We start from the raw sequence: 72,089 nt of genomic DNA on the forward strand, positions 1-72,089 counted from the left end.
TGTTGTTTTGAAGCACTTGTTCCCTAAACTGCAGTTTGGAGCTGTCCCAGTTATTTAAAAGTGTTCTCCTTAAACTGAGACTAAATCCTACTCTTTTGGAAAAACGACCTTCACTTCAGAGATCGCCTTTTCTGCCCATTCCTTCCTTCCACTTCCCTCTTAAGAACCCCTGTGCTCAAAGAGCTTGGTGATTTATTTTCTGCTTGATGTCAAAAAGAAAGCTTCCTCATGCCCCGCAAAAAGCTTTCCTTGAACATAGGTGTTTCAAAACCATGACAGTGTTTTGCAGTTAGTATACACTGGGTAGACTGCCTAGCAATCCCTCCAAGAGCCAGAGGTGAGCGACACCTTTACTTATTTGATTGGATGCCCTTCAAGTTTAGGAAGGTCCCATTCTTATGCCCCAGCAGATAATACAGAGCCCTGGATGGCTGTGGCTGTGATTAGATAACTTCTGATGATTTTATTTCCCTTACTGAGCTGCTGCTTCTAGGTTAAATTCATTTTATTACCTGTCCTTTTTTTTGTTGCTGTTTGCAGTACACGGGCCTCTCACTGTTGTGGTCTCTCCCGTTGCGGAGCACAGACTCCGGACACGCAGGCTCAGCGGCCATGGCTCACGGGCCTAGCCACTCCATGGCATGTGGCATCATCCCAGACCGGGGCACGAACCCGTGGCCCCCGCATTGGCAGGCGGACTCTCAACCACTGCGCCACGAGGGAAGCCCTACCTGTCCATTTTTAAAGAAAGACTGACTAAGTCACTGTAATAGGTCAGGAGTCTGAGCTCAGGGTTGGTCAAAGGTACTCACAGGGAAGAAGGTGGATAAAAAGAGGTGGGTAAAATAGGAGGGTTGGCAAGTACAGCCAGGACAACCGTGTTCACCGTGCATATTAATAAAGGCCAGAATCTCCTCATTTATCTCTGGTCGGAAGTTCTGCTGGTTTCACAGGATCAAACTCAAATCATATTCAAACTAGGGGGCTTCCCTGGTGGTGCAGTGGTTGGGAATCCGCCTGCCGATGGAGGGGATGCGGGTTCATGCCCCGTTCCGGGAAGATCCCACGTGGCGCAGAGCGGCTGGGCCCGTGAGCCATGGCTGCTGAGCCTGCGCATCTGGAGCCTGTGCTCCGCAACGGGAGAGGCCACAACAGTGAGAGGCTCGCATACTGCAAAAAAAAAACCAAACAAACAAACAAAAAAACCCCACCAAACTAGGGGATTTCCCCTGAGCATAAAAGGAAGTATCCACCCCTTGCAGGAGTCGCTGGTGAGGAATAAAGAAGCAGATGTAGAGAACGGACTTGAGGACACAGAAAGGGGGAAGGGTAAGCTGGGATGAAGTGAGAGAGTGGCATAGACATGTATACACTACCAAAGGTGAAATAGATAGCTAGTGGGAAGCAGCTGCATATAGCACAGGGAGATCAGCTCAGTTCTTTGTGACCACCTAGAGGTGGGATAGGGAGGATGGGAGGGAGGCGCAAGAGGGCAGGGATATGGGGATGTATGTATACGAATAGCTGATTCACTTCGTTATACAGCAGAAGCTAACACAACATGGTAAAGCAATTATACTCCAATAAAGATGTTAACAACAACAAAAACCCCCAAAAAACTAAGTCAGTCAAGCCAACGGAGACATTGTATGTGTTTACAGTTAAAGAAATCCAGAAGAGAATTCTTTACTCTGTATGCAATGAATGGTCCATTTGAAAAGAAAAAAACTTTAAAATGTTGTTTTTCCATTTATTGTTCAGAACATCATTTTTATACCTCTGCATTTTTTACTATTCAAAGCCAAGTCACGTGAGTTACAGGGAAGCAGCTGATTGATTTAAAGTTGGGTCATGTGCTTTAAAAACCAGTGGCAGTTGATTGATTTAAATCCCGGTCACATGACATGAGGAGGGGGTGCTAAAAACTGCTTTTTCATCTCTGGCTCAGAATATCATATTTACCTTGGTTTTTCTTATGATTTAGAAAACTTGAGCTGTCTCTCCTTGGAATCATCAGGAGAAAAATACAGTATTTCAGGTTCATTTTTGAAACCAGCTTCTCACAGTTAAGGTGTATTGACTAAAAGATCTTCCTTCAAGAGATTCCAAACCTCTGTAGGACACTTCATTGTAATTGGAGAAAAAAGAAGAATGAAATCAGGCCAGCAAGCTGCAGAGGGCAAGGCAGCCCCCAGGACTAGGGAAGGAGGAGGAGGAAGGGCTGAGGGTTGCCATTAGAGCAGACAGCCTCCAGAGGGCGCTGAAGCACCGGCAGGGCCCACGTGCACTCCCACTTTGGCACTCCAGGATCACAGTTGGGTTTGGAGATGGGGTTGTTGTAACCCCAAGGAGGTGAGCAGAGAGGAGGAGTTGATTACCGGTCTCCGCTGACTCTCTGGGCCAAATGGCCTGGCTTCACAGGGGGGACAGAATTTTGCTTTCAGCAACTGATGGGGCACTTCCAGGCTGGTGGGGTTGCCCAGCGGCCCGACAGCCTAACAGGCTGTCTGCGGTGGGACCGCCCTTTGTTTCTCCAGAATCTGTACATCAGGAGGTGCATGGCTGCGGGAGCCCATTCACCGCCCTCCCCCCAAGGGGGATGGCACCTTCCCTGGCTGTACCCTATGATCACCAGGTACTTGAAATGAATGCAAGTTTTTTGACTTCAAGGAAGAGCTCACATAACCCCTTCTGCCTCATAATGTGTGGGATTTACTATAATGGAAGGACATTATAAAGAACAGGTAGAAAACTCACCTGTTGGTCTCCATGTAGGAGTTTATTTTGCATGAATCCCTCCTACATGAGTAGATAGCAGAGGTTTATTTTTGTTCCTGTGTGTGTAGTTGTGGCAGAGGATGTAGGTATGGTGATTTGAAGCCCTGAAAGAAATATTCTCAGAATTCTCAAACCTTCTCTTGATTGGAATCGAAAGAGACCTGGAAAAGGAGGAAAAGAAGAGGAGGGAGAACAAACGACTGTTTCTCAGTAAATTCACCTTCTTGGTTGATTGTTCTGTCTTCTTATTTCTTTTAACTTCTATGTATGTCTAATGGAATAATGTAGAAAGGCTGATTTTTATGCTTTAAAAGATTTTATATCACAAAGAAACTAGAAGTGGCTAACAGAACTTATTCAAATCAATGTTACATAGAGACTTTGATATTAAATTTGTATACTAAAATGGGTTAATCCAAATCTTCTCTTTCTTTTTGAGTGAATATTTGTAGCTAATAATTTATGCTAGATATACAAAATTGTGAGAATGGATACCATTTTTCATCACTTAAATGAATAGATCGTACACTTTAAATGCCAATGTTGTATCTTACATGTTTTTTAATTCCTTGATTTCCAAAACTTGTGTTTATTTAATTGATTTCTATCTAATAATCTCCTCTTTATTCTTTCTTACTTTATAGTTTATTGATCTATAGTTAATTTACATTATTATATTAGTTTCAGAGGTACAACATAGTGATTCATAAATGTTGAAGTTGTTCTCCATTTATACTTATTATTAATGAGTGGCTCTATTCCCCATGCTATACAGTACATCGCTGTAGATTATTGATTTTATACATAGTGGATTCTTCCTCAGAATTTCCTACCACTGTTTTGCTCCTCCACCCTGTCTCTCCCTGTTGGTAACCACTAGTCTGTTCTTTAATCTGTGAGTCTGTTTTGTTGTTGTTGTTGTTGTATTCAATTTTTTAGATGCCACGTGTGATAACCTACCAGGCTTGTTTTCTCTGCGGCTTATTTTACTAAGCATAATACCCTCCAAGTCCATCCATGTTCTTGGAAATGCAAAATTTCATTTTTTGCTGAAGTCATCATAGAAAATCCTTTTTATCCCGTAACTTATTGATGACCACTTAGTTTCATTCTATATCTTGGCTATGGCAAATAACAGTTATGAACATTGGTGTGCAGTTATTATTTTGAAATAGTGTTTTTGTTTTCTTCTGATATACCCGAGTGAAATTGCTGGATATTACGGTAGTTCTATTTTTAGTTTTTTGTGGAACCCCCATTCTGCTTTCCACAGTAGCTGCACTACTTCACATTCACATCAAGAGTGTACAAGAGTTTCCCTTTCTCCACATCCTCACTAACCTTTGTTATTTGTGACCTTTTTGATGACAGCCATTCTGACAAGACTGAGGTGATATATCTCATTGTTTTGATTTGCATTTTATTGCCGATTAGCTATGTTTAGCATCTTTGTGAGTTCTGGCTGTATGTTTTCCTTGGAAAAATGTCTATTTAGGTCTTCTCATTTTTTTAAAAAAAGATTTTGGGTGTTGTTCTGATATTGAGTTGTATGTGTTTCTGTAGTTTAGATATGAACCCTTGCTTGGTCATCTTTTTGGTGTTAACCTCTTATCATGTGCAAATATTGTCTCTCCTTCAGCAGGTTGTCTTTTCATTTTGTCTTTGGTTTCCTTTGCTGTGCAAAATCTTTTAAGTGTAATGAAGTCCCATTTGTTTATTTTTGCTTTTGTTTCATTTGCCTTAGTAGACTGAACCCAAAACTGTTGCTATCATTTATGTTGAAGAATGTTCTGTATTTTCCTTTAGGGGTTTTATGGTTTTACATTTAGGTCTTTATTCAGTTTTGCGTTTATTTTATATATGGTGTGCTAAAATACTCTGATTTTATTCTTTTCCATGTAGCTGACCAGTTTTCCCAGTACCACTTATTGAAGAGACAGTTTTCCCTCCATATTGCCTGCTTTGTCATAAATCAATTAAATATAAGTGTGTGGGCTTCTTTCTGGGATCTCTATTCTATTCCAGTGATCTTTGTGTCTGCTTTTGCTCCTGTCCGATTCTCTTTGATTACTGTCGCTTTGCAGTATAATCTGAAGTCAAGGTGCGTGATGCCTCCAGCTGTTTTCTTTCTCAAGATTGTTTGGCTATTTGGGGTCTTTGTGTTTCTATGCAAATTTTAAAATTACTTTTTTAAGTTCTGTGAAAATGCTTTGGTATTCTGATAGGGATTGCATTAAATCTGTAGATTGTCTTTGGTAGTATGGTTACTTTAACAGTATTAATTCTTCCAGTCCATGAACCTGCTATATTTTCCCATCTTTTTCTGTTGCCTTCAACATCTTTCACCAATGGCTGATAGATTTCTGAGTACATGTATTTTACCTGCTTAGGTGTGTTTGTTCCTAAGTATCTTATTCTTTTTGGTGTGATTGCATATGGTATTGTTTTCTTAATTTTTTTCTTTCTGACAGCTTTGAGTTTTGTTTTTTCTTCTTTTTCTAATTCCTTCAGGTGTAATGTTAGGTTGTTTATTTGATATTTTTCTTGTTTCCTAAGAATAAGCTTGTATCACTATAACTTCCCCCTGTGAACTGTGTTGGCTGTGTCCCATGGATTTTGGATCATTGTGTGTTCATTTTCATTTGTCCTGGGTATTTTTAGAATCCCTCTTTAATTTCTTCAGTGTTCCTTTCTTCCCCTTTTATTCCCTTCATCTGTGATGTGAGGACTATCTTTAATAATACGTTTGGATTTCTTTCAGTTTTGTGTGTGTGTGTGTGTGTGTGTGTGTGTGTGTGTGTGATTATTTAAGTTGCTGAGCTCTTAATTTCACATGGACACTAACAACCCTGCACTGTTACTCTGCTCCCCCACAGTTACTGAATTTGACCTTATATTTTACATCTACTTGTTTTGTGTGTCCCTTAACTTCTTATTGTGAATATAGATGATTTTATTAATGTTTTCTTTCATCGTTCCTACTAGCTGTGTACATGGTTGATTTATTGCCTTTGTTGAATATTTGCCTTATCCAATGAGGTTTTTTCCTTTAGTAAGTTTCCTTTCCTAATTTTTATGTTTCAGTCGTGGCCTTTTTCACTGAGAAAAGCCCCTTTAAGATTTCCCATAAAGCTGGTTTGGCGTTGCTGAGCTTTTTTAGTTTTGCTTCTCTGTAAAACTTTAGATCTCACCATCAAATCTGAAGGAGAGCCTTTCTGGGTAGAGTATTTTGGGTTATAGACTTTTCCCTTTCATGACTTTAAATATACCATGCCACTCCCTTCTGGCATGCAGAGGTATCCTGAGAAGTCAGCTGATAACTTTATACAAGTTCCCATGTTTGTAACTTGTTGCTTTTCCTTTGCTCCTTTTAATATTGTCTTTTTATCTTTATTTTTTTGCCATTTTAATTACAGTGAGTCTTGGTGTGGTCCTCTTTGGGTTGATCCTGTTTTGGCCTTACTGTGTTTACTGCACATGGATGTCTGTTTTCTTTCCCAGGTTATGGAAGTTTTCAGCTCTTATGTCTTCAGGTATGTTCTACGCTGCTTTCTCTTTCCCTTTTTGCTTCTGGGACCAGTATAAGGCAAATATTAGTACACTTGATGTTGTTTCACAAGTCTATTCAACTTTCCTCATTTCATTTTAATCTATTGTTTTACCGTTCATCTTCAGTGATTGCCAGTACTCTGTCCTTCAGTTTTCTGATTCATTCCTCTGTATCATTTAGTCTACAGTTTCCTTTTAGTGTAATTTCCATTTCATTTATTGTATTCCTCATCTCTGTTTTGTTTTTCTTTAATGGTCTAACTCTTTTTTAAAAAATTCTAACTTCTTGCTCTGGTCGTCCATTCTTCTCCTGAGTTCTTTGATCATCTTTATAGTTATTACCTTGAATTCTTTGTTGAGGAGATTGGCTATCTCCACTTCACTTAGATCTTCTTCTGAGTTCTTATCTTGTTCCTTCATTTGGATCGTGTTTCTGTGTCACCTCATTTTTCTTAACTTGCTGTTTTTATTGCTATGTATGTAGTAGGTTCGTTACATTTCCTGACCTTGGAGAAGTGGCCTTTTGTAGGAGAGGTCCTATGTGTCCCAGCAGCCCACAGTCCCCTGGTCACTAGAACTATATGTTCTAGGTGTACCCCCTATGTGGGCTGCTTGGGCTCTTCTGTTGTGGTGGGCTGACTACTGGGGGTGGTCTGGTAGGCTTGGCTGCCCCCAGAGTGCTTGTTTGCCAGGCTCTGCCTTGTATGGAGGCTGTCTGTGCTGCTTGGTGAGGCTAAATCTTAAGGCAGCTGGCTGCACAACTCTGGGGGACACCAAATCTAGTGCTGGTTCATTTATGGGTAGAGTTGCAGTCCAGGTGATATCAGGGCTAGTGCCCAGTCACTGGTCCTGGGGCTATGCTGGCTACTGGGAGGAAGACACAGGTCCTGAGCTCTGGCTGCAGGGCCCAGGAGCTGCAGAGTTGGTGTTGGATCACTGTTCCTGGCACAGCTGTCTGCAGGGTCTGGGGTATCCCTAATCTTGTATTGGCATTCTGATGGGCAGGGTCAGGACCCAGCTGAGTCCATGGCTGCTTCTGGCCTGCAAGTGAGTGTTCTGGTCACACACCCTGCTGGACGGTGGTATTCCTGGAGCTGGTGTGTGCCTGTTGGTGTATGAGGCTGATCCCACTGATAGAGCAGGTTTGCTGTTGGGTAGGTCCAAGCTCCATCCGTCCCTGTGCAGTAATCACCTGCTGACGGTGAGGCTGATTCCAAGGACAGAGCAGTTAATCTGGTGATCCCATGGAGCATGTTTTAGAAAGGGTGAGGGTAGAGATGGAAACACCAGTCAGAAGACAGTTATACCCATCCAGGTGAACTGAGAGTAAGCTGGAATCAATGGAAATAAGATAGCTATCGTCAAGAGTAGGTATTTTCGAATAAAAGTCAATATGATAGAAAGTGTAATCCTGAATTAACATTACATATTAAGGATAGGAGTAACTTCCTTTCAAGTTGTGTGAAAGGGTATCTTTTATTTCTTCTGGTAATGAATTGGCCTAGAAAAACAGAACTATACTGGGAAGTGTGTAAATATAAGAGTATTCCTTCTAATATTAGAAATTATAATGATATATAGAGATAAAAACTTCGAGCGCATAATCTAGAATTTGATAAGACCACAAAGGTTGGAATCTAATCAATGCCTCTGCTCTCAGGAAAGGTTACCTCCAAAATCTATAAAGATCTATAGTTGTATATTTAATTTATGAAGATCCTGAAGGTGAGACTCTTAAGAGAGGTGAAGGCAGGGTTAGGGGCTCTGGAAGGTTCAAATAGTAATTCCTAAAGTTTGGAGTTTAGACCAAAGCTTCTTATTTATTATTATCATTCTAACTTCTATTAGTTATTCCTACTAATTAGATATCTAATAGCTAATAGAGGCAATATTTTCCTTTTACCTCTCCTAGAGATTTATCCTGCAATAAAATACCGTCTATCGAAAGGCGTACATGTGAACCACTACCTTTTTTGCAGTTTATGTAAGTTACAAATATAACTTCATTATATTTGGAATTTTTATAAAGCTTAATTTTTTATAAAATTAATTTGTTACTCATTTTGAAATATGATTAAAATTACTACTAAAATTATGTAGCAAATCCTTTTTGTCTCTAGCAAAGATTAGTGTGAGAATTATTACACAGATCAGAGGAATCTTTATGGAGCAGTGGTTCTCACCCAGGGTGATTTTTGCACGCAGGTGACATTTGGTAGTGTCTGGAGATATTTTTGCTTGTCAGAACTGTATATGCTACTGGCATCTAGTGGACAGAGGCCAGAGATGCTACTAAACATCCAACAGTGTTCAGGAGAGCCTCCCACAGCAAAGAATTATCCAGCCAAAAATGCCAAGAGTGCTGCCTTTCTAGAGAAATAAAGATCACTTAACACAAGTATTTAATGAACATTTACTGTTTTCTGTCTAATGCACCACATATATAATCATGAAAGTATAAATCATAATATCTTCCACAGTGAGATTTCTTTAGTGTATGGAGGGGGTAGTGATGTTATATTTCATCATATATAAATTAGAATTATTGCCAAAGGATAAATGTTCTGAAAGAATATATATTTTTCTTCTGCTTTTGCTTGTGTCTGTTTTTGTAGAAATCTTGGTTGCAATTTACTCACAGAACTGAGCTTTGGAACATCCAGGCCCGGCATGGAATGCAGTTTTTCCACAAGTAGTAAGTGAAATAGAAGATGAATACATGTAAAAACTGTGTGTAAAAGCATCATGCAGTTATTGGTTAGCTGGGTGTAAGACCAGTATGAATTTGGAAAACATGTCTTGAGAGACATTTATTTTATTTTTTCAAACAGGGAAACTAAGGAACAAAGAGGCCAAGAGACTTGTGTAACTCATATATATGAAACGCTCTGCTTTCCATAGTACTTACCTTTGGCACAGGCAATAAAAGGCACCAAGCAAAAACACTCAAATTAGCATTGTAATGGAATCCCACTGATGCCTCTCCAATATGCGAATGGTCCATGAAGTTCCACTTTTGAATTTTACTTTGATTCCTGCTCATGTGCAAAGTTCCTAACTGCTTAAAATGTATGCAACACAGAGCTGCAAAGAACTAAGTTTAGCACCGAATTCTTCAGGGAGAAAAAGCTGTGGGAGCTTCCCCAACCATTATTAGCTCTTTTAAATGGTAAAGCAGAAAGAATTCCTGAACACCCACCACAGGGCTTGCCCAGCCAACCAGAACATTATTTTTCAAAAAGCATATATCTCTGAAGATATGACAGATATGTGGTCAATAGAAACCTTTGAGGTATGGAGAAAGACGTTGTTTGTGTTCAGCTGTAGTGTGAAAAATATATAGAAAATACATTGCTGTAGCCTAATTCAATATACTTTCTTTGCTGACTACTCTTCAATAAGAAGTGTGGGTTGTACACCCCTTCAGCTCAAAAATTCTGTGACTTCTCATGACACAAGGAAATGATAGATGGTACGTTCAATGGCCCGAAGGTGATTTCAGACTCAAGGTTAAAATGAGCTCTTCTACACCTGGCTTTGGAAAAGACTCTCTTCCCTGTCTTGTGGTTCAGAAATCCAGTTTCACACAGTTCACACATTTTGGGTTAATGAAGGTGTTGAGGCTGTGTCTGGAGCTGGATTAGCAATTCCTGCAGATGCCTATCTTTAGCGGCCTCCTTCCTTTCCCTTGTTAGTTTGCTGATGCCTACCTTTGGTAGAGAGCACCAAGGGTCAGTTGTTCTTTTGCCAGCACACCGGAGAGCAGGCTGATGAGATCCCTTCACCAGGAGGTTTTAGTAGCATCAATACAACATCTTAAACTCACCACCTTTCCTAAACATCCTATAACAGCAAGAGTTCCTTATAAGAATCAGAGTTTCACTATAGTTATGTAGGCAACACGGGAAAATACATTGTGGTAATAAATAAATCACAGTTTAAAAATTAATGAATTCATTCAAAAACATTCACTGAGTGCCATGCCCACTGTGTGTCAGCACTGTACTAAGTGCTGGGGTTACAAAGACCCATAGGGCAAGGACTTTGTCCCCAAGAAACTTTCATACTGGAAGGAGAAAGTTGGATGTTGATGGGAAAACATATATGAGAGCTATTCGAGCATCTATGCAGCAGGGTAACAAGGTGAGGGACGGGGGTGATGAAGTAGAAAATGAGTGGTAGGTTAGAAAAGATTTGTAATGGAAGAGGCACCAACTTGTTCCTTTTGAATTTGTGTTCCTCTTAAGTGACAGAAAAAGGTAGTGAAAGAATCAGAACTATCTGCTGTTGTAAATAAATTAGTACTGCTAAAACTTGTTCACAGTTACTTTCAAAAGATTGTCACAGGGCTTCCCTAGTGACGCAGTGGTTGGGAGTCCGCCTGCCGACGCAGGGGACACGGGTTCGTGCCCCTTTCTGGGAAGATCCCACATGCCCCTGAGCGGCTAGGCCCGTGAGCCGTGGCTGCTGAGCCTGTACGTCCGGAGCCTGTGCTCCGCAATGGTAGAGGCCTCAACAGTGAGAGGCCCACGTACAGAAAAAGAAAAAGAAAAAAAAAAAAGATTGTCACAGTATAGTAAGTCTTTGTTTTGGGCTAAGTCTTTCTAATAGACACAGCTAATTTGCTTCAGGAAACATTTGCCATGGTGAGATATAACCTTTATTGCATCTCTTTCCAAAGGCTCGCCACCAAGGGAACATGCCACCCTCGAGTTAAGTCATTTTATTACCTATAATGACATATTACTGGGGTGTTTATAAGTTTCCTGCATTAAGTAAGTTTGGAAAAGGGCCCCAGCTTAGGTGGATTTATCATGAATTCAATGCAGCTTAGGCTTCAGGGGTCCTCACTTGCAGAGGTCCCTTCCAAGGTCTTGAGAGGGGTCCTAGCGATTTTTGTATTCATAATTTTGCATGTTTTTATTACATAGGATTTTCCAAAGTAGATGAGCTTCAGGCCTCACAATACCTTGATTCATCACTGGGTGGCAGCTAATTATAAGTCAGTAGGTTTCTTGAATGAAGCCTCTATGTTATTGACAAACATCAGGTGAAGTAGTTAGCAGTGTGGTAGTCTATTTTATATCGGAAATCAACCTCAAAAATGAGCTAAGAGCTTATTAATAAAGTACCACTTTTTGAATGTTCGTAGTAATCATATCTCTTTCACATAAAATCAGGAATGAAATATATTATGGAAAACCAGCAGTGGTTGATAATCCTAAATGTTAAGTATACTTTTTTTCTGACTTTAAAGTGTTTGTCCTTCATTCACCTATGCAGGTCCAGACTGATGGCTTATTTTTAAAAATTGTTTTAGTCATTTCATTGATTCTAACAATACAAGCTCCATGATTTTAGAAACTGAAGGACTCCACAATGTAGAAAGGCTATATAACTTAACCAGACAGAGCACATTCACATGCTTCCTTCTCTGTGGTACATTAATATGGTATGAAGGGCTTCCCTGGTGGTGCAGTGGTTGAGAGTCCGCCTGCCGATGCGGGGGACGCAGGTTCGTGCCCCGGTCCGGAAGGATCCCTCATGCCGCGGAGAGGCCGATCCCGTGGGCCATGGCCACTGGGCCTGCGCGTCCGGAGCCTGTGCTCTGCAGCGGGAGAGGCCACAACAGTGAGAGGACCGCGTACCGCAAAAAAAAAAAAAAAAAAAAAAGTAAAAATAGTATGGTACCAAGAACATAAGCACTAAGAGAGAATAAGGGGCAAATCAAAGCCTTATCCCTATTGAATTATTTACCTCATTGTTGAGAATATCAGTAAGGGAGGTGTGGCCACACTATGAAGGCAAATTGAGCTGCGGTCACAGAGTTGCCCTAATGCTCCCCCAGTCAGCTAGCGTTGGTTTCCTTTTGATAGCTATGTACACACAAAAGTTTACACACTTCAGTGTGCTGTCATCACTTTTTGCTATGTACTAGAATCCTGGCAGCTTCTCAGATTTAGAAAAGCATTAATGCTAAAAAGAAAAATAACTTGGGTCTGCCCTTTGGGGTGATTCAGGGTGGCTGTTTTATTTGTAATAGTTCAAAATTTTGAGATTGTCACACCTAGCAACTACTATGCTTTTCTTCTCCCAACTGCCTCTTATTCTTCTCAACTGTAGCATTTTCTCCCATTCTGTATGTTTTTTCAGTTGCTTGATAGTGTACTTTGAAGGCCAAACTTTTTAATTTTTATAAAATCCAACTCATCTATTTTTCCTTTGGTTGTTTGTACTTCTGGAATCATATCTAAGAAATTATTGTCTAATGCAAGGTCATAAAGATTTACTCCTGTGTTTTCTTCTAAGAGTTTTATAGCCTTAGCTCTTACATTTGGATATTTGATCCATTGGGAGTTCATTTTCATATATGGTGTGAAGTGTAGGAGTCCAGCTTCATTATTTTGTGTGTGGATGTACAGTTGTTCCCGTATCGTTTGGAAAGACTGTTCTTTCCACATTGAATTGTTTTGGCACGCTTGTTGAAAATCAATAGACCATAAATATGAGGGTTCATTTCCATACTGTCAGTTCTGTTCCATTGATATACATGTCTGTTCTTGATATACATGTCTGTTCTGTTCCATTGATATACATGTCTGTTCTTCCATTGATATACATGTCTGTTCCAGTACCACACTGTGATTGCAGTAGCTTTGAACTGAGTATTGAAACCAGGATGTGTGAGTCCCCCACTTTGTTCTTTACCAACATTGTTTTGGTTATTCTGTTTCCTTGAATTGCCATATGAATTTTAGAATTAGCTTGGCAATTTCTGGAAAGAGGTCAGCTGTGATTTTGATAGGAATTGCAATGGAACCATAAGTCGATTTGGGAAGTAGTGACATTTTAATAAGATTATCTTCCAGTCCATGAATCCAGCATGTCTTTATATTTATTTAGATCTTCTTCAATTTCTTTCAACAGTTTTGTACTTTTCAGTGTGAATCTTGCGCTTACTTGGTTAAATTTTTCCCTAAGTATTTTATTTCTTTTGATGCTGTTACACATGGAATTGTTTTCTTATTTTCATTTTTGGATTACTCATTGCTGGTGTGTAGAAATAATATTGATCTTATATCCTACAACCTTGATGAATTCTTTTATTAATGCTAACAGTTATTTTCCTAGATTCCCAGGAATATGTCTTGTGGTCTTCCAGTTTCCCAGGAATACATTGGCACATTTCAAAGTCTCTGTGGACATCTCATTCCTCAGCTTTTCTTTTTAAACTTTTCGATTGGGCTGTTTATTGCCCCAAACTGTTATCCATTGCCTATGCAACCGCCATGTTAAAATATTTGCTTGAAAATGTTTTCCAGAAATGCAACCTGAGGAATGGCTTTTCTCACTAGACAGCTCTCAGTCAGGTCAAAGGGCAAGCCTTTCAAGTGATGTCTTCCAGGGGACCACCAGACATGTAAAACAATGACAGTTCTTTGGGAATGAGGCTTTGAAGGCCCTCCCAGTCCATGCTGCTCCTTCTGGTACCAGGGATGTGTGCTGTTTTTCAAGGCTACCACTGGCATGGAGAGCAAAGGTCAAGGACAAGTTCAAGCAACACAGATCTCATTGTTCTTACAGAAATTAATTTGTTTTCCTTGAATAAATTGCTCCCCAATGTGCAGTAATCCTGTTGGTTAAATCTCCCGAGTTCAGAAGAAGTTGATTCTGGCCATTTTTGCCAGTTTTGTTGTTGTTGTTACTGGTATTGTTGCTTCTATGGAGGGATGCATTTTCAGATGTCCTTCTTCCATCATTTTTACTGATTTTCCTGCAATGTTTTTTTTAAAATCTCTAATGTCTCAATGACCATAGGCTAATTAAATATTTGTCATGGGAGATGATTAAGAAAAAAATAAATAAAAAGATAAATACTAAATAAAAAGAGAAATTATAATTCTCATAGAGTCTTTCCCAGATGGGTAGATGAAGATTGAAAAGGTATTTCTATATTTAGTGCTCTGAAAATTAAGGTTAGATTAACAGATGTTTAACACACCCCCACTTTTTTTTTCATTCAGGTTAAACACAGGCTTTACTGTCAGAACTGAGTTCAAATTCCAGCTCTGCTTCTTACTAGCTTGATGACTTAGGACAAGTTATGTAACTTCTCTGTGCCTCAGTTTCCTCATTTGTACAATGGGGTAATATATCTATCACATAAGGTTACCGTGAGGATTGACTGTTAAATGCTGATCACAGATGGCTGGCAACCCAAAAGATATTAGTTTTGATAATTATCTTTATAATATTCTTCAAAAATACGCTAATAATTCTTGAGTAGAGTTAACCTAAAGTTAGATATTCTTTTCTTTCTTCCTGTTTCTTTTGGTCTTTTTTCCCCTATTTGTTTTAAAGAACTAAGAAAAAAAAAAAGAAGGAAAGAAATAAGAAGAAAATCTATTCCAGCATTTTGGAATAAAATTTTGTTCCCCAAAATTTATTTGTTTATTTTATTGATATATAAACAAAATGTTATTTATTTATTCAGCAAATCTTTATTAAATACCTAGTAAATATTAGGCACTGTGTCAGGCACAGGAATAATAATGTGTGGTCCCTGCTCTCAAGCTGCTGACAATCTAGGGGACTGACAAGTAAACAGGTGATTACATACACAGTAACAAAGGCTATGATAGAAGAATACACATGGTACTATGTGATGGGAGTATGGCTTTCACCAGTTCCTCTTGGATTTATCTCTCCTTCTTTGGCTCCAGAACCAAGGAATTAGCCCTATTTTTGTCTTTGTGTAGTTTAAATCATGAAATTTTAAAAAATTTGTAGAGATGAAAGAAAAACACCTTGAATTATGGAGGACACTAGAAATTGTTTTACAGAGCAAGGGCTTCCTACCAGCATAGTCACTTCTTGGGTTTTTAACCTGAAAAGTTCTTTGGCATATTTTTTCTTTGCTAGCTACTATTTTTCTATTTTTTTGTCTGTTTTTCTTCTCCACTTTATCATTTAGAGACCTGGGTAGTTCCCAATGAAAGAGTGTTTTATAGATTCTTAGAGTGATTTATGGGTAAAGACAGAAAATGATTTTTTTTTTTTTTTTTTTTTTGCGGTATACGGGCCTCTCACTACTGTGGCCTCTCCCGTTGCGAAGCACAGGAGCCGGACACGCAGGCTCAGCGGCCATGGCTCACGGGCCCAGCTGCTCCGCGGCATGTGGGATCTTCCCGAACTGGGGCACAAACCTGCGTCTCCTGCATCGGCAGGCGGACTCTCAACTACTGCACCACCAGGGAAGCCCAATGATTTTGTTTTTAACCTTCAAGTTCCATACCAAAAAAAATGAATATAAGCTTTCATGGAAGTAATTGAAAATGCAGATCATTTTAATTCCATTCCATTTTTCAGAATTCTCAATCGTAATCCTTTGACAACAGTTAAAGATTCTTATCTTTTTAAATTGCCAGCATTAAAATATTTGTAAGTATTGCAACAGTTTCATGGCTCATGAGATAATTTCTCCTCTTTTTGCTTTCGTCAAAGATTGAGTACTTTGGCTGAAAAGTCATAATTTAGATTTTAACTGGGTTATTGAAAATGAGAGTTATTGGCAAACAAAGGGTTAAGAAAGAATATATATGGGTAAGACAGGCAGCAGAGAATGAGAACAGTGTTGAAGAACACATATAGTTATGAAGATGTAGATGCATGTAGGAATATTATTTATCCCAGAAAGCAAAAAGAAATAAGGGGTACATTATTTTTTAAAAAAGAGTGATCAAAGAGGTAGATGCAATTGAAAATGAAAAGTTAGGATAATAAAAAATGATTGTGCTGTTCAGCACCATGGTCATTAATTTGATGATGCAAATTTAAATTTCTTCAATAAGAGCTTTTTGGAATTATCATCTATGGCAAGTAAGAAGCCAGAATTGAAGTAATCATATGTTAAGTATCTTCTTAAGTTTAGAATTTTTGTCTTTGGGTTTTATATCATGCATATTTGGGCTTCTCCTTCAGAGAATGGGAGCAACACAAGTGTCACAACTATTGAAAGCCTCCTCATGATGACCCTTGAATTGGAAAAACTGTAAATTGATTTTTCTTACATTTATTTTCACTCAATTGTTTGTTTTTAGTTTTCTTTTATTATTTTCTTAAGTCAGGTTTATTTATGTATACTTTTCATTTCACAAGATTCACTATGTTTAAATATACGGTGTGATGTGTTTTGACAAATGTATAGTTCTGTAGCCACCACCACATTTGAGGTCAAGAAAACTTCTGCCCTCCCAAAAGACCCCTCATGTCCCTTTGTAGTCAATCCATCCTCCTCCCACTACCAGCCCCTGGCAACCACCGATCTGATTTTTGTCCGTATAATGTTGCCTTTTCCATAATGTCTGAAATCATGTGGTATGTAGCCTTTTGTTTTTGGCTTCTTTCACTTACCAGTCTCTTTGGAGCTTCATCTGTTTTGTTGCACCTGTCAGTAGTTCATTCTTCTTTATTGCTGAGTAGTATTCTAGTTGTGTGGATACACATTTTGTGTACACATTTGTCGTGTGATGAACATTTGAGTTTTTTCTAGTTCTTTGGCTATTATGAACAAAGCCTCTGAAAACACTCACATGTGTGTGTGAACATATATTTTATGTGAGCATATGTTTTCATTTCTTTGGGGTAAAATACCTAAGGGTGGGATTGCTTCATCATATGCTAAGTGCATATTTAACTTTTTTTTTTTTTTTTTTTTGGTGGGAGGTACGCGGGCCTCTCACCACTGTGGGCTCTCCCGTTGCGGAGCACAGACTCCAGATGCGCAGGTTCAGCGGCCATGGCTCACGGGCCCAGCCGCTCCGCGGCATGTGGGATCTTCCCGGACCAGGGCACGAACCCGTGGCCCCTGCATCAGCAGGCAGACTCTCAACCCCTGTGCCACCAGGGAAGCCCCCATATTTAACTTTTTAAGAAACTGCTAAACTGTTTTCTAAAGTGCCTGTGCCATTTTGGTTTCCCACTAGCAGTCTGTGAGAGTTGCAGTTTCTCCACATCATCATGTGATCATTATATTGGTTTTTTTAAAACAATTTAGCCTTTCTAGGAGGTGTGTAGTTCCATCTCGGGCTAGGCCCGTTAGCCATGGCCGTTGAGCCTGCGTGTCCGGAGCCTGTGCTCCGCAACGGGGACAGGCCACAACATTGAGAGGCCTGCGTACCGCAAAAAAAAAAAAGAATACAGCTACTAAAGAAATTGGATGTGCAGTGTAAAGCCTTCCAACAAAGAAAGCTTCAAGTCCAGGTGGCTTTACTGATAAACTCTACCGAACATTTAAGGAATGAAATAATGTCAATTCTACACAAACCCTACCAGAAAGTTGAAGAGAAGGGAATATTTCCCAACTTATTTATAAGGCCAACTTTCACCGTATCAAGATTAGACAATGACATTACAAGAAAACTATAGACCAATATCTCTCATGAACACAGAGGCAAAAATTCTTAACAAAATTTTAGCATATCAAATCCAGTATTATATAGAAAGATGATACATCATGACCAATTGGGTTTATCTCAAGAATGAAAGGTTGGTTTAATATTTGAAAATCAATTTACCCAACTTTGTCCACTAAAAAAGAAAAATCAGGACATCTCTGGTGGGTCAGTGGTTAAGAATCCACCTCCCACTGAGGGGACATGGGTTTCAGCCCTGGTCCGGGAAGATCCCACATGCCACGGAGCAACTAAGCCCGTGCACCACTACTAATGAACCTGCGCTCTAGAGCCTGTGAGCCACAACTACTGAGCCCATGTGCCACAACTAGTGAAGCCCATTCACCTGGAGTCCGTGCCCTGCAACAAGAGAAGCCACCGCAATGAGAAGCCTGCATACTGCAGTGAAGAGTAGTCCCTGCTCGACACAACTAGAGAAAGCCTGCGTGCAACAATGAAGACCCAAAGCAGCCAAAAATAAATAAACAAATTAAGAAAAGAAAAGAAGGGAAAAATCACATAATCATTGCAATAGATGCAGGAAGAGAATGAAAGAATCTAACATCCATTCCTGATTAAAGAAAAAAACAGTCCTCAGTAGATTAGGAATGGAAGGAGACTTCCTCAACTTGATAAATGACTTCTACAAAAAACCTAACATCATATTTAATGCTGAAGGACAAAGTACTTTCTCTCCAGGATCAGGACAAAAGCAAGGATGTCTGCTCTCATTACTTCTATTTGACATTGCAGTGAAGGTTCTAGCCAGTGCAATAGGGAAACAAAAAAAAAGATATTCAGAATGGAAAGGAAGAAGTAAAACTATCTTTGCATATAACATGATTATGTAGAAAACCTGATAGAATATACAAAATTGCTACTGGAACTAATAAATGAGTTTATCAAGTTTGCAGGGTACAAAATCAACATACAAAAAGATTAATGTATCTCAACAAACAATCAGAGACCAAACTTTTAAAATAATACTTATAATAGAATCAAACATATAAAATACTTAGAATAAATCTGATAAAATATGTAAAAGACTTGCACACTGAAAACTGAAAAATATTGCTGGGGGAGATTAAGGAAGACCTAAATAAATGGAGAGATATAATGTATTCATGGATCTGAAGATTCAATATTGATAAGATATCAATTCTCCCGAAATTGATTTATAGATCAAAATCCCAGTAGGCTTTTCTATAGAAATAGACAAGCTAATTCTAAATTTTATATGGAAATAAAATTTAGAATAACTAAAACAACGTTGAGAAAGAACAAAGTTGAAGAACTAATAGTAACTGATTTCAAGGCTTATGCAGCTACACTTTCAAGACATTGTGATAGTAGTGTAAAGATAGACAAAAAGATCAAAGGAACAATAGAAAGTTCAGAAGTACAGAGATGTGGACAACTGACTTTCAGGTTCAAAGGCATTTGAGAGGAGAAACGATAGTGTTTTCAACAAATGATGCTGGAAGAATTGAATATCCAGGTACAAAATAAAAAAAAAACTTCCATCCAAACCATATACAGAAATGAACTCAAATTGGTTCAAAGATCTAAATGTAAATCTTAAAACTATAAAACTTCTAGAGCAAAACAGGTGAAAAATTTTATGACCTTGAGTTAGGCAAGATTTCTTAGATACAACACCAAAAGCATAATCCATGAAAGAAGAAAATAGATAAATTAGCTACCATCAAAATTAAGAATTTCTGCCCTGCAAAAGACACTACTGAGAGAATGAAAAGATGAGTCCCAGAATGGGAGAAAATACTTAGCAACTTACATATTGGATAAAGGACTAATTTCAAGAATATATAAAGAACTCTCAAAACTCCAGAAAAATATAGATAAAAGATTCAAAGATATACATATGGAAAATAAGCATAGGAAAAGATGTTTGACAAGATTAATCATTAGGGATGCTAGAGCAAGAAAAAATTACACACGTATTAAACTATCTAAAATTAAAAATACTGAGCATAGCAAGTGTTGGCCGCAACGTGAAGAAGATGCAACTCTCATATACTGCTGGTAGAGATGTAAAATGATCAAACCACTATGGAAAATAGGTATTTTTTAAAAACTTAAACGTACACTTACCAATGATCCAGCCATTCTACTTGCAGATATTTACCCAAGAGAAATGGAAGTATACATCCATATAAAGACTTGTACACAAATATTCATAGCAACTTTATCTGTAATAGACAAAGACTGAAACACTCACATGTCCATCAATGGTGAATAGATAAATTGGGGTACATCCATATAATGGAATACTATTCAGCAATAAACAGAAATGAATTACTGATATATACAACAATATGGATGAAGATTAAAATAATCATGCTGAGCTTAGAAGCCAGTTAGAAAAAAGTATACACTGCATGATTCCATTTACATAAAATTCTAGAAAATGCAAACAAAGCAGATCAATGGTTGCATGGCGATTGGAAAGGGCAAGGAACGATCGGAAGCAATAATTACGAAGAAACATTAAGAAGCATTCTGAGGTGATGGACATTTTGATTTTGGTGATGTCTTCATGGTGTGTATGTATGTGTGTGTGTGCACACAGATTACTGTATGTCAATTATACCTCAAAAAGCTGTTAAAAGAAATGATATTATATGAGAGAGACAATTGGGGAAATTTGAATAGCAACTCTTTATTAGGTAATATTATTGTGCAGGAATTTAATTTCTTCAATACTGTGTGTTAACAGTATTGTAGTTACATAGGGAAATAATTTTTTTTTTTTTTTTTTTGCGGTATGTGGGCCTCACACTGTTGTGGCCTCTCCCGTTGCGGAGCACAGGCTCCAGACGCGCAGGCTCAAGGGCCATGGCTCATGGACCTAGCCACTCCGCAACACGTGGGATCTTCACAGACCGGGGCACGAACCTGTGTCCCCTGCATCGGCAGGCGGACTCTCAAACACTGCGCCACCAGGGAAGCCCTAATATCTATATTCTTGAAAAGCTTTAGTAGTGCTTGCATTTCAAGGAATTTGTCCATTTCATCTTGAATTTATTGGTGTATTCTATATATTCTCTTATTATGCTTTTAATATCTATAGTATTTTTTTGTTTTCCATTTTATTTATTTCTACTTTGATCTTTATTGTGTTCTTTCTTCTCTTACTCTGTGATTAATTTGCTCTCGTTTTCCCAGATTAAGGTGGAAGTTGAGGAAGCTGAGTACAGCGTTAGCAATATCCCACATGTTGACATGTTATGTTTTCACTTTCAGTGAATTCAAAATAGTTTCTGATTTCCCTTTTGATTTCTTCTTTGACCACAAAGTTACTCAGAAGTGTGTTGTTTAGTTTCCAAATATTTGGAGCTTTTACAGATTTGTTAATTTCTAATTTATTACCATTGTGTTCAGAGACATATATTGAATGACTAAAATCCTTTAAAAATTTTTTAAAGTATTTTTCTAATTTATTTTTTTGCAGCATTGGGTCTTTGTTGCTTCGCCTGGGCTTTCTCCAGTTGTGGCGAGCAGGGCCTAGTCTTCATTGCGGTGCACCGGCTTCTCACTGGACGTCTTCTCTTGTTGCAGAGCCCAGGCTCTAGGTGCATGGACTTCAGTAGTTGTGGCACACAGGCTCTAGAGTGCATGCTCAGTAGTTGTGACGTACAGGCTTAGTTGCTCTGCGGCATGTGGGATCTTCCCGGAACAGAGATCGAACCCGTGTCCCCTGCATTGGCAGGCAGATTTTTGAACACTGGACAACCAGGGAAGTCCCTATTCCCGTATTCTTAATCTTTTGTGTAGATCCATATTCCAATCTGGTGTCATTTTCCTTCTGCCTGAAAATACTTCTTTGAACATTTCTTAAAGTGAAAGTCTACTAGTAATGAATTCTTTCAGCTTTTGTATGTCTGAGACAGTCTTTATTTTGCTTTTGTTTTGACAGATTTGGGTATAGAATTCTAGCTTGATAGAATTCAATTCACTACTTTAAAGATGTTATTTCGCTGTGTTCTCATTTACATTGTTTCTAACAAAAATTCTGCTGTCATTGTTATCTTTGTTCCTCTGTATGTAGTGTATAGTTTATTCCTCTGGCTGCTTTTAAATTTTTCTATTTATTGCTGGTTTTGAGCAATTTGATTATTTTTCGTGCCTTGGTGTAGTTTGGTCCATGTTTCTTATGCTTAAAGTTCATTGATCTTCTTGACTTTGTGGCTTTATAGTGTTTACCATTTTGGAAACATTTTGGCTATTATTTCTTCAAATTTTTGTATTTCTCCTCTCCTTCATGGACTCTAAGTACACATGTATTAGGCCACTTGAAGTTGTTGCAGAGCTCACTGATGCTCTACTAAGTTTTGTTGTTGTTTTGTTTTGTTACTCTTTTTGTTTCATTTTGGATAGATTCTATTACTATGCCTTAATGTTCAGTGACCCTTTCTTCTGCAGTGTCTAATCAGCCATTAACCTCGTTCAGTCTCTTTTTCATTTAGACATTGCTTTTAATCTCTAGAAGCTCAATTTTGGTCTCTTTTACCTTTTCCATGCCTGTACTTAACATTTTCAGTTTTTAGTCTAGGTTTTTTAACATATGAAATACAGTTATAATAACTTTACTTCAGGTATAATAACTTTTAAAATGTTCTTTTCTGCCAATTCTAACATCTGTATAGATTATGGGTTAGTTTTGATTGATTGCCTTTTCCCCTCACTATGGGTCATATTTTCCTACTTCTTTGCATGCTTGGCAATACTTCATATGATCCCTGATATTGTGAGTTTTAGTTTCTTGTGTGCTATATATATTATATTCCTGTAAAATGCTTGGGATTTGTTTTGGGTGAAATTAAGTTACTCAAAACAATTTTATTCTTTTAGGTCTAGCTTTTAAGATTCGTTGGGTAGGAGTCCAAGTAGCCTTTAGTCTGGAGCTCATAGTTTGCAACTACTGAGACAAGTCCTTTCTGAGTATCATGAGGTTTTCCAGTCTGACTTGTAAGAACAGGTACTATTCCTACAACACTGTGTGGTATCCAGTTATTCTTATTATTAATCCTTCCATGTGGTCCTTTTCCTGGCATCAAGTAATTCCTCACACAAATGTACTGACAAATACTTCGTTGAATTCTCAAGAGATCCCTCTGCATATCTCCAGAGTTCTTTGTCTGTGCACTTCTTTTGTCTCTGATGCTCTGCTTTTTGAACTCTAGTTACCTTGGTTTTCCCAGACTGTCAGCTCCATTGCCTCAGTCATGGAGTCCACCAGTCTCTGCCTGGACTTCTCTTCCCTGTACCATGACCTGGAAACTCTCTCAGAGAAGTAAATTAGGGCAATTATAGGCATCACTTCATTTATTTCCCATCTCATGGAGATTACTGAACTTTATTGCCCGAGGTCCAGTTTCTTGAAAACTGTTTTTTCCTATGTTCTGTCTTATTTTTTCATTGTTTCAGGTGGGAGGTTAAATTGGTCCTTGTTACTTCATCTTGGCCAGAATCCAATAACATTCTTTAAGTGTGTTTTGCTTTGATACAGTGTCCAAATAAGATTAGGCATTGCATGTCTTGTCTTTGTTTCCTTTAATCTACAGTATTTTCCCTGCTATTTTTTTTTCTTGGTCTTATATGACATTGGGAGTTTTGAAGAGTCTAAGCCAGTTGTCTTGTAAATTGCCCCAGAATCTGGTTTTGTCTGTTTCCTCATTAGATTCAAAGTAAATTTTTGGGGGAAGAATACTATATAGGTGATGTATTCTTCATACTTCAGCACTTCAGGTGGCCCAGTGCTAAGTCTGATCACTTGATTAAGGTGGTATCTTCCATATATCTCCATTGTAAAGTTATTTTCCCCTTGGTAATTGAAAAATAATACGTGGGGTGATAGTATGGGATCAGTGAAGATCCTACTTTCAAACAACTCTTCACCCAACTGTGCATCAATGATAATCCTTGTCTGAATCGATTATTACATTGTTAGATGCAAAATGACACTTTCCTAATTCTATCATTCCTTTTGCATTTATTAGCTGACATTATTCTATAAAGAAGAGTTCCCCAATTTTCATTTGAGTATCATTATGAACTCATGTGCTTTTTTAAAAAATTAACTATGTTATACCTTATTATAATGATAATGTTATTCTTTGGAATGTTCCTTTTGTCCAGATTTGGCCAAAGTGACCTCTGTTATTGTTTAACCACAAGATGCTTTTTTATTACTAGAATAATTTCTAATATATTACTACTCACAAATAGGAACTGAGAAAGGGGTTCCAGAAGGTGCGGCCTTATTCAGACTCTTCTTAGAAGTCTGCCTTCTTCCTGTGTACTCTCAACCCAAAGTGAGGCTTTCGGGTTGAAAGGAGATACTTCGGATTTATACTACAGATCAGTGTCACCCAATTCTAATCCCTATTCCCTTTTTTCTAGGCATACGATATCTACTGCCATTCTAATCCTTCTGTTGGGCACCTCTCTCCTCCTCTATATTTATTTACAACAGTCAAGAGCAGCAGTTGTCCAACCAGTCCCTATTCAGTTCTCCAGTCCATATGCCCCAAGAACTCCTTTTTGCACTGGTCTGTGGTGGCCTTGGCCTACCTCTTCTACCTACTCAAGTATCTCTTTTACCACGAATTTAATTACCTGTGTTTCCATTTATAGGATCTTACCTAGCCGTATGGCCTGCTGCCTCTGCCAATTTAAAAATATTATTGAGGTTGTCTGTAAGACGTTCAACCTACTTTGTGACAGTGAATGCCTGTCAGACGTCACACGTTGTGGTGAGTCTCAGTTGCGGGAAAATCAATTTTTAATTTTTAATTTTTTTTAATTTTTAATTTAATATTTTAATTTTTAATCAATGATGATAAATTTTAAAATTCATGATGTAATTGTATTATTTTAATTCATACATTCAGAGTTCCAGCTCCCTAAGTTTCTAAGAACTACCCCTTGCTAAACATCAGATTCTTGGTTACATTATTAAGCTAATAGCAGCTCAGTTACATTGTTAGCTTAATAATGTAACTGATCCGCATACATAAAGGAACATGAGAAAGGAATGGATGGGGGAAGGGAATTAACATTACTGGCCTCATATCCTATGCTGTGCTCTCTGCAAATGAGAACTTACTGATATAGTGCCTCACAGTTTGTAAACTGATTTTATATACATTAGGTCTGAAGTACCCTTAGTCTTATAGGACAAGTGTAAATATATTTTTGTTTATTTTGTTTGTTTCCGCAATTTTATAAAGAGTACAAGTGATGCTGTTTTATGTCCTATCTGGAGCCTGAGAGTTTCTGGTTCCATAACCAGAAGCTGCTACCTAGCCCTCCTAATGGAATGGAGAGCTAGTTTATTCTTAGACTGTCCAGCTCTGAGCTTGCTCTGAATCTCAAGCTTTTCTATCTACAAAACACTCAGGGCCTTTCAACTATTTTTCTATATATTAGATTTATTGGCACTAAGTATTTAAAAAGCGCGGGTGCACGTGCGCAAGCGTAGTCCGCTTGCGCCCCGAGCAGCGCACGTGCGGTGACGGTGGGATGCTGCAGTTGGTACTTTTTGCGGTTCCCATCGCGGGTGACAAAACCTTGCTGGTGTGGGAGCTGAGCTCTGGACCTACGGCGGAGGCCTTGCAAGTGAGACGAGTTGGAGCGGAGGGCTGGGTGGAGGAAGCCGCCCCGCGCCCCAGTAACTGGGCGCCCCGGGGTACTGCTTCAGCACCTCATCTGCCTGTGGTCTCCGCTGAGAGGAATCTTAGTTCTAGAGACGACCTGAGCAGTCAACTCACCCCCATAGATTTTTGAGAGATAGTTCCCAACAGACGGCATTGCCTCCTAATATTTCTCGAAACTTAGGATTTCAGAGGGAAACTTGTTCATGAAATGAGAAGTATTTGGAGTAGCAGGCTCACCACAGTTGCCTGTGGCGAAAGGCTGGGGGAATATAAGGGAATGGGCGGTTTGGTTTCCTTGGCCTGAAATTTCCTGCACTTACTTAGCGTAGGACCACCCTAAAGCATTCTCTGTTCACAGTCTTCTCACAGTTTTGCGTTCTGTATTCGGTCCCAGTCTTCCCAAATGCAGCAGTGGGTGGTCCTGGGTTCTATGCCATCATCAAGTTTTATTCAGCAAGGGATGCCCACAGAGCCCAAAAGGCGTGAGACCAGAAGCAGCTTTTTCACACATCTCCAGTGAAGGTGGGTCCAAATGTGGAATTCCTCGCTCTACTGGGGTGAAGTACTGAATTTAAAACTAATAGGCCATCGGGAATTCCCTAGCCGTCCAGTGGTTAGGACTCTGCACTTTCACTGCTGAGGGCCCGGGTTCAATCCCTGGTCTGGAAACTAAGATCCCAGGGGGAAAAAACAAAACAAAACCGGCCAGCGTTTGTACAGCACTGTGGTGTACAGAATGCTCTCAGATGCACTGCTCCACTGATCCCCCAGTTCCCCAGTTGTTTCTTTCTTTTGTTTTAGGTGAAGAAACTCGAACTCAGGATGGTTAAGTGACTTACTTAAGGTTCATGACAGTAAATGTGGAAACTAGAGGCCAAACCATAACTTAACTGATGTTAAACCCCACGTCATTTTATGCTGCCCCTTAATTTAAGAAATCTTCACAAGAATTTTCCTTATATATACATTTATGTGGATTTTAAGTGTGTGAGGGTGACAAATTTTTAATAATTAATTAATTATTTCTGGCTGCGTTGGGTCTTGTTGCTGCGCGCCGGCTTTCTCTATTTGCGGCGCGCGGAGTTTGCTCTTCGTTGCGGTGCGTGGGCTTCTTATCGCAACGGCTTCTCCTGTTGCGGAGCATGGGTTCTAGGCACGCGGGCTTCAGTAGTTGTGCCTCACGGGCTCTAGAGCACAGGCTCAGTAGTTGTGGCACACGGGCTTAGTTGCTCTACGGCATGTGGCATCTTCCCGGACAAGGATCAAACCCGTGTCACCTGCATTGGCACCCAGACTCTTAACCAGTGTGCCAACAGGGAAGTCCCGAGCTTGATAAACTTTTGTCAGATGTAAGATAAAGGAGGCTTCTTCATTATCATCCCTCTCAAACTGCCTATTAAGAACTCACTTCAGATTCCAGAAAATGGTTAAATATTCTTTAATGCATTGTAGAAACCTTATTACATATCAACATGCCATCCAATTTTACTTCCCCAGAATTAACATTTCATTATGTTAAGGACCTTTTCAATTCCTCTGAATACGTGAGTGAGGCTTAGGTTTCCCAGACCTTTCCCTTTATAATTGTGTGTCTTCTCTGATTGGCTTCTTGCTCTGGCTACTTCCTACTGACCTTGCTGCCTCTTCTCACCCATATTTCTTTACTCACTGATTTCACCTTTATTGAATCTGAGAACTCTCCTCAGATGGGACTCCATGTACACTGCCTCCCACTTCTGTACCCTGTTTAACACCCTCTTCAATCCTGGCTGTACTCCCTGAGATTGAAATGATTTTGTGTCAGACATTCTTTAATTTGCGGACCCTGCGACCATTTCACATACCACCCAGATATTACAGATGGTCCTGGAAAGATTATGAAACAGTTACTTGGTATCAGTTGTGAGTAATGAGTTCTTTTCTTATATTGGACATTAAGACCATTCCATAAGCGTAGGTTGTGAGATTTTCACAGCATAAAGCCCGTCACTGATAGAGTAATGAAGAAAATGTTCTCCAAGTCACTATATAGTTGAGAGGAACGGGCGTTCGTATTAGATTTCTATATTTAATGCAGAGCTTTAGTTTACTACCCACAGCCCCGAAATTTTTCCCTACTTTACTTATCCGTTCTTTTTCAATTTTATTTATTTATTTATTTGCTTGCTTGCACCGGGTCTCAGTTGCAGCAGGTGGGCTCCTTAGTTGCGGCTCAAGGGCTCGCCGGTTGTGGCATGTGAGCTCCCCAGTTGCAGCAGGCAGGCTCCTTTAGTTTTGGCTTGAAGGCTCCTTAAATGTGGTGTGCGAACTCTTAGTTGCAACATGCATGTGAGACCTAGTTCCCTGACTGGGGATCGAACCTGGGCCCCCTGCATTGGGATAACGGAATGTTAACCACTACACCAGCACGGAAGTTCCAATTATGTGGTCTTTTATTCATTGGCAGGTATCTTCCTATCTTTTATCCCCTGTGTTTTTTATAAATACAGAAAAGAGAATAACATCTTAAAATAAAATGAAGGAAAGGCGTAATGTATCTGAATTTTTCTCAGTAGCATGAAGGGAAATGTTTGCCAGCAACTACTGTGGCAAGGTTATCCCAGATGTCAACTGTCTCTACTACCCAGGGGCTCAGAGCCCTTCTGAAGCTTCCTAATTGTCCAGGGCAGCTCCATTATGACTCACCGTACAGGACCTAGCCAGCCATGCGACACTCAACATTTAAAAATTAATCTTCATTTCTCCTTCCCAGCATGCAGCTTCAGTTGGAGAAAGTAATTTCATTTTCTTATGTACTCATTCATTCACTCAGTCAGCAGACCATCACTCCTCTATTATATGCCAAGATTTATTCCTCTTTCTGGTAAGAAGGAAAGAATAATATATGGTTCCTTCAAGCACTTAAGGAGCTCATAAACTAGTGACAGAGGAGGATACACAAACAAATCAATGAAGAATTAACAATGCTTTGATTTTGTTTGTATTATTTGAATTTTTATGACTAAATTTATAAACTACACCCTGTTCAAAATGGAAATAGACGTTTAAGAAAGAAGTAGTGATGTAAAAAATCCACAGTAATATGTAAGTTCTTTAGAGAGTTAAGACTGGAAATATTTGTACTCTCAAAGAAGCATGTTAATGCAGATGAATCTCTAATTCTTTTGGTTGCTTTATTTACTTTTATAGAGTTATACATATTCCCTGTTCTAACAGGGGTTAATAACTTGAGGAGGGGTTGCTACAGATTAAGGTCCTAATTCAGTGGCAGGTCCATCTTGTCTCCTCGTCAGGTCATATTCTCAAGCAGGAGCTACAGGATGAAACGACTAAAACAGTCCATTCCTTTCCTTACCCTCAACCCCATAATAAGCTTCTGCTGGGCCTCCTTGGATGCTTTCATCATCACTTTCACCACCGGAGGTCAGAGAACCTTCTGGATAATCAGGGGCCCTGGAAATGATGCAGAAAAGTACTGACTTAAAAATAATAACATGTATTTAGGGCTCACTGTGAACTCATTGCTTAAAATGTCCTCCTTAATCTTCACAAACACTCTATGAAATTGGTATTGATAAGTCTCAGGTATATCCAAAATAAGTCTCTATGTAGGGTTGTGATATTTTTAGGTCTTTTATGTCTTTAGGTTTGTCTTGGCACCAGAGAGAAGGCGGTTCATCATAATACGCTTGCCCTAAACATCTCCAGATGCCAAGAATTGGCAAATTAATACTTTGGTTTCCATGGATGGTCAAAAAGGATCATCAAGGTAAACTCTGTAGACTTTCTTTGACTAACCAGACTCCTTCCAACATTGAACTCCTAGACTTTAGAGAGAAGAATAGAACAGGGCTTTGGGGAGGAGATGTGAGAGGCTTCCACATGGAAGTATCTGAGCATTGGCCTGCCACCTAGAATTAGTGATAATTTCAATGACTTGGATGGTGGTGTCCATAATTTTCTCTAGTATTTGTTTGGTATATAATAAAAAATAGTTGTCTGTATCTAGTCATTCATTTGCAAGTTCCACTTGATTTTGAAGCTATAGCATACCTAAACTATTACCTGGGATTGCTGGAGTTTAGTTTTTATTTCTACCAACAGAATATGTTGAAGTCTAGCCTTTAATTCAAAATCCTAACAGCTTCAGGATCTTTCTGACCTTGAAGAAAGGGAAAATGAAGATATTGTGACACCACTTCAGAAGCAAAGCCTGAAGCTCTTTTGTGCTTTAGAGGTGGTGTTGACCTCCCACGAGTGCAGGAGTCCTGGAGTTGGCATGGCTGAGGAACCTTTGGATAAGTTGGAGGAAGGTCTGTTTTCCAGTATGTGTGTGTGTGGGGAGGTGAGGCAGTGGGATTTCTCTTTTTTCCTTTCTTTCTGAAACTCCACTTTTCAGATACATCATCACCTTTTCTAAGCAACTAAAGCCCTGGGCAGAATTTTTCTGCCCGACAATATAGGTTTTTATCTTAGGCAATACCTGACAGCACCTTAAACTTAGAATTTTAGAACTGACTGCCTGCCAAGAAGCTTAGGAGGAGGGAAAATTAGTTATTATTAGTATTTTTTTGGTTAATAATTTGTTTTGCGCTAAAATAATCCTTCAAATACACGTGTCTTCTGGCCTTCAGTTATCCCAACAAAATCATTGTCTGAAGATTGAAATAAACTCGTGTAAATGTTCAGTCCTTTGCCTCCTATAGAAGGGCCTGAGCATAAAGAGTAAATGTAGATCCCTAGAAAGGGGATTCCGATTGGTACTGAGTTTATTCCTAGAATCCATGGCACTTGGGCTTAGGGTTTTAAGTCAGGGTTTTAAGGCAGGGCTGTTAGCGAATGGGGTTGAGGAGGCTCCACCATCCACCTGAGTGGGTGATGGTTGAGGACAGGCCAGATCATCTGCTCTACAACCAAATCTACCTCACTGTATGAATCCAGCCCTTTACGCACACGAGAGCAGTGTCTGTAGCAGTGTAGCCTCAGCTTGTCCATTTGAAATCTGTGAGTAATATGAGATTTGTGGCACGTTCTTGGTTTGCATTTGCCATGGAGTATTTTAGGAACTTCCAGAATAGATCTGAGCAGTAAAAATGTGCCATGCCAGGGTATACCTGCAACAGAGACATTCACCCGTACCCCAGTGTTGTTCCTGCCCTTAATCACTAAGGTAATGTTCTAAGAATCACAGATGCATTTTTAGTTTTAAACATATAACCTAGAAATCAGTTATTCATATAGGCATTTTAAATTCATCTGTTTTGGCTGGATTTAGGGTCATTATCATTCCTTATGTAAAGGAAGGTAACCCAGAAGCTTGCTATTCAGAAAGCTATGACAGATGCATCCAGAAACTGCTGATTGTGGTTTTAGGTAAGACCTTTTTGATTGTCGTTGAAGAGCTTCACTTTCAGTGAGCAAATAAACTTATTTGAAAAGTTAATTGGATGAAAATAATGGTTATCTAAAACATTACATATTCTTTCATTCACCAGATGCTTTCACAGCAACAGTTTTAAATTTGTTCTTTGTGGCATTTAAGAGAAGAACGACAGCAAATATTATTGTCCCCAGTGTTTAGATGTAGAATCACTTGCCTCAGTTCATACAGAAAGTGTTTGATCCATTTCTTCCTCAATTGCTTGCTTATCATACAGAATAGTGTAACGATTTATAAGCCTTGGACACCTGTGTTTGAGTCCTAACATTGTCTCTTAGATTTTGTTGTTGTTGTTGTTGCAATTTTAGGTTTTTCCAGCCAGAGACATTGGAAGGTATTTAATATCTCTAAGCTGCAATTTCTTTATCTGCATATCGGGTTAGTAATTCAGTTTACCACCAAATGGGGAATATTGTAAGAGTAAATGAGATGATGAATGTAAAAAGCTTAGAACTATGCCTGAAACATAGTAAGCAGACAAAATATATTGACTATTATTATTATCGTTATTTTCTTGTTGAAAAGTTTATTAGATTATGTTTTTGGAATCAGTTTAATTTCAGTCTTCATTTCTGATATATTGGGTGAATATGATTCTTATATAATAATCGGCTACGTTTTTGTGAGCCTTGAAACTGGTCATGCTATTGAATAGCATTGATTCTGTTCCCTATCAAGTTATACAGCAGTGAGAATGTCACAGCCTGGCCCAAAGGACACATTATGATTAGTAGATTCCTGGAACAGAATTGCTCCCCTGCTTCACAGCCCTGCAGGCTTAGAGACTGAGAAATCTAGCTAAGTTGTCCGAGACCTTATTTGCTTGTAAGAGTTGACCCTGGATTGGTCTTGGCCTTCCAGCCTGGGTAGTCCTTCCAGTGAAGTTTGACTTCCCTGGTTATCAGACAGAATCTCCATCAGCTGTCAACTCTGGGTAACAACTTTTAAGAACCAAACTAAATGACTGGGTTGTTTGTGCCTAATATGCCAAGGTACTCCTTATATGTACCCAAAACTCCTTGGACCAAAAAGCCTGGTTCTCTAGCTTGCCATGAGGAAAGCTGTATTGTCCAAACGGTACATGGGCTAGTTTCTACCAGTAGAGTGTTCAAATGCTCTCTCTCTCTGCTCCAAAGCTTTGTTCATTGTATCTGGTATAAGTTTGGTCCCAAGGAGTAGGCACTTGCCTTGCTTCTAATGGGAAGCTTCTAATGGGTATCTATCCCAGGTTTAAACTCATTTTGATCCCCACCTAATGCCTTCCTATTTAATTGTATTGTGATTGAATATTTTTGTTTCCACAGCTTTTAATTTCTATGTCCTTATTCCTTAGGTCATATTTCCAAGATCATAAAGTTTTTCAACCAAAGTTGATACTTCTTATATATGTTTTCACAAATAATTATGATAAAAACTGAAGTGTCAGATGAGGGAACTTCTAGGAAAATGCTCTTATTTTCTGCTTTTAGAAATCAAAAGAATGTCTAATTATTGGGTGCTACCATTGTATACAGGAAGTTTTAGAACAAGAAAACTGCTGAATTGATCCTTGTTAACTTTATTTCAGAAAGTGGTAAAACAGGTGTTGCATATAGACCCTGTGAAGAGGTCACAGATGCTGGAACCGAAGAGGAACTACAGGCTTTATTTCAAGTCTGTGGAGATAAAAGCTCAAGGGGTACACAGCCAGTGGAGCCATAATTCAAAACACCCAGCAGGATTTGGAAGACTTCAGCATATCTATTCAGTTCTGTCTTCCTTAGGAAAAGGTGAAACTCTGAAACTGCTTTTGAGGCAGGGAATTTCTAGGACTTTTCCAAGTCCAGCGCCTTGGCTCTGGCCCCTTACTTGAAGTTTGGAGAGCAGGATTGAGGGCCACCAGTGTATGTCTATGGTTGTGGACACAGGAGAAGACACAGGACTTTTAGAAATCCCCTCAAATAGATTTGCAGGGATTTGGAAACAAAGTAACTATGGTCTTAAGTGTGATTATGCTACACTATTTAAAAACTATTCATGCCTTTCAAGTAAGGTATATTACCCAGATCTCAGCATCTCATATATATCTTGTGTTAAATATTTTGCCAAAGAACCTTTCTGTAAACCAGTTATATGGATGCCTCGAATTAGGGCTTAAGTGATTTCAATGTAATTTCTGAAAGAAAACATTAATGTACTGCATATAGGATTTTTATTTAAAAGGAGCAAAATATGTGTTTCATGTCATTGAGAGCTAATTTTTGGCTAGATTTCTGATTACTTAACTCACCCCAATGTTGCAAAGTTTGTTTGGAAGGGAAGAAAGTAGAGAAAGAAAAGGTGGTTATGTTTTGAAAAATGGAAAAATTTTGAAAGTTTTTTCCTGTACAAAATAATTATTTTAATTCAATTTAAATCAGTCAAGGAAACTTGAAACGTATCCATGTTTGGGCTTTAAGAAGTCTAGTTTCCTATGAAATGTGAGAAGAAAGGGTTCTGTATTGATACTAAAGATTTTGGAAACCTGATTATAACAACAGATCCACTCCTAAATGAGGCCAATCTTGGAATCAGTTCCATTTAGAAACCGTTATGTGCTAGGCACTGGAAATAAGGTGAAGCTCCTTCTCTCTTGGAGTTTAGGTGTTAAAGGTGTACCAGACAATTAAAAAGGAGTAAAATTAAATAGATTATGAAAAGGAATGTGAAGAAATTAAACTGTGTGCTAGTTCCAGTATTTCAAGAAAATTACTTAACATGCTGACTTTAACATTCTAAGTGTCTTCTCCATGTGTGCACACAGGGTAGACCTCTGAAAAGTGACACTGTAGTTTTTTCTAGATTAATGGCTCTGTTGAGACAAGGTGGGATGGGGGAAGTTTTCCCATGCTAATGTAAAGGGTCATTCACGTGGTTTTAGACTCTGTTTCCCAGAATGAATTGCTCACCTGCACCAAATCCCTTCTATAGAAGTTCTGGAGTCATCTCTGATTCAGTGGTGACCCCCTAAAAACAGAGTGGTGTTTGAATAATGAGACGTGAATCCTGAGAGTTTGGAGGAAATGGCAACATTTTCGAATAATTATAAGGTGTGTTCCCCTCCCGCCACCCTTACTGGTGCTCATTTTGCAGGTCAGCTACTTTTCTTGTCAGCCGTGTGGCCAAAGGGAGCAAGAATGTCTCTCAGACTTCAGCTTTGAGGAGGAAGAGTTCAGATTGCCAGAACTGGACTAGCACTTTTGAATTTCCCAGAATGCCAGGTCCTGTGGTTTCCTTGGGAAGGTCTGAATCCTTCCCACCGCCTCCTGCACCCCTGGGATGCTGGAGTTTGGGGCCACTCGGTTCTGCAGCCCAGTCCCGCCTCATTGTTTGGGGCCAGGGAGAGCAGGGCGGGGCTGGGAACAGGGCCCGGCAGGAGGTAATTGTCACCTTTGCAAGGGGAAGGATGGCTTGCGCCCTGGGGAATCTGGGAAAAAGTCCCACTGTGGTGGCGCGGATTGGATCTACGCGCAAGGCTAATAACGGTGGCGTCACTAAAGACGTCATAACGGGTGGAACGTTAGGCGGGGGCGGGGCGCGCGGTTGCTAACGTGAGCTGTCGCATCAGCTCTCGCATAGCGGTTCAGCTCGGAAGCAGGATGTGGCTCCGGCTCCTCAGTAGCCTGGGTCACTGCCCCTGGAGCCGCCGCATGTTATGTCCCGGCTGCGCCTTTGGTTGCCACGGCTCTTCCTCACGTGGGAACAACTGTGGCTTCTAGTGCAAGCAGTTCAGCCTCCGGAGTGGGCCCTGGGCCCCGTGCAGGTGACCCCCAACCCCGCGCGGCTGACAGAAGCTTGGTCTTCACAAGCCTCAGAACCCCTCCCAAATTGTCCCATGCTCTTACACCCCTGGCAGAAGCCGTGGGCTTTAACTACTTAACGTCCTTGTCTCCAGTGCAGATGTTGGCCCCGCCTCATCAGGAGTTGACTGAGACTGAGGTTCCATACCCGGACACGGATTCGGTTGGAGAGCTGCCTACAGGGCCAGATCAGTTTGCTGTTCCACATCAGGATCTGAATAACAAGCAAACCCAACATCAAAAGCTCCCAGAGGCGGTTCCAGTGCTCGACTGGGATCAGAATCAGTCCTTGGTTCTCCTTTCTCGACACAAAAGTAAGGCTAAACACATAGCTCTAGATGAGGCTGAAGGTCACCAATCATTTGAAATACTTGTTCCACCTCTAGGTAGTAAGAGCTCAAAACCAATGTGAAGTTTATTGGTTCACCCCAAACCTGAAGAAAGATGTAGTTCAGCATCAACAGCTTGCCAAAGTTGTTGGAACTACAGGCCAATTTCAAAAAAAACACTCAGGGTCTAGAACAACAGTTGCAGGGTGACTATTTAGATCCCAGTATGGATGCCATTTACCCTGAGGAGAGCCTACCTAGGGATTTTTTGGGAGCCCAGATAAAACTATGGAGCCCCCAGAGGAAGCTGAAATTTCTCCATCCCAGCAGGAGGCCAAAATCCTCATCCAGAGCTCACTGAGGAGGCTGAATCTTTACCCCAGCACAGCCTCCTGCTCAGCATCCACAAACCCCTGAGGAGGTTGAATCTTTTCCAATCTTTCAATCTTTTGAAGTTCTGCTGCTTTTCCTGTACTTTAAAGGAGACTCCAGTCTACCTCTTGAAACCTGTTCCCTGCAATTCTGCGTTGGTTTCAAATCCTCTTCTTTGCCTTACCTCAATATATTTTTCGACAATAGTTGTCCTTTATAACTCTGCAGGTTTGTGAATTGCAGTGCCCCTGAGCTCCATTTTTCAACTCGCTTTTTTGTGAGCTGGCCTGAAAACCTCAGGATTGCTTCAGGCCCTATTCTGGTTCTGGGGCGGCAGGCTGAGCCTTTGGTTAATTATTCCTCCTGATGGCAAATTAGAGTGACATGTGCGTGACCAAACACCTACAGCTATTCTCTCATTGGTTCCCCCTCATCCCGTTCATCCTATGCACTAATTGCAGACTGCGAAACAGGAGGTTAAAGGCGCTGACTCTCCAGATGGGGAGATTGTTAGCAAAGCGGCTGGAATGGCGAACCCCCGAGCACAAGGAGAGGAAAAATGAGGCGCGTTTTAGAAACTGTTCCTGATCACACGGTGTACCATCCTCTGGGTTTCCCAGCATGTGTTAGCTGTAGGAAGATTCCCTTAAACTTGGAGAGCTGGGACCCATGGAATGGGGAGCACGCCGTATTGCTTTAAAGGGTCTGCATTAGCTCAACCAACCTCACCAATCCTCTCAGCCCAAAGTGTCCATCCTTATGTCTCATCCAGCTGTGGGTGTAGATATGGTCAATCCAGGGTGAATCACAGCCCTTGAACGAATTTTATAAGAATTTCTCTCGCTTTTGCTGTCTTTTTGTTTCTTTTTTTTTGAAATTTATTTTTATTATGGCGTTTACCTGATTTTCAAGCTGTGTTTATGCCACTCTACACACACTTGATTCCCTGAAGGAGACATATGACTAAATAGGTTTTAAGATTCTTACTAGTCACATATATTCCTCTGCGGTGCATAGGAGATGTTGAGTCCAGTTCACTGAGCAGAGTATAGGTCTTGTCTATTACATATTTGGTTTATGGAACGGTATATGTGCTAACTTCAAACTCTGGTTTTATGCATCACCCCACCTCACCTTTCCCATTAAGCAGGCATAAGTGCGTTTTCTAAATCTGTGACTCTGTTCCGTTTTGTAATTCAGCTCATGTGTAGCCATGTTTACATTCCCTCTATAAGTGATATCTTATGGTAAGTTTCTTTTTCTGTGTGACTTCTTTCACTTAGAATCATCGTACCTAAATCTACTCATTATGCTGCTGCTGGCCTTATGACATTGATTTCATGGCTGAGTGATATTCCATTCTACATAAGTACCTCAACTTCTTTATCCATTTTTCTCTTTCCTGGGATATTTAAGGTGTACCGAAGTCGAGGATTTTGTAAACAGAGGAGCCCTAAACTAGGGGTGGCTGTGTCTTGTTGATTTTTAGTTTTCCCAAGATATATGTCCATGAGTGGAAGTGCTCTATGCTCTGTAGCTCTGTTTTTTTTATGTTTCAGGAAACAGCGTACACTTCTCCACAGTGGCTGTTGGCAATTTAAATCCCGCCCAGCAGGTTAACAAGGCTCCCTGTTCTCCATGGCCTGTCCTGCCTCTCTGGTTTTTAAACTATTTTCGGATGGCCCTTTGGACTGGTGGGAGAGACACTTCTTTGTTGTGCGGATTTGCATTGCCCGCTTGACTGGTTGGCCGAAAAGGGCGTATGCGTTTCTTCCTGAATATATTCAGGAAGAAACGCATACGCCCTTTTTGGCAAACTGCATCATTGTCGAAGGTCTGCCGCTTTTCATGTGCTTTAAAGGCGACTCCCATCTACCTCCTGAAAACTGTTTCCTGCAATTCTTCCTTCCTTTCAAATCCTCTTCGTTGCCTTACCTCAAGATATTTTTGGACTATAGTTATCACTTATAACCCTGCTGGTTTGTGAATTGCAGTGTCCCTGAGCTCCTTTCTTCAACTCGCTTTCTTGTTAGCTGTCCGCAAAACCGCAGGATTGCTTCAGGCCCTATTCTGGTTCCGGGGTGGCAGGCTGAGCCGTTGGTTAATTCTTCCTCCTGATGGGAAATTAGAGTAACATGTTCCCGTGCAAACACCTACAGCTATTCTCTCATTGGTTTCCCCTCATCCCGTTCACCCTCCGCACTAATTGCAGACGGTGTGAAACAGGAGGTTAAAGGTGCTGACTCTCCAAATGGGGAGATTGTTAGTAAAGCGGCTGGAATGGCGAACCCGAGCAGCAGGAGAGGAAAAATGAGGTGCGTCTTAGAAACCTTTCCCAGTCACACGGTGTACCATCCCTCTGGGTTTCCCATGCATGTTTTAACTGTAGGAAGATTCCCTTAAACCTGGACAGTTGGGACCCATGGAATGGGTAGCACTCAGCGTTGCTTTAAAAGGTCTGCATTTGATCAGCCAGCCTCAGCAATCCTCTCAGCCCAAAGTGTCCAGCCTTATGTCTCATCCAGATGTGGGTGTAGATAAGGTCAATTCAGCGTGCATCACAGTCTCTGAACGAATTTTGTCGGAAGTTCTCTCTCTTTCACTCTCTTTGTGTTTTTTTGTTTTTTGAAATTTATATTTATAATGGGGTTTAGCTGATTTACACTGCTGTGTTTATGCCTCTCTACACACACTTGATTCCCTTACGGAGACATACCAATACATAGGTTTTAAGATTCTTACTAGTCACATATATTCCTCTGTGGTGCATAGGGGGTGTTGAGTCCAGTTCACTGAGCAAAGAGTAGGTCTTGTCTATTACATATTTGGTTTATGGATCGGTATCTGTGCTAACTTCAAACTCTGGTTGTATGCATTCCCCCACCTCACCTTTCCCCGTAAGCAGGCATAAGTGTGTTTTCTAAATGTGTGACTCTGTTCTGTTTTGTAATTCAGTTCATGTGTAGCCATGTTTACATTCCCTCTCTAAGTGATATCTTATGATAAGTTTCTTTTTCTGTGTGACTTCTTTCACTTAGAATCATCGTACCTAAATCCACTCATTATTCTGCTACTTGCCTTATGACATTGATTTCATGGCTGAGTGATATTCCGTTGTACATAAGTACCACAAATTCTTTAACCATTTTTCTCTTTCCTGGGACATTTAAGGTGTACCGAAGTCGAGGTTCTTGTAAACAGAGCAGCCCTATACTTTGGGGTGGCTCTGTCTTGTTGATTTTTAGGTTTCCCACGATATACGCCCATGAGTGGAAGTACCCTATGCTCTGTAGCTCTGTCTTTTAGATATTTTAGGAAATACCATACACTTCTCCAGAGTGGCTGTTGGCAGTTTCCATCCCGCCCATCAACGTAACAAAGGTCCCTGTTCTCCATGGCCTGTCCTGCCTTTCTGGTTTTTACACTTTTTTTCCGGCCCTTTTGACCGGTGGGAAGTGAGACTTCTTTGTTGTGCAAATTTGCATTGCCCGCTTGCTTGGTTGGCCAAAAAGGGCCGTATGCGTTTTTCCCTGAATATATTTATGAAAAAACGCATACGCCCATTTTGGCCAACTGCATCATTGTCGAAGGTCTGCCGCTTTTCATGTGCTTTAAAGGTGACTCCCATCTACCTCCTGAAAACTGTTTCCTGCAATTCTTCCTTCCTTTCAAATCCTCTTCGTTGCCTTACCTCAAGATATTTTTGGACTATAGTTATCACTTATAACCCTGGTGGTTTGTGAATTGCAGTGCTCCTGAGCTCCGTTTCTCAACTCGCTTTTCTGTGAGCTGGCCACAAAATCGCAGGATTGCTACAGGCCTGGTTCCCGGGCGGCAGGCTGAGTCTTTGGTTAATTCTGCTACCTGATTGGAAATTAGAGTGACATGTGCCTGTCCAAACACCTAGATCTAGTCTCTCATTAGTTCCCTCTCTTCCCGTTCATCCTCCGTACACATTCCAAACTGTGCGAAACAGGAGGTTAAAGGTGCTGATTCTCCAAGTGGGGAGGTTGTTAGTAAAGCGGCTGGAATGGCGAACCCGAGCACCAGTAGATGAAAAATGAGGTGCGTTTTAGAAACCTTTTCCGCTCACACTGTGTACAGTCCTCTGGATTTCCCATGCATGTTTTAGCTGTAGGAAGATTCCCTTGAACCTGTAGATTTGGGACCCATGGAATGGGTACCAGGCAGTATTACTTTAAAGGGTGTGCATTTCCTCACCCAACCTCACATTTCTCTTAGTGCAAACAGTTTCCAGTCTTATGTCTCATCCTGCTGCGGGTCTAGATGTGTTCAATCCATGTTGCATCTCAGCCCCTGAGCAAAAGTTGTAAGAATTTTTCTCTCTCTCACTGTCTTTATTTTTCTTTTTAATTTTTTATTATATTGGTTAGAGCTGAGTTTCAGTGCTCTGTTTCTTGCTGCTGTATTTCCACTTGATTGACGTACAGAGAGACATCAATAAATTCTTCTTCAGATTCTTACCAGTCGTATATATTCTTTTCCGGTGACTTGAGTGTGCTGAGCGCTGTTCTTTGAGGTACCGTGTAGGCCTTTTCGATTATCAATTTGGTATTAGGAACGGTATCTTCGCTAATTTCAACCTCCTGGATAATGCCTCACCCCTCCCCACCTTTCCCCTTTAGCAGCCTTGTTTTCTACATATTTCACTATGTTTATCTTTTGTAATTTATTTCATGTGTAGCAATTTTTGATTCCACCTTTAAGTGATATGATATGTGTCTTTTTTTTTCTTACTTACGTCACTTAGAATGATCATACGTAACTCCTCCCAAGTTGTTGCAACTGGCTTTATTTCATTGATTTCCTGACTGAGTAATATTCCACTCTGCATAAGTGCCACATCTCTTTTATCCATTTTTTCCTTCCAGGGACATTTAGGTTGTATCCAAGTTGAGGCTCTTTTAAACAGAGAGGCGGTAAACGTTGGGGTGCCTGTGTCCTGTCGATTTTTGTTTTTCCCGAGATATACACCCATGAGTGCAAGTCCCCTATGCTCTGTAGCTCATTTTTTAGATGCTTTAGTAAACACAATACACTTCTCTAGAGTGGCCGTTGGCAATTTACATTTCCACTATCAGCCTCACAGGGCTCCCTTTTCTCCTCGCCCTGTCCTGCATTTCTGGTGTTTACACTTTATGAGGATAGCTCTTCTGACTGATGCGAAGTGATACCTTTTGTAGTATTGATTTCCAGTGCCCACCTGTTTGGTTGGCTAAAAAGGGTGTATGCCCTTTTCTTGAATATATTCAGAAAAAATGCATACGCCCTTTTTGGCCAACTGCATCGTTGGCGATGTTCAGCCCCTTTTCTTGTGCTTTAATGGCGAGTCCTTTCTACCTCTTCAAATCCCTTTCCTGCCATCCTCCCTTGCTTACAAGTCCTTTTCGGTGACTTACCTCAAGACATTTTTCGACGATAGATATTTTCAGCTCTTCAGTTTCGTGAATTTTAGTGCCCCTGAGTTCCATTTTTCAACTTGTGTTTTTGGGAACTGGCCACAAAACAGCGGGATTTCCTCAAGCCCTATTCTGTTTCCGTGGGTAATCTTAGCCTTTGGTCAATACGTCTTCCTGATTGGAAATTAGAGTGACATGTGCCTGTCCAAACACCTAGGGCTTGTCTCTCATTGTTTCTCATCCTTCCGCTTCATCCTCTGGACAAATTCCAAACTGTACGCAACAGGATCTTGACGGTGCTGACATCCCCAAGTGGGGAGATTGTTAGGAAAGACGCTGGAGGGTGAACCCGAGCACCAAGAGATGAGGAGATGAGATGCCTTTTCCAAACTCTTCCCGATCAAACGGTGTACCATCCTCTGGGTGTGACAGGCATGTTTTAGCAGTAGGAAATGTCCCGTGCATGTAAGGAGAACACCAGGGATTTTTCCATATCAGTGTCTCACCGAACCACAAACTGGGGAATTTTTAAGCTACGGCTACACGTATGTTCATTAAGGGCCTTGGGCAGTAGGCAGAGTCCAAACTATAGATGACTGAAGTCCTCAGGTCAGAAGCATTCACCATCAGCCTCCCTTAGGTTACATTTTATCTGTCGTTGATAGATGATGTTGATAAAAATATCTGTTCTTTTTCAGATTATTTCCCTTATAGGTTATTACAAAATATTTAGTGTAGTTCCCTGTGCTATACAGTAGTTCCTTGTTGATAATCTATTTTATACATAGCAGTGTGTATGTGTTAATCCCAAACTGTTAATTTATCCCTCCTCCCACCTTTCCCCTTTGGTAATAATAAATTATAAGATTTTATACTTCTCAGAAATGGGGGAGCTGAAAGAGAGGTAGCATTTTCAATGGAAAAGCATTCTAAACAAGATTGAAGCTTTAGCCAAGATTATTAGATGTACATCCTTGGAAAGAAATCACTTCATTTCTCTAATGTTGACCTGACAAATAAGACAAACCTCTTCACTGAACTTGCTTATAATAAAGTGATGGAAATATCAAATGGAAGTGTTAGAAACATGTTATTTTACCCGACCCTTATACACTGCTCTATGTTAATTACAGTTTGGCTCACACATCTGTTCATTGAAGTTACAATGCTCTCAATTTTGGTTACTGATCCTCCAGAGTGGGCCCCAACAAGGGTCCCCCTGCCCAGTGTCATTGGAGCCAACAGATCGAGACTGAGTTTGGTTCAGAAGCAGAGGAAACTTTATATTTGGTTCAAAGAATAGAGAGGTGAGAGCGTGCGGTCCCCTGCGGGCTGTGGGCCAGGCTGCTGTGTAGGGATCCTGTCAGCGTCAGCGGAAGGGAGGGGGCAGAGCTCTCGAGGGCCGGGTTGGCTGCATGTCTATGTCGCGGAGTCTGCACGGTGTCCCACGAGCTGAGTTGTCGACCCAGCCATTCTCCACTAGGAAATCGGGTCTAAAGTGTCGGGTGTGGGATCTCTGCATGCGGAACCCTAGGAGCACGTGAAATTAGACAAAGCACAAAGGAAAAGAAGGTTAGACTTTATGTTTTTGCCCAGATTCTGTTTTTATCTCCCAGGAAGTTTTCATGGGCTTTGCCGGTGACAAACCCCTCCTCTGCCTTTTGTCCCGTTCCTCATTCTTGGGGCGCTGAGGGTGCAGACCCCTCTTATGTAACTGCTTCGTGCTGTGTTGGGAGCCCTCATACCTGGGGGGGAGGGTCAGAACTTCTCCCCAGCAGCCTCCAGGTGAGGTTGATTGTCCCCAGGCCCCCTGCCTCCCTGCTCGTCCACCTGAGCGCCAGCATTGGAAGTGTTGTAGATTCTAATGACCTTTAAGGGTCCAGGAAAGAGAGGCGCAGAGACGCTGGGGGCTCCGGTTTTACCCCGCTCCACATTTGTTCGGCCACCTTAGGCTGACGGTTTCTGCCAGCCTAGATGCTCTGACCAGTAGTCTGTGCTTTCTTCAATTAGGCCCCTGAATTAACGTACAAACAGCACCAGGTGTCAGAGCCCTGCCCGCTCAACTCTCAGACAGTCCAGGGCCGGTGGTGATCCAGGACCATGATGGCCACTGAGTCAACAGCCTTTTGAAGTAGCCAGGAGTCCAGCCGGTCTCATTGGCCGCCGTCACCGTGGTGTCTGTAGGCTTTTCTATGGTGACAGCGTGATATACGGTTCTCCCGCCAAGCTTATTAGCTCCCCTCTGGGTGCAGTAAGTCCTGCAAGCAGTAGTCTGCTCCTTTGGGGCACACTCTTGTTGTTTTCTGAGAGAAGCTCCAGGTCACGTGATGGTCACACGAGTCGTCATGGGGGCCCGTTGCCCCCCGGTTGTCTCTCTGGATGTTGGAGTTGGAGGGCCTCCTCACTCGAGGTCAGTGTGCCCACGGAGCGAACCCTGCAACTTCAGGGCATGGTTGGTGGTTAGGATCACCACGTGGGGTCCTTTTCCCTTAGGAGGGAGCTGGCCTTGTGGGCTGCTGATTTCCAGGTTTTTAGATACCCCCAGTACCCTGGCCGGATGGGGCGGCAGGCCAAGCCCTTGGTGACCTTAGTTTATCCTACCTGGAGGGCATTCTTGCCTTGTTCCATTTCAAGTGGTCCTAGTTTGCGCACTAAAACTCCAAGGGCGATTCACCTTTGACCGGGAATGTAAAGGTCAAAGGGTTTAGCTAAATTGGGGAGGTCCAGGGCAAGGGTCTGAATTGACTGCTCTTTCCATTCTTGAAAGGCCGCTTCTGGATTCTATTCAAAAGGATCATCATCTTTTCCTTTCAGTGTTTCATACAGAGGCCCAGCTACTAGACTGTAGTTAGGGATCCAGATGCAGCAAACCCCGGCCTCCCCAGGAACCCCTAAGCTGTCTTCTAGTTTTAGAAAGGGGTAAGGCTGCAAATGGTTTCTTCCCTTTCCTGGGATGGGCTTCTCCAACCTTCTGTGAGAATGAAGCCCAGGCAGGTCACCTTAGTCTGTGATATTTGAGCTGTTTCTTGGACAACTTCTATCCTTTGTTGGCTTGGTAGTTCAGAGGCCTCCTTAGTAGGGCTGGCGATCAGAATGTCGTCTGCATATTGAAGGAGGGTTCCCTTTTGCAGAGGTAGAACTTTTAGGTCTTTAGCTAACGTTTCCCCAAAGATGGTGTGGGAATTTTTGAACCCTTGGGGCAGGACGTCCCAGCAGTATTGTTTTTGTTGTATGTTGAGTCCTGCCACTCAGAAGCCAAAATTTCTTGTGACTCTGGGACTAATGGAATACAGAAGAAGGCATCATTGAAGTAATAGAGAATACCATGTCCTGGTGGTTGGTAGAATGACCAGCAGTGTGTAGGAATTAGGAACTACTGGATGTATATCCTCGGTGGCTTCACTGACTGTCCTGACATCCTTTACCAGGTCCCCAGCAGCCCACGGGGCTCTCGTGGTCAGGCCAATCCCAGGATATGGAGCTCACCTGGGCAGGTCCCCAGCAGCCCACGGGGCTCTCGTGGTCAGGCCCCTCCCAGGATATGGAGCTCACCTGTGCAGCTACCCAGAAGCCCCTGGGGCTCTCGTGGTCAGGCCCCTCCCAGGATATGGAGCTCCCCTGGGCAGGCACCCAGCAAGCCTGGGCACACAGGAACCATGCGCATAGCCCTCATTGCAGAGCACCCCCAGCTCACCTGTCGGTAAGAGCTGACACAGAGCACCTCAGAGCAGGACTTGAACTAACCAACAGCAGCTCCGACAGGTCTGTGACCCTGAGCATCACTCTGTGCGGCCTCCCTCAGCCTGGTCTTCTAGAGACTTCCACTGCAGCCGGGCCACCAGGCCTCTGTCTCCAACCACCACCCACCCCTCCTCTCCCTGACTCCTGGGTTCCTCTCATTAGGGGAGGGTCTTGAAATTGTCTCCCACTCATGGGCCAGATAAAATGATTAGAAAACAAGCCAAAGCTGCAGCCCCTTGTCTATCCTGACCCTCAGGACGCCACATCTTTTCCTTGGACCTGGCCGTTTCAATAAGGTACATTTTCTGCAACTGTGAGCCCCTGAGGGGCGAGGATTGGCTGACCTAGGCAGCCTGATCCTGCCAGCCCGCCCTCCCCAGGTGTGCCTGGGTTGAGGTAGATATAAACACTGCTCCAGGCAGCAAGAGCCCGTGCAGCTGTGCCTGACGCCATATTCTCTGCCCCGTTAGCAGTCTCGGGGCTGGGCTGGTGGGAGGGAGGGAGGGGCTACGGCTCTGTGGGTGGCCCGGTGTGAGTGGGGCTCTGCTGGACTTTCTGCAGGAGTTGACAAGCTGCCACCTGCTAAAGAAGAGGATGTGTCACCCATACCTGCTGCTGGAATTTCTCCCTGGGCAGAGGTGAGGAAGGAAAAAAGCAGTGGGGGCAGGGACAGGACGGGTATCTCAGGCAGGGAAATGGAAATCTTCCAGAAGAGCACCCAGGGCCAGGACCATCCTGGCTGGCCTGCAGGCACCAAGTCGGCCGGCATGCTGTCACTCGTGTGGCTCTATGGCCCTTCCTCTAGGCTTTCAAGTCCTTGTATATATTCAGGTGTTTTACCTGGGACGGGTGGGAATAGTTCAGCAGCAACTGGCCTGGGGCTCAGCTCACGTTTACTCACAGATGCCTCGGCACGGTGCCCCAGCTTTGCAATGAGGACGCTTGTTGCGTGGGGGCTGCTGGCTGAATGGGAGACGATTCCCCACCACTGACCAACTTCAGAATTGTTTACAACTGGAGCAAGTGCCCTGATACGGTTTTCCTCTGTGGAACTGGTGGGTTCTGTGTTTTTTTTCTCTTTTTCGTTTTTGGTTCAAGGTAGATTTTATTCCTCTTTTTTGTATTTACAGATATAAGCATGGAAATAATTTATTCATATAAATACATGTATGTGCAGGGAATAATTGTTTTTTCTGTTTTATTTTTTAAATTTTATTTCTTTTTAATTTTGAATTTTATTTTATATTTTTATACAGCAGGTTCTTATTGGTTATCTATTTTATACATATAAATGTATACATGCCAATCCCAGTCTCTCAACTCCTCCCACCACCGGCCCCCCAACAGCTTTCCCCCCTTGTTGTCCATACGTTTGTTGTCTACATCTGTTGCTCTATTTATGCCTTGCAAAATGGTTAATCTGTACAGTTTTTCTAGGTTCCACATATATGCATGAATATACAAGATTTGTTTTTCTCTTTCTGACTTACTTCACTCTGTATGACAGTCTCTAGATCCATCGACGTCTCTACAAATGACCCAATTTCATTCCTTTTCATGGCTTAGTAATATTCCATTTTATATATGTACCACTTCTTTATGCATTCGTCTGTCTGTGGGCATTTAGGTTGCTTCCATTATCTCGATATTGTAAATAGTGATGCAATGAACATTGCGGTGAATGTCTCTTTTTCATTTATGGTTTCGTCTGGGTATATGTCCAGTACTGGGATTGCTGTATCCTATGGTAATTCTATTGTTAGTTTCTTAAGAAACTCCATATTGTTCTCCATAGTGACTGTATCAATTTATATTCCCAACAATAGTGGAAGAGGGTTCCTTTTCTCCACACCCTTTCCAGCATTTTTTGTTTGTAGATTTTCTGATGATGCCCATTCTAACAGGTGTGAGGTGATACCTCATAGTTGAGTCCATTTCGTTGAGCAAGGGGTAGGTCTTGTCTATTACATATTTGACTTATGGAACGGTATCTGTGCTAATTTCAAACTCTGGTTTTATGCAGCACCCCAACTCACCTTTCCCCTTAAGCAAGCATAAGTTGGCTTTCTAAACTTGAGACCCTGTTCTGTTTTGTAATTCTGTTCCTGTGTAGCCAAGTTTACATTCCGTGTATTACTGATATCTTATGATGTTTCTTTTTCTGTGTGACTTATTTCAGTTAGAATCATCGTACCTGAATCCACTCAATATGCTGCTACGGGCCTGATGACATAGATGTCATTGCTGAGTGATATTGCATTGTACGTAAGTACCACAATTTCTTTATCCATTTTTCGCTTTCTGCGATATTGAACTTGTACTGTAAATGAGGTTCTTGTATACAGAGCCGTCCCAAACTTTGGGGTGGCTGTGTCTTTTTGACTTTAATTTCCCTAAGCTATAGGACCATAAGTGGAAGTGCCCTAGGCTCTGTTGCTTTGTTTTTTAGATGTTTCAGGAAACACCATACACTTCTCCCGAGTGGCTGTTGGCAATTTACATCCTGCCCTTTGGCATAAGAAGGTTCCCAGTTCTCCATGGCCTGTCCTGCCTTTCTGGATTTTACACTTTTTTCTGATGGCCCTTTTGACCGGGGGGAAGTGAGACTTCATTGTAGTGCAGATTTCCTTTGCAAGCTTGCTTGGTTGGCCAAAAAGGGCGTATGCGTTTTTTCCTGAATATATTCAGGAAAAAACGCATACGCCCTTTTTGGCCAAGTTCATCATTGTCGAGGTTCTGACTTTCTTCATATGTTTTCAATGCAATTCCTGTCTACCGCCTGAAATCGGTTTCCTGCAATTCTGCCTTGCTTTCATTGCCTCTTCATAGCCTTACCTCAATATATTTTTTGAAAATAGTTGGCCTTTATAACTCTGCAGGTTTTTGAATTGCAGTGGCCCTTAGCTCCATTTTTCAGCTCTTATTTTTGTGATCTTGCCTCATAACCACAGGATTCCTTCAGGCCCTATTCTTCTGGGGCACCTTGCTGTGCCTTTGGTTCATTCTTCTTACTGATGTGAAATTAGAGTGACATGTGCCCGTTGAAACTGCTACAGCTAGTTTCTCACTGGTTCCCCCTATTCCCATTCATCCTCCGCACTAACTGCAGACCGTGCGCTACCAGAACTTAAAGGCATTGACTCTCCATGTGGGGATGTTGTTAGTAAAGTGGCTGGAATGTCGATCCGGAATCCCAGGAGAGGAAAAATGAGGTGCGTTTTAGAAACCTTTCCCGATCATATGGTATACCAGTCGCTGGGTTTCCCAAGCATGGTTTAGCTGTAGGAAGATTCCCTTCAACCTGGAGTGTTCGGACCCTTGGAATGAGTAGCATGAAGTATTGCATTAAACTTTCGGCAGTTGCTTGCCAAAGCTCACCAATCCTCTCAGCCCCAAGTGTCCAGCCTTATGTCTCATCCAGCTGTGGGTTTATATATGATCAATCCAGGTTGCATCACAGCCCCTGAGCAAATTTTGTAAGAATTTTTCTCTCTTTGATTGTTTCTGCGTTTTGTTTTTAAAATTTATTTCTATAATGGGGTTTAGCTCATTTTCACTGCTGTGTTTGTGCCGCTCTGCACACACTTGATTCCCTTATGGAGATAGATCAATACATGGGTTTTAAGATTCTTATTACTCAGATATATTTCTCTGCGGTGTATAGGGTGTGTTGAGGCCAGTTCATCGAGCAAGGTGTAGATCTTGTCTAATACCTATTTGGTTTATTGAATGGTATCTGTGCTAATTTCAAACTCTGGTTTTATGTATCACCCCACCTCTCCTTTCCCCTTAAGCTGACATAAGTGTGTTTTCTAAATGTGAGACACTGTTCTGTAATTCATTTCTTGTGCAGCCATATTTACCCTCCCTCTATAGGTGATATCTTATGATATGTTTCTTTTTCTGTTTGACTTATTTCAAGTAGTATTATCGGACCTAAATCCACTCTTTATCCTTCTACTAGCCTTATTACATTGATTTCATGGTGAAGAGATATTCCATTGTACATAAGTACCACATCTTCTTTATCCATTGTTCTCTTTCCTGGGATATTTAAGGTGTACTGAAGTTGAGGTTCTTGTAAACAGAGTAGCCCTAAACTGTGGTGTGCTTGTGTCTTGTTGATTTTTAGACTTCCCTAGATATACTCCCATGATTGGAAGTGTCCTATGCTCTGTAGCTCTGTTTTTTAGATGATTTAGGAACCACCATACACTTCTCCAGAGTGGCTCTCGGCAGTTCACACACTGCCCATCAGCATATAAAGGCTCCCTGTTCTCCATGGCCTGTCCTGCCTCTCTGGTTTTTACAATTTTTTAGGATGGCCCTTTTGACCGGTGGGAAATGAGACTTCTTTGTTGTGCACATTTGCATTGCTTGCTTGCTTGCTTCGTTGCCCATAAAGTGCGTATGCGTTTTTTCCTGGATATAATCAGGAAAAAACGCATACGCCCTTTTGGGCCAACTGCATCATTGTCGAAATTCTGCCGCTTTTCATGCGCTTTAAAGATGAGTCCAATCTATCTCTTGAAATCTGTTTCTTGCAATTCTGTCTTGCATTCAGATCCTCTTCTTTGCCTTACCTCAACATATTTTTGGACGTTAGTTTTCATTTATAACTCTGCAGGTTTGTGAATTGCAGTGACCCTGAGCTCCATTTTTTAAGTTGCTCTTTTGTGAGCTGGCCTCAAACCCGCAGGATTGCTTCAGGCCCTATTTTGGCTCCGGCGAGGCGGGCTGAGCCTTGTTTCATTTCTTATTCTTAATGGGAAATTAGAGTGATATGTGCCCGTCCAAACCCCTACAACTATTCTCTCATTGGTTCCCCCTCTTCCCGTTCATCCTCCTCACAATTTGCAAAATGTGTGAAACAGAAGTTGAAATGTGCTGATTCTCCAAGTGGGGAGATTCTAAGTAACGTGGCTGGAATGGTGAACAGGAGCACCAGGAGAGGATAAATGAGGTGCATTTTAGACACATCTCCCGATCACATGGTGTACAGTCCTCTGGGTTTTCCATGCATGTTTTAGCTGTAGGAAGATCCCTTGAACCTGCAGATTTGGGACCCATTGAATGGGTACCAGATAGTATTACTTTAAAGGGTGTGCATTTCCTCACCCAACCTCACATTTCTCTTAGTGCAAACAGTTTCCAGCCTTATGTCTCATCCTGCTGTGGGTCTAGATGTGTTCAATCCATGTTGCATCACCGTCCCTGAGGAAAAGTTGTAAGAGGTTTTCTCTGTCTCTCTGTCGTTTATTTTTTTCAATTTATTACTCTATTGGTTACAGCTGATTTTCAAAGCTCTGTTTCTTGCTGCTGTACATCCACTTGATTCACGTACAGAGAGACATCAATAAATTCTTTTTCAGATTCTTACCAGTCGTATATATTCTTTTCCGGTGACTTGAGTGTGCTGAGTGCAGTTCTTTTAGCTACCGCGTAGGCCTTGTTGATTATCAGTTTGGTATTTGGAATGGTATCTTTGCTAATTTCAACCTCCTGGATGATGCCTCACCCCTCCCCACCTTTCCCGTTTAGCAGCCTTATGCGTGTTTTCTACATATTTGACTACGTTTTTGTTTTGTAATTTATTTCATGTGTAGCCATTTTGGATTCCACCTTTAAGTGATATCTTATGATATGTGTCTTTTTCTTTTTGAATTATGTCACTTAGAATGATCATACGTAACTCCTCCGGAGTTGTTACAACTGGCCATATTTCATTGATTTCCAGGTTGAATAGTATTCCACTCTACCTAAGTACCACATCTCTATCCATTTTTTCTCTCCAGAGACATTTAAGTTATATCCTAGTTGAAGATCTTTTAAACAGAGAGGGGGTAAACATTGGGGTGCCTGTGTCCTCTCGATTTTTGTTTTTCCCAAGATATACGCCCATGAGTGCAAGTGCCCTATGCTCTGTAGCTCATTTTTTAGATGCTTTAGTAAACACAATACACTTCTGCAGAATGGCCGTTGGCAATATACATTTCCACTATAAGTCTCACAGGGCTCCCTCTTCTCCTTGCCCTGTCCTGCATTTCTGTTGTTTACGCTTTATGAGGATGGCTCTTCTGACTGATGCGAAGTGATTATCTTTTGTAGTATTGACTTCCAGTGCCCACCTGTTTGGTTGGCTAAAAAAGCGTATGCCCTTTTCTTGAATATATACAGAAAAAAACGCATACACGCTTTTTGGCCAACTGCAATGTTGGCAATGTTCAGCTCCTTTTCTTGTGCTTAATGGCGAGTCCTTTCTACCTCCTCAAATCCCTTTCCTGCCATTCTCCCTTGCTTACAAGTCCTTTTCTCTGACTTTCCTCAAGACATTTTTCAGTGATGGATATTTTCAACTCTGCAGTTTCGTGAATTTTACTGCCCCTGAGTTCCATTGTTCAACTTGTGTTTATGGGAACTGGCCACAAAGCAGTGGGATTTCCTCAAGCCCTATACTGTTTCCATGGGCAACCGTAGGCTTTGGTCAATTCGTCTTCCTGATTGGAAATTAGAGTGACATGTGCCTGTCTGAACACGTAGGACTTGTCTCTCATTGTTCCTCATCCTTCCGCTTCATCCTCTGGACAAATTCCAAACTGTACGCAACAGGATGTTGACAGTGCTGACATCTCCAAGTGGGGAGACTGTTAGTAAAGACGCTGGAGGGGTGAACCCGAGCACCAGGAGATGAGGAGATGAGATGCCTTTTCCAAACTCTTCCCGATCAGACGGTATACCATCCTCTGGGTGTGACAGACATGTTTTAGCAGTAGGAGGAGTCCCATTCATGTAAGGAGAACACCAGGGCTTTTTCAAAATCAGTGTCTCCCCGAAACCCAAACTGGGGAATTTTTTAAGCTACGGCTACACATATGTTCTTTAAGGGCCTTGGGAAGTAGGCAGAATCCAAACTTTAGATGATTGAAGTCTTCAGGGTCAGAAGCACTCACCACCAGCTTCCCTTAGGTTACACTTTAACTGTCATTGATAGATGATGTCAATAAAAATATCTATTCTTTTTCAGATTATTTCCCCTTATAGGTTATTGCAAAATGTTGAGTGTAGTTCCCTGTGCTATACAGTAGTTCCTTGTTGATGATCTATTTTATACATAGCAGTGTGTATGTGTTAATCCCAAACTGTTCGTTTATCCCTCCTCCCACCTTTCCCCTTTGGTAATAATAAATTATAAGATTTTATACTTCTCAGAAATGGGGGAGCTGAAAGAGAGGTAGCATTTTCAATGGAAAAGCATTTAAAACAAGATTGAAGCTTTAACCAAGATTATTAGATGTACATCCTTGGAAAGAAATCACTTCGTTTCTCTAATATTGACCTGACAAATAAGACAAACCTTTTCACTGAACTTGCTTATAATAAAGTGATGGAAATATCAAATGGAAGTGTTAGAAACATCTTATTTTACCCGAGCCTTATACACTGTTCTATGTTAACTACAGTTTGGCTCACACATCTGTTCATTGAGGTTACAATAGTCTCAATTTCTGTTACTGATCCTCCAGAGTGGACCCCAACAAGTGTCCCCCTGCCCAGTGTCATTGGGGCCAACAGATCGAGACTGAGTTTGGTTCACAAGCCAAGGAAACTTTATATTTTGATCAGAGAATGGAGAGGTGAGAGCATGCACTACCCCGTGGGCTGTGGGCTGGGCTGCTGTGTAGAGATCCTGTCAGAGTCAGTGGGAGGGAGGGGGCGGAGCTCTCGAGGGCCGGGTTGGCTGCAGCTCAGGCTCTATATCGCGGAGTCTGCACTGGGCCCCAGGAGCTGACGTGTCGACCCAACCATTCTGCACTAGGAAATCTGGTCTGAAGTGCCGGGTGTGGAACCTCTGCATGCGGGACCCTAGGAGCACATGAAATTAGACAAAGCACAAAGGATAAAAAAGGTTAGACTTGACTTTATTGCCCAGATTCTATTTTTATCTCCCAGGGATTTTTAATGGGCTTTGCTGGGGACAAACCCCTCCTCTGCCTTTTGTCCCGTTCCTCATTCTTGGAGTGCTGAGGGTGCAGACCCTTCTTCTGTAACTGCTGAGTGCTGAGTTGGGAGCCCTCATACCCGGGGGCGAGGGTCAGAGCTTCTCCCCAGCAGCCTCCAGGTGACGTTGATTGTCCCCAGGCCCCCTGCCTCCCTGCTCATCCACCTGAGCACCAGCATTGGAAGTGTTATAGATTCTAATGACCTTTAAGGGTCCAGGAAAGAGATGTGCAGAGACGCTGTGGGGGCCGGTTTCACCCCGCCCCACATTTGTTCGGCCACCTTAGGCTGACCGTTTCTGCCAGCCTAGATGCTCTGACCAGTAGTCTGCGCTTTCTTCAATTAGGCCCCTGAATTAACGTACAAACAGCACCAGGTGTCAGAGCCCTGCCCGCTCAACTCCCAGACAGTCCAGGGTCAGTGGTGATCAAGGACCATGATGGCCACTGAGTCAACAGCCTTTTGAAGTAAACAGGAGTCCAGCCGGTCTTATTGGCCACCATCATCACGGTGTCTGTAGGCTTTTCTATGGTGACAGTGTGATATACGGTTCCCCCGCCAAGATTATTAGCTCCCCTCTGGGTGCAGTAGGTCCTGCAAGCAGTAGTCTACTCTTTTGGGACACACTCTTGTTGTTTTATGAGAGAAACTCCAGGTCAAGTGATGTTCACACGAGTCGTCATGGTGCCCTGTTGCCCCCGGTTATCTCTCTGGATGTTGGAGTCGGAGGGCCTCCTCACTCGAGGTCGGTGTGTCCACGGAGCGAACCCTGCAACTTCAGGGCATGGTTGGTGGTTAGGATCACCACGTGGGGTCCTTTTCCCTTAGGAGGGAGGTGGCCTTTTGGGCTGCTGATTTCCAGGTTTTTAGATACCGCCAGTATCTTGGCCAGATGTGGCAGTGGGCCAAGCCCCTTGGTGACCGTAGTTTATCCTACCTGGATGGCATTCTTGCATTGTTCCATTTCAAGTGGTCCCAGTTTTTGCACTAATTCTCCAATGGCGATTCACCTTTCACCGGGAATGTAAAGGTCAAAGGGTTTAGCTAAATTAGGGAGTTCCAGGGCAAGGGTCTGAATTGACTGCTCTTTCCATTCTTGAAAGGCCACTTCTGGATTCTATTCAAAAGGATCATCATCTTTTCCTTTCAGTGTTTCATATAGAGGCCCAGCTAGTAGACTGTAGTTAGGGATCCAGAAGCAGCAAACCCTGGCCTCCCCAGGAACCCCTAAGCTGTCTTCTAGTTTTAGAAAGGGGTAAGGCTGAAAATGGTTTCTTCCCTTTCCTGGGATGGGCTTCTCCGACCTTCTGTGAGAATGAAGCCCAGGCAGGTCACCGCAGTCTGTGATATTTGAGCTTTTTCTTGGACAACTTCTATCCTTTATTGGCTTGGTAGTTCAGAGGCCTCCTTAGTAGGGCTGGCGATCAGAATGTCGTCTGCGTACTGAAGGAGGGTTTCCTTTTCCAGAGGTAGAACTTTTAGGTCTTTAGCTAAGCTTTCCCCAAAGATGGTGTGGGAATTTTTGCACCCTTGGGGCAAGACGGCCCGGAATTATTGTTTTAGTTGTATGTTGAGTCCTGCCACTCACAAGCCAAAATTTCTTGTGACTCTGGGACTAATGGAATGCAAAAGAAGGCATCATTGAAGACTAATACAGAATACCATGTCCTGGTGGTTGGTAGAATGACCAGCAGGGTGTAGGAATTAGGAGCAACTGGAGGTATATCCTCGGTGGCTTCACTGACTGTCCTGACATCCTTTACCAGGTCCCCAGCAGCCCATGGGGCTCTCGTGGTCAGACCAATCCCAGAATATGGAGCTCACCTGGGCAGGTACCCCACCCCCACCCCAGCCCACGGGGCTCTCGTGGTCAGGCCCCTCCCAGGATACAGAGCTACCTTTGCAGGTACCGTGGCAGGGCTGGGCACACAGGAACCGTGCACATAGCCCTCATTGCAGAGCACCCCCAGCTCACCTGTCGCTCAGAGCTGACACAGAGCACCTCAGAGCAGGACTTGAACTAACAAACAGCAGCTGCGACAGGTCTGTGACCCTGGGCATCACTCCGTGTGGCCTCCCTCCACCTGGTCTTCCAGAGACTTCCACTGCACCCGGGGCACCAGGCCTCTGTCTCCAACCACCACCCACCCCTCCTCTCCCTGACTCCTGGGTTCCTCTCATTAGGAGAGGGTTTTCTTGAAGTTGTCTCCCACTCATGGGCCAGATAAAATGATTAGAAAACAAGCCAAAGCTGCAGCCCCTTGTCTATCCTGACTCTCAGGAGCCCACACCTGTTCCTTGGACCTGGCCGGTTCAGCAAGTTCCATTTTCTGTGAGCCCCTGAGTGGTGATGATTGGCTGACCTGGGCAGCCTTACCGTGCCGGCCAGCCCTCCCCAGGTGTGCCTGGGTTGAGATATAAATACCACTCCAGGCAGCAAGAGCCCCTGCAGCCGTGCCTGACGCCATTTTCTCTGCCCTGTCAGCAGTCTCGGGGCTGGGCTGGTGGGAGGGAGTGAGAGGCCACGGCTTTGTGGGTGGCCCAGTGTGAGTGGGGCTCTGCTGGACTTTCTGCAGCAGTTGCCAGGCTGCCACCTGCTAAAGAAGAAGATGTGTCACCCATACCTGCTGCTGGAATTTCTCCCTGGGCAGAGGTGAGGAAGGAAAAAAGCAGTGGGGGCAGGGACAGGACGGGTATCTCAGGCAGGGAAATGGAAATCTTCCAGAAGAGCACCCGGGGCCAGGACCATCCTGGCTGGCCTGCAGGCACCAAGTCGGCCGGCATGCTGTCACTCGTGTGGCTCTATGGCCCTTCCTCTAGGCTTTCAAGTCCTTGTATATATTCAGGTGTTTTACCTGGGATGGGTGGGAATAGTTCAGCAGCAACTGGCCTGGGGCTCAGCTCACGTTTACTCGGAAACGCCTTGGCACGGTCCCCCAGCTTTGCACTGAGGGCGCTCCATGCGGGGGAGCTGCTGGCTGCATGGGAGACGATTCCCTACCTCTGACCAACTTCAGAATTGTTTACCACTGGAGCAAGTGCCCTTATAGGGTTTTCCTCTGTGTAACTGGTGGGTTCTTTTTTGGTTCAAGGTAGATATTATTCCTGTTTTTTGTATTTATAGATATAAGCATGGAAATAATTCATTCGTATAAATACATCTATGCAAAGGGAAGAACTTTTTTTCCTGTTTTATTTTTTAAATTTTATTTATTTTTTTTAATTTGTGAATTTTATTCTATTTTTTTATACAGAAGGTTCTTATTGGTTATCTTTTTTATACATATAAGTGTATACATGTCAATCCCAATCTCTCAATTCATCCCACCACCATCCCCCCACGGCTTTCCCCCCTTGGGGTCCATACGTTTGTTCTCTACATCTGTGTGTCTCTTTCTGCCCTGCAAACCGGTTCATCTCTACCATTTTTCTTGGTTCCACATGTATGCATTAATATACAATATTTGTTTTTCTCTTTCTGATTTACTGCACTCTGTATGACAGTCCCTAGACCCATCAACATCTCTACAAATGACCCAATTTCATTCCTTTTTTATGGCTGAGTAATATTCCATTTGTCTGTCTGTGGGCATTTACATTGCTTCCATTACCTGGCTATTGTAAAGAGTGCTGCAATGAATATTGTGGTGAATGTGTCTTTTTTTTTTTTTTTTTTTTTGCGGTACGTGGGCCTCTCAGTGTTGTGGCCTCTCCCGTTGTGGAGCACAGGCTCTGGACGCGCAGGCTTAGCGGCCATGGCTCATGGGCCCAGCTGCTCCGCGGCATGTGGGATCTTCCCAGACCAGGGCAGGAACCTGTGTCCCCTGCATTGGCAGGCGGACTCTCAACCACTGCACCACCAGGGAAGCTCTGAATGTGTCTTTTTGATTTATGGTTTTCTCTGGGTATATGCCCAGTAGTGGGATTGCTGGATCATATGGTAATTCTATTTTTAGTTTTTTAAGGAACCTCCATACTGATCTCCATAGTGACTGTAGCAATTTACATTCCCACCAGTAGTGGAAGAGGGTTCCTTTTCTCCACACCCTCTCCAGCATTTGTTGTTTTTAGATTTTCTGATGATGCCCATTCTAACAGGTGTTAGGTGATATCTCATTGTAGCTTTGATTTACATTTCTCTAATAATTAGTGATGTTGAGCAGCTTTTCATGTGCTTCTTGGCCATCTCTATGTCTTCTTGGAAGAAATGTCTATTTAGATATTCTGCCCATTTTTGTATTGGGTTTTTGTTTTTGTTTTAATATTGAGCTGCATGAGCTGTTTATATATATTGGAGATTAATCCTTTGTCCATTGATTCATTTGCAAATATTTTCTCCCATTCTGAGGGTTGTCTTTTCGTCTTGTTTGTAGTTTCCTTTGGTTTGCAAAGCTTTTATGTTTCATTAGGTCCCATTAGTTTATTTTTCTTTTTATTGCATTACTCTAGGAGGTGGATCATAAAAGATCTTGCTGTGATTTATGTCAGAGTATTCTTCCTAGGTTTTCCTCTAAGAGTTTTATACTGTCTTGTGTTACATTAAGGTCTCTAATCCATTTTGAATTTATTTTTCTGTATGGTGTTAGGGAGTGTTCTAATTTTATTCTTTTACATGTAGCTGCCCATTTTTCCCGGCACCACTGATTGAAGAGACTGTCTTTTCTCCATTGTATAGTCTTGCCTCCTTTGTCATAGATTAGTTGACCATAGGTGTATAGGTTTATCTCTGGGCATTCTTTTTTTTTTTGCTTTTACACCTTTATTGGAGTATAATTGCTTTACAGTGGAGTGTTAGTTCCTGCTGTATAACAAAGTCAATTAGCTATACATATACATATATCACCATGTCCCCTCCCTCTTGCATCTCCCTCCCACTCTCCATATCCCACCCGTTTAGGTGGTCACAAAGCATCAAGCTGATCTCCCTGTGCTATGTGGCTGCTTCCCAGTAGCTACCAATGTTACATTTGGTAATGTTAATATGTCCATGCCACTCTCTCACTTCGTCCCAGCTTATCCTTCCCCCTCCCTGTGTCCTCAAGTCTTTTCTCTACGTCTGTGTCCTTAATCCTGTCCTGCCCCTATGTTCTTCATAAACTTTCTTTTTTCTTTAGATTCCATATATCTGTGTTAGCATACGGTATTTGTTTTTCTCTTTCTGACTTACTTCACTGTGTAGGACAGATTCTAAGTCCATCCACCTCACTACAAATAACTCAGTTTTGTTTCTTTTTATGACTGAGTAATAGTCCATTCTATATGTGTGCCAGATCTTCTTTATCCATCCATCTGTCGATGGACACTTAGGTTGCTTCCATGTCCTGGCTATTGTAAATAGAGCTGCAGTGAACATTGCTGTATATAACTGTTTTTGAATTATGGTTTTCTCAGGGTATATGCCCAGTAGTTGGATTGCTGGGTTGTATGGTACTTCTATTTATAGTTTTTTTTTTTTTTGCTGTACGCGGGGCTCTCACTGTTGTGACCTCTCCCATTGCAGAGCACAGGCTCCGGGTGCGCAGGCTCAGCGGCCATGGCTCACGGGCCTAGCCACTCTGCGGCATGTGGGATCTTCCCAGACCGGGGCACGAAACCGTGTCTCCTGCATCGGCAGGTGGACAATCAACCACTGCGCCACCAGGTAAGCCCCTATTTTTAGGTTTTTAAGGAACCTCCATACTGTTCTCCCTAGTGGCTATATCAATTTATATTCCCACCAACAGTGCAAGAGGGTTCCCTTTTCTCCCGTGAATGCCTCTCCAGCATTTATTGTTTGTAGATTTTTTCATGGTTGCCATTCTGACTGCTGTGAGGTGATACCTCACTTAGGTTTTTTTTTTATGAGTCACATGAGAAATTCTGTTTCTTTTTTTTTTAGATGTTGGGGGTAGGAGTTTATTAATTTATTTTTGCTGTGTTGGGTCTTTGTTTCTGTGCGAGAGCTATCTTCAGTTGTGGCAAGCGGGGGCCATTATTCATCACGGTGTGCAGGCCTCTCACTATCGCGCCCTCTCTTGTTGAGTAGCACAGGCTCCAGATGCGCAGGCTCAGTAGTTGTGGCTCATGGGCCTAGTTGCCCGGCGGCATGTGGGATCCTCCCAGACCAGGGCTCGAACCCATGTCCCCTGCATTAGCAGGCAGATTCTCAACCACTGTGCCACCAGGGAAGCCCCTCACTGTAGTTTTGATTTGAATTTCTCTAATGATTAGTGATGTTCAGCATCCTTTCATGTGTTTGTTGGCAATCTGTATATTGTCTTTGGAGAAATGTCTATTTAGGTCTTCTGCCCATTTTTGGATTGGGCTGTTTTTGTGATATTTAGGTACATGAGCTGCTTGTAAATTTTGGAGATTAATCCTTTGTCATTTGATTCATTTGAAAATATTTTCTCCCATTCTGAGGGTTGTCTTTTCGTTTTGTTTATGTTTTTCTTTGCTGTGCAAAAGCTTTTAAGTTTCGTTAGGTCCCATTTGTTTATTTTTGTTTTTATTTCGATTTCTCTAGGAGGTGGGTCAAAAAGGATCTTTCTGTGATTTATGTCATAGAGTGTTCTGCGTATGTTTTCCTCTAAGAGTTTTATAGTGTCTGGTCTTACATTTAGATCTCTAATCCATTTTGAGTTTATTTTTGTGTGTGGTGTTATGGAGTGTTCTAATTTCATTCTTTTACGTGTAGCTGTCCAGTTTTCCCAGCACCACTTACTGAAGAGACTGTCTTTTCTCCATTGTATATCCTTGCCTCCTTTGTCATAGATGAGTTAGCCATAGGTATGTAGGTTTATCTCTGGGCTTTCTATGCTGTGCCATTGATCTATATTACTGTTTTTGTGCCAGTACCATATAGTCTTGATTACTCTAGCTTTGTAGTATAGTCTGAAGTCAGGAAGTCTGATTCCTCCAGCTCTTTTAATTTTCCTCAAGACTGCTTTGGCTATTCGGGGTCTTTGGTGTCTCCATACAAATTTTAAGATTTTTTTGTTCTAGTTCTGTAGAGAATGCCACTGGTAGTTTGATAGGGATTGCATTGAATCTGTAGATTGCTTTGGGTAGTACAGTCATTTTCACAATATTGATACTTCTAACCCAGGAACATGGTTTATACCTCCATCTGTTTATATCATGTTTGATTTCTTTCAGCAGTGTCTTATAGTTTTCTGAGTACAGGTCTTTTACCTCCTTAGGTAGGTTCATTCCTACGTATTTTATTCTTTTTGTTGCAGTGGTGAATGGGATTGTTTCCTTAATTTCTCTTTCTGATCTTTCATTGTTAGTGTATAGGAAAGCAAGAGATTTCTGTGCATTAATTTTGCATCCTGCAACTTTACCAAATTCATTGATTAGCTCTAGTAGTTTTCTGGTGGCATCTTTAGTATTCACTATGTATAGTATCGTGTCATTTGCAAAGAGTGACAATTTTACTTTTTCTTTTCCACTTTATATTCCTTTTATTTCCTTTTCTTCTCTGATTGCTATGTCTAGGACTTCCAAAACTATGTTGAATAATAGTGGTGAGAGTGGACATCCTTGTCTTGTTCCTTATCTTAGAGGAAATGCATAAATGGTTGTTGAATTTTGTCAAAAGCTTTTCCTGTATTTATTGGGATGATCATATTTTTATTCTACAATTTGTTAATATGGTTTATCACATTGATTGGTTTGTGTATATTGAAGAATCCTTGCATCCCTGGGATAAACCCCACCTGATCATGGTGTATGATACTTTTAATGTGTTGTTCAAGTTTGTTTCCTAGTATTTTGTTGAGGATTTTTACATCTATATTCATCAGTGATATTGGTCTCTAATTTTCTTTTTCTGTAGTATCTTTTTCTGGTTTTGGTATCAGGGTGATGGTGGCCTCATAGAATGAGTTTGGGAGTGTTCCTTCCCCTGAGAATTTCTGAAGAGTTTGAGATGGTTGGGTGTTAGCTTTTGTCTAAATGTTTGATAGAATTCACCTCTGTTGCAATCTGGTTCTGGACTTTTGTTTGTTGGGAGATTTTTAATCACAGTTTCAATTTCATTACTTGTGATTTGTCTGTTCATATTTTCTACTTCTTCCTGGTTCAGTCTTGGAAGGTTATACCTTTCTAAGAATTTGTGCATTTCTTCCAGGTTGTCCATTTTACTGGCATAGAGATGCTTGTAGTAGTCTCTTAGGATGCTTTATTTCTGTGGTGTCTGTTGCAACTTCTCCTTTTTCATTTCTAATTTTATTGATTTGAGCTCTCTCCCCCTTTTTCTCTTTTTTTTTTTTGCGATACGCTGGCCTCTCACTGTTGTGGCCTCTCCCATTGTGGAGCACAGGCTCTGGACGCGCAGGCTCATCGGCCATGGCTCACGGACTCAGCCGCTCCGCAGCATGGGGGGGTCTTCCCAGACCGGGGCACGAACCCATGTCCCTTACATTGGCAGGTGGACTCTCAACCACTGTGCCACCAGGGAAACCCTCTCCCTCTTTTTCTTGCGTCTGGCTAAAGTTTATCATTTTTGTTTATCTTCTCAAAGAACCAGCTTTTAGTTTTATTGATCTTTGCTATTGTTCTCTTTGTTTCTCTTCATTTATTTATGCTCTGATCTTTATGATTTCTTTCCTTCTACTAACTTTGGGTTTTGTTCTTCTCTCTCTAGTTCGTTTAGGTGTAAGGTTAGATTATTTGAGATTTTTCTTGTTTCTTGAGGTAGGCTTGTATTGGTATAAACTTCCCTCTTAGAACTGCTTTTGCTGCATCCCATAGGTTTTGGATCATTGTGTTTTTGTTGTCATTTGTCTCTAGGTTGTTTTTGATTTCCTCTTTTATTTCTTCAGTGATCTCTTGGTTATTTAGTAACGTATTGTTTAGCCTCCATGTGTTTCTGTTTTTTACATTTTTTACCCTGTAATTGATTTCTAATTTCTTAGCATTGTGGTCAGAACAGCTGCTTGATATTATTTCAGTTTTCTTAAATTTCCTGATCTATTGATCATTATGTAGTGTCCTTCCTTTTCTCTTGTAACATTCTTTATTTTAAAATCTATTTTATGTGATATGAGTATTGCTATTCCAGCTTTCTTCTGATTTTCATTTGCATGGAATATATTTTTCCATCCCCTCACTTTCAGTCTGTATGTGTCCCTAGGTCTGAAATGGGTCTCTTGTAGACAGCATATATATGGGTCTTGTGTTTGTATCCATTCAGCGAGTGTGTATCTTTTGGTTGGAGCATTTAATCCATTCACGTGTAAGGTAATTATCAATATGTATCTTCCTATTACTATTTTCTGAATTGTTATGGGTTTGTCTTGGTGGGTCCTTTTCTTTTGTGTTTCCCACTTAGAGAAGTTCCTTTAGCATTTGTTGTAGAGCTGGTTTCTTGGTGCTGAATGCTCTTAGCTTTTGTTTGTCTGTAAAGCTTTTGATTTCTCCATCAAATCTGAATGAGATCCTTGCGAGGTGGAGTACTCTTGGTTGTAGTTTCTTCCCTTTCATCACTTTAAATTTATCATGCCACACCCTTCTGGCTTGTAGATTTTCTGCTGAGAAATCAGCTGTTAACCTTATGGGAGTTCTGTTGTATGTTACTTGTCATTTTTCCCTTGTTGCTTTCAATAATTTTTCTTTGTCTTTAACTTTTGTCACTTTGATTACTATGTGTCTCGGCATTTTTCTCCTTTGGTTTATCCTGCCTGGGACTCTCTGCACTTCGTGGACTACAGTGGCTTTTTCTTTTCCCATGCTAGGGAAGTTTGTGACTATAATCTCTTCAAATGTTTTCTCGGGTCCTTTCTCTCTCTCTCTTCTCCATCTGGACCCCTATAATGCAAATGGTGTTGCGTTTAATGTTGTCCCAGAGGTCTCTTAGGGTGTCTTCACTTATTTTCATTCTTTTTCTTTATTCTGTTCCATGGCAGTGATTTCCACCTTTGTGTCTTCCAGGTCACTTATCCATTCTTCTGCCACAGTTATTTTGCTACTGACTCCTTCTAGTGTATTTTCATTTCAGTTATTGTATTGTTCATCTCTGTTTGTTTGTTCTTTAATTCTTCTAGGTCTTTGTTAAGCATTTCTTGCATCTTCTCGATCTTTGCCTCCATTCTTTTTCCAAGGTCTTGGATCATCTTCACTATCATTATTCCGAATTCTTTTACTGGAAGGTTGCCTATCCCCACCTCATTTCGTTGTTTTTGTGGGGATTTATCTTGTTCCTTGATCTGATATAAAGTCCTCTGCCTTTTCATTTTCTCTATCTTTCTGTGAATGGGGTTTTCCTTCCACAGGCTGCAGAATTGTAGTTTTTCTTGCTTCTGCTGTCTGCTCTCCAGTGGATGAATCTATCTTAGAGGCTTGTGCAGCATTCCTGATGTGAGGGACTGGTGGTGGGTAGAGCTGGGTGTTGCTCTGGTGGGCAGAGCTTTAATCTGCTTGTCTGTGGATTAAATAAAACTTTAATAAAATGTTTAATCCACTTATCTGCTGATTCATGGGGCTGGGTTCTCTCCCTGTTGGTTATTTGGCCTGAGGCGACCCAGCACTGGAGCCTACCTTGCTCTCGGTGGGGCTAATGGTGGACTCTGGGAGGGCTCACACCAAGGAATATTTCCCAGAACTTCTGCTGCCAGTGTCGTTGTCCCCATGGTGAGCCACAGCCACACCACACCTCTGCAGGAGACCCTCTAAAACTAGCAGGTAGGTCTGGTGTTTCACCTGCGGGGTGATGGCTCCTTCCCCTGGGTCCTGATGTGCAGACTACTTTGTGTGTGCCCTCCAAGAGTGGAGTCTCTGTTGAGACTCTGAGTCTCTGAGTGCAGTTGAGACTCTGACACTCAGAGTGGAGTCACACAGACTCTGGATCCTGTGAAGCTTCGATGCTTTGTGGTTCTAGAAATTCTATAGGAGACTGTTCACAGCAGGTGAAGCTAATGCTGTCAGTAGAGGTGGTGAAGCCAAAGATCTGCACATCTGACTAGAGGTGCCGATGTACATACAGGACAAAACAATCTCATGTGAATGTAGTTCAGGCACATTTAAGATGAATGCAGTCATGTTAATGCCTAACATCTTCTATCTTGTGCCTCCCCTCAGGGACCCCCTCCTCAGTTCCTGAGGCTCCTGTAAGTCATGTAGAGACATGGAGACTGAACTCTGTCCAGTCTGAGCCCTGAGTTACCCTGTGTGTATCTTAGGATACTTTGTATTTCTGTGGTGGCTGTTGTAACATCATCTCTTTCAGTTCTGATTAATTTGGGCCCTCTCTTTTTAAAAAAACATACTACCGTTGTCTTTTATTCTTTACAGAAGTTTAATAAGTGTTTGATCTACTACTCTTACTCTATGTATACTTTTTGCAGTGAGATTTTTACTTTTGTTTGTTTTCTTGTTACTGTCAATAATTAGTGAGACTTCTTTTAAGCTACCTTCAACATTGCTTATAAAGCTGCTTTATTAGTGATGACAGAGCTTTAATGGAAGTCGTGTTCTGGTTGTAAACTAGAATGCAATGTGCCAGCAAAAAGCCCCTTAAGTGTATGTCTCATTACTTCTTGTTCTTTTTTTAATTTAATTTTTATTTTTTATCACAGCAAATTTGATTACAATGTTTTGTTTGTTCTAGGTGTGCAAGATGTGGTTCTTTTACACATATACATGTATCTGTACTTCGTCAGATTGTTTTCTCATGTAGGTTATGACACAATGTTGAGTAGTCTTCTCTTGGTATTCCGTAGGTCTCTGGTGATTATATATTTCACCTGTGTTTGTGTATCTCTGTTAACCCCAATATCCTAATGTATCCAATCCTCACACCTTTCCACTGATGAACCATAAGTTTGTTTAATGAATCTGTGATTGCCTTTCTGTGTGGAAATATAAGTGATATGATATGATATGTGTCTTTGGCTTTCTCACTTACTACAAGTTGCGTGATTACCTCTAGACTCATGTACGGTGCTGCAAATGGCATTGTGCTATTTTTCTCCTTGGCTAATATTCCATCTGTACATGTACAAGTTCTTCTTTGTTCACTCACCTCTTGATGGACTTTTTGGTTACTTCCATGTCTTGGCTATTGTCATACTGCTGCAATGCACATTTGCCTGCCTCTGTCTTTCCAATTCTGTCTTTTTACGTTATAGGCCCAGGAGTGGGCCTCCTGTATCACATGGTTTCTCAGGGTTTACCTTTTAAATGCACCACGATTCTCTTCTCATTAGTGGCTCTTTCCAGGTTACATCCCACTTAAAGTTGAGGGTATGCATTTCTCCACAACTGCTTCAGCATTTATTGTTTGTAGTTTCCTTGCTGATGGATATTCTGGCTGGTGTGAGCTGATACCTCTTTGTGGTTGAATTTTCATGTGACTCATAATCCATTGAAATTGAGCTTTAAGGCTTGTCCTTTGTACTTTTCAGACTGTGATTACAGCTTAGCTCTTCAAAGTTTTTCTTAAAGTATGTGTCACATTTTGAAATTTATTGGCCATTACCTCCCCCAAGACATTTCGAGGGCAGGTTTCATTTACAGCCCTGCAGTACTTGTTCACATAAAGTGACCATTAGCACAGGCTTTAAAGCTGCTTTTGCAGGTACCGGCCAGAGGGCCGCAGCCTTTCTACGTTCCCCATGCTGGTACTAGGGAAACAGACCTTCCGGCCAGTGGTCTTCCTCAGTAATAAATTACAGTGGAATGTGCCCGGATAAACCCCCAAAAGATGATGTCTCCTTACTTTCGTTTGTTTTTTAAAATTAATTAATTTTTTTAATTTTTTTTTTTTTTTTTTTTTTTTTTGTGGTACGCGGGCCTCTCACTGTTCTGGCCTCTCCCGTTGCGGAGCACAGGCTCCAGACGTGCTGGCTCAGCAGCCATGGCTCACAGGCCAAGCTGCTCTGCGGCATGTGGGATCCTTCCGGACCAGGGCATGAACCCGTGTCCCCTGCATCGGCAGGCGGACTCTCAACCACTGCGCCGCCAGGGAAGCCCTACTTTATATTTTTATTGGAGTAATATTCCATTGTGTATATGGACCACTTCTTGGTGCATTCCTCTCTTGATGGACATTTTCGTTGCTTTCAAGTGTCGGCTATATTAAATATTCCTGGAGTGCAAGATTGCCAGCCTGTGACTTTCTGATTCTCATTTTCTCAGGTGATAGGCCCAGCAGTGGGTGTGACTGATTGACTAGTAGCTCAATGTTTACCTTTTCAGAGCACCTCCATTGTGTTTTCATTAGTGGCTCTTACCACGTCCCCCTTAGAACCGAGGGTACGCATTTCTCCACAGTCCCTTCAGCATTTATTGTTTGCAGAATGTTTGCTAATTGCCATTCTGACTGCTGTGACCTGATAGGTTTTTGTAATTTGGGTTTGCAGGTCTTTAAAAATTCCTAATATTCAGCATTTTTCCACGCCTTTTTCTTTTCTGTTTAAAAAAAATAGGGTGAGTACAATATTATCTCTTGAAATTGCCTCGTTGGAAGGTTGCCCTCGTTTGAATTTTGTGGTCGATGTTCGACCCCTGGACTCTTTTTGAGTGCAGGTGTCATTTACACGCCTGCAGTGATTGTGAATATTTAGTGACCATTAGCACTGGGTTTAAAGCTGGTGTTGTGGGAAACGACCACAAAGCGGCAGCGAGTCTCCATTCCCAAATCTGCCTACTAGGGCAGCAGAGACTTTCTGGAAGTCGGGTTCCTAGGTTGTAAATTAGAATGGAATGTGCCGGGAAAAAGCCCCTGAAGTTTATGTCTCATTACTTCTTGTTCGTTGTTTTAATTGTTTTAATCGGGGTAGTGGTTAGAATAGTTTGTCCTAGGTGTACACAGTCTGGTTCATTTGTACATCATATGTATCTATTCACGTACAGATCCTTTTCCCAGTAAAGGATTACAGAGTGTTCTGTAGACCTCCCTTGCTATGTGCTCGGGCTTTTCGATATATGTACTTATTCTGTATTTGTATAGGTATGGTAAACCTAATCTTAGTTTATCCATTGCCACCACCTTTCCTTTTAGATACGCAAAGTTTTCAAGTCTGTGTGTGTCTTTCTCTGTGGAAATATGTCCATTTTTGGCAGTTGTTAGGTAACACCTACAAGTGATATCATAGGATATAGGTCTTTTGCTTTCCAACTTACCTCATGTTCTGTGATTATCTCTAGGCTCATCTACGGTACCTCAAGGAGCAGTGTTTCATTGTTTCCCATGGCTCATATTCCATTGTGTACATGGACCACTTCCTCTTTGTGCATTTTTCTGTTCATGAACATTTTGGTTTCTTCCAAGTCTTGGCTCTGTTAAATGCTCCTGCTCCTGCAGTGCAGGATTGCCAGCCTATGTCTCTTTCATTCTGGTCTGCTCAGGTGATGGGCACATGGAAGAACCTACCAGATCACGCGGTAGCTCAATTTTTACTTTTAAACGCACCTCCATTATGTTTCACTGCTGACTGTTACCAGTTTACATCCCCCCAGTCTAGAGGGTACACAGTTGCCTAAAACCCCTTCAGCATTTATTCTTTGTGGACCTTTTGCTGATGGTCAGTCGACTGGTGTGAGTTGAAACCTTTTTGTAGATTAGATTTGCATGAGTCTAATAATTCCTAAGGTTGAGCTTCTATCCATTTTCCTTTTTATTAATCAAGAGACTAAGTCTAACTTACCTCATCTTACTACCTTCTTGAAAATTTTGCCTTTTTTGAATTTTTTTGGCCATTCCTCACCTCAGGACATTTTCTGAGGGCAGGTGTCCTTACGGCTCTGAGGCCATGTGAATGTTAAGTGACCATTAACTGTGGGTTTAAAGCCGCTCTTGCGGGAAACGGCCACAAAGCGGCAGCATTTCTACATTTCCAACTGGGTTTTTGGGCAAGAGAGCCTTCCTGGAAATCGTGTTAGTAGGCTGCAACTTAGAGTGGAATGGGCCAGGACACCCCCACCCCCAAGAGCTTATATCTCCTTACCTCTTGTTTGTTTTTTAAATTTAATTTTTATTTATTATCAGAGCAAATTTGATAAAAATGTTGTTTGTTCTAGGTGTACATAATCTGGTTCATTATATCTGTGTATCTATCTATTCATCTTTGGCTCCTTTCCCGTGTAGGTTATTACCGAGTGATGAGCTCAATTTTTAAATTTAAACGCACCGCCATTCTCATCTCACTACTGGCTGTTACCAGTTTACGTCCCACCAGCACTTAGAGTGTAAACAGTTCTCTAAAACCCTTTCGGCATTCACGTTTTGTAGACTATTTTGCTGATGATCATTCTGACGGTGGTAAGGTGAACGTTTTTGTACATTGGATTTGCATGGCTTTATTAGTTCCTGAAATTGAGCATTATTCCATGCATTTTTTTAAACAAAAAGAAAGACAGAATGTGCATAAAATATGCCACTTGATATTGTCTGTTTGAAATGTTGAGGTCTTTTGAATTTTGTGGTCGACTTACGACCCCAGGAATTTTTTTAGGCCCAGTGTCCTTTAGAGTCCTGCACATATTTTGAATATTAAGTGACCATTAGCTTAGCGCTTTGTTTAAAGCTGCTGTTGTGTGAAACAGCCACAGGGCGGCAGCATTTCTCCCTTACCAAATCTGGTTACCACAGCAACAGAGCCTTAATGGAAGTCGTGTTCTAGGTTGTAAATTAGAATGGAATGTGCTACGCAGAATTCCTTTAAGTTTATGTCTCATTATTTCTTGTTCATATTTTTAATTATTTTTTATCACAGCAAATTTGATTACAATGTTTTGTTTGTTCTAGGTGTGCAAGATGTGGTTCTTTCACACATCTACATATATCTATTCTTCGGATCCTCTTCCCATGTAGGTTATGACACAGTGTTGAGTAGTCTTCTCTTGGTATTCTGTAGGTCTTTGGTGATTATATATTTACCATGTGTTTGTATATCTCTGTTAACCCCAATATCGTAATGTATCCAGTCCTCACACCTTTCCATTTGGGGCAACCATAAGTTTGTTTAATGAATCTGTGATTGCCTTTCTCTGTGGAAATATCTTCATTGGTATCAATTTTTAGGTAACACCCATAAGTGATATGATAGGATATGTGTCTTTCGCTTTCTGACTTACTGCAAGTTGCGTGATTACCTCTAGACTCCTCTATGGTCCTGCAAACGGCATTGTTTCATTTTTTTTCCTTGGCTAATGTTCCATCTGTACATGGACCAGTTCTTCTTTCTCCACTCATCTCTTGATGGACGTTTGTCTTGGCTCTTGTTATACTTCTACAGTGCAGATTTACCTGCCTGTGTCTCTCCAGTTCTGTCTTCTTAGGATATAGTCCGAGGAGCGGGTGTGCTGGATCATATAGGAGCTCAAGCTTTACCTTTTAAAGGCACCTCCATTCTGTTCCCATTAGTGGCTCTTACCAGGTTCCGTCCCACTTCAAATTGAGGGTATGCATTTCTCCACAACCTCTTCAGCATTGATCATTTGTAGTTTTTTTGCTGATGGTTATTCTGAGCTGATACCTCTTTGTGGTTGGATTTGCATGTGTCTCACACTCCCTTCAAACTGAGCTTTCAGGCATGTCCTTTTATTTTTCAAACTGTTATTACAGCTGACGTCTTCAAATGGTTTTCTTTTCAAAATGTGCCACATTTTGAAACTTTTGGGCCTTTACTTGCGTCAAGACATTTTAAGGGCAGTTTACATTTGCAGCCCTGCAGTACTTGTGCATATGAAGTGCCCATGAGCAAAGATTTCAAAGCTGCTGTTGCAGGTATCGGCCAGAGGGTGGCAGCATTTCTACGTTTTCCCCTCTGGTACCTAGGGAAACAGACCTTCCTGCCAGTGGTGTTCCTCAGTTATAAATTACAGTGCAGTGTGCCCTGATATACCCCCAAAAGCTTATGTCTCCTTACTTATGTTTGTTTTTTAAATTTAATTTATATTTTTTAGTGGATTAATATTCCATTGTGTACATGGACCACTTCTTCTTTGTGCATTCCTCTGTTAATGGACATTTTCGTTGCTTCCAAGTGTTGGCTATATTAAATATTGCTGGAGTGCAGTATTGCCAGCCTGTGACTTTTGATTCTCATTTTCTCAGGTGATATAGGCCCAGCAGTGGGTATGGTTCATTGACTGGTAGCTCAATGTTTACCTTTTCAGAGCACCTCCATTGTGTTTCCATTAGTGGCTCTTAACACGTCCCAATTAACACCTCGGGTACGCATTTTTCCACAACCCCTTCAGCATTTATTGTTTGCAGAATGTTTGCTCATGGACATTCTGACTGCTGTGACCTGATAGGTTTTTGTAATTTGGATTTGCATGTCTTTAATAATTCCTAATATTCAGCGTTTTTCCACACCTTTCTCTTTTCTTTAGAAAAAAAAGTGTGAGTACAATATAGCCCTTGAAATTGTCTTCTTGGAAGGTTGGCCTCTTTTTTTTTTTTTTTTTTTTTTTTTTGCGGTACGCGGGACCTTTCACTTTTGTGGCCTCTCCCGTTGAGGAGCACAGGCTCTGGACGCGCAGGCTCAGCGGCCATGGCTCACGGGCCCAGCCGCTCCGCGGCATGTGGGATCTTCCCGGACCGGGGCACGAACCCGTGTCTCCTGCATCGGCAGGCGGACTCTCAACGACTGCGCCACCAGGGAAGCCCAGGTTGGCCTCTTTTGAACTCTGGGGTCGATTTTCGACCCCAGAATTTTATTTGAGTGCAGGTGTCATTTACACGCCTGCAGTGGTTGTGAATATTTAGTGACCATTAGCACTGGGTTTAAAGCTGGTGTTGTGGGAAACGACCACAAAGCGGCAGCGAGTCTCCATTCCCAAATCTGCCTACTAGGGCAGCAGAGCCTTCCTGGAAGTCGGGTTCTTAGGTTGTAAATTAGAATGGAATGTGCCGGGAAAAAGCCCCTGAAGTTTATGTCTCATTACTTCTTGTTCGTTGTTTTAATTGTTTTAATCGGGGTAGTGATTAGAATAGTTTGTCCTAGGTGTGCACAGTCTGGTTCATTTGTACATCATATGTACCTATTCACGTACAGATCCTTTTCCCAGTAAAGGATTACAGAGTGTTCTGTAGACCTCCCTTGCTATGTGCTCGGGCTTTTCGATATATGTACTTATTCTGTATTTGTATAGGTATGGTAAACCTAATCTTAGTTTATCCATTGCCACCACCTTTCCTTTTAGATACGCAAAGTTTTCAAGTCTGTGTGTGTCTTTCTCTGTGGAAATATGTCCATTTTTGGCAGTTGTTAGGTAACACCTACAAGTGATATCATAGGATATAGGTCTTTTGCTTTCCAACTTACCTCATGTTCTGTGATTATCTCTAGGCTCATCTACGGTACCTCAAGGAGCAGTGTTTCATTGTTTCCCATGGCTCATATTCCATTGTGTACATGGACCACTTCCTCTTTGTGCATTTTTCTGTTCATGAACATTTTGGTTTCTTCCAAGTCTTGGCTCCGTTAAATGCTCCTGCTCCTGCAGTGCAGGATTGCCAGCCTATGTCTCTTTCATTCTGGTCTGCTCAGGTGATGGGCACATGGAAGAACCTACCAGATCACGCGGTAGCTCAATTTTTACTTTTAAACGCACCTCCATTATGTTTCACTGCTGACTGTTACCAGTTTACATCCCCCCAGTCTAGAGGGTACACAGTTGCCTAAAACCCCTTCAGCATTTATTCTTTGTGGACCTTTTGCTGATGGTCAGTCGACTGGTGTGAGTTGAAACCTTTTTGTAGATTAGATTTGCATGAGTCTAATAATTCCTAAGGTTGAGCTTCTATCCATTTTCCTTTTTATTAATCAAGAGACTAAGTCTAACTTACCTCATCTTACTACCTTCTTGAAAATTTTGCCTTTTTTGAATTTTTTTGGCCATTCCTCACCTCAGGACATTTTCTGAGGGCAGGTGTCCTTACGGCTCTGAGGCCATGTGAATGTTAAGTGACCATTAACTGTGGGTTTAAAGCCGCTCTTGCGGGAAACGGCCACAAAGCGGCAGCATTTCTACATTTCCAACTGGGTTTTTGGGCAAGAGAGCCTTCCTGGAAATCGTGTTAGTAGGCTGCAAATTAGAGTGGAATGGGCCAGGACACCCCCACCCCCAAGAGCTTATATCTCCTTACCTCTTGTTTGTTTTTTAAATTTAATTTTTATTTATTATCAGAGCAAATTTGATAAAAATGTTGTTTGTTCTAGGTGTACATAATCTGGTTCATTATATCTGTGTATCTATCTATTCATCTTTGGCTCCTTTCCCGTGTAGGTTATTACCGAGTGATGAGCTCAATTTTTAAATTTAAACGCACCGCCATTCTCATCTCACTACTGGCTGTTACCAGTTTATGTCCCCAACAGCACTTAGAGTGTAAAAGTTCTCTAAAACCTTTTCGGCATTCACGTTTTGTAGACTATTTTGCTGATGATCATTCTGACGGTGGTAAGGTGAACGTTTTTGTACATTGGATTTGCATGGCTTTATTAGTTCCTGAAATTGAGCATTATTCCATGCATTTTTTTAAACAAAAAGAAGAAGAAAGACAAAATGTGCATAAGA

The 72,089-nt window shown here is 41.6% G+C and overlaps 1 pseudogene; it reads left to right on the forward strand.

Annotated features, from left to right (window-relative positions):
• The first annotated feature begins 25,325 nt into the window (after positions 1-25,325).
• Positions 25,326-34,112, forward strand: LOC132521870 (RAD52 motif-containing protein 1-like; annotated as a pseudogene).
• Positions 34,113-72,089: the final 37,977 nt, after the last annotated feature.

This window comes from Lagenorhynchus albirostris, chromosome 6 (genome assembly GCF_949774975.1).
Source record: "Lagenorhynchus albirostris chromosome 6, mLagAlb1.1, whole genome shotgun sequence".
Taxonomy (NCBI): domain Eukaryota; kingdom Metazoa; phylum Chordata; class Mammalia; order Artiodactyla; family Delphinidae; genus Lagenorhynchus; species Lagenorhynchus albirostris.